The sequence below is a fragment of the Lytechinus pictus genome, chromosome 1 (assembly GCF_037042905.1).
Source record: "Lytechinus pictus isolate F3 Inbred chromosome 1, Lp3.0, whole genome shotgun sequence".
NCBI classification, from domain to species: Eukaryota; Metazoa; Echinodermata; class Echinoidea; order Temnopleuroida; family Toxopneustidae; genus Lytechinus; species Lytechinus pictus.
In genome coordinates, this window is record NC_087245.1 from 16107767 (window position 1) to 16179855 (window position 72089).

Consider the following 72089-nt stretch of genomic DNA (forward strand, 5'->3'; position numbering starts at 1 on the left):
TGGTAAGCGTTTTACGAGCGGACGCGGGATTGCTAGAACGGTGTCGGGCGTTGAAGCAAACTTTGGTTTGGCATTGGTATGGAGGTGTCGGAGCGGGACCAGCAGTTGGCTTTAAATACGGGGAGAAATGGGCCAGGAGCCCATTTGGAATCTATCAGAACTTCTATCAAACATATCCGTTCAGCTCCGTAGTCAAAAGCGGTATGCCACTAAACCAACTGTTTTCGATTCCCCCCCCCCCCCCCCATTTTCTGACCGGAGACGAGCGTTGTCGAAATTCGGTCTCTCTCCCGTTCAAGGAACGCTCCAACAAAGTTCCGGCTGTGTGACCAGGCCTTAAGTTCATAAACGCTATTACGCTATGATAATGGACAGTGTACCAGATTCTTGTTATTATTATTATTAGGTTGGAGAGGGGTAATAATTGTGTTATGCAGGGCCGCTTGTAGAGCAGTTTCCCAACTGAAGTGGCTACCCTGGGTAAATAAAACACTATTAATATTATTATTATCATTATTATTATTATTGTTCTTGTTATCATTAGTAGTATATAGTTGAAGTAGTATGATTTTACACACAAATGCTTACCCAAACAGTAATAAATAAATATTATTTCTATTAAAATTCTAGAAATGGCTTTTTAAAATCAGTAGGGCCTATCAATATTTTCCTCAAACGGATGTTGCTTTAAGAAAACAAATGTTATTTCTATCGACGTTTTTTACCCCTTTGATTTTTACTCTCATCTCTCCGTCTCTACCTCCACCTTTATCTCCTCCTTTCTCTCTCTGTCTTCCTCTCTTTCGCTCCTAATATCCCCCCTTTTTTTGCTATCTTCCCCTCTCTCTTTCTCTTATACCATCTACAGGATAAAGAACGATATTAGGGGAGAGTATATAAATTAAAATCATAATTATAATTACAATGCTCACGATTAGGATCATTAAGATAAAATAAATGATAACATCATTTTGACCTTTGCAATGTGGCTCAAAATAAAGTAATTACGAAATATACTCTGTTAAAAATGCATTAAATTAAATAATCATCAAAACCGTTCTCAATCATTTGATTGATTGCACAAACAATTTATTTTTCTACTTTTTTATACTCCCTATTTGTGTATCTGTTTTCTTTCTTGTCTGATGAAAAGGCGATATATAAATGAAATATATCATTTACAGCATAGCCTTGCCCATTCATAAATCTGGGCCAAAACAATGTGAACAATGAATATATATATATACAATAGCTGATATATTAGCTGAGCTCCTCTAATTGGTTCGTGACCGAAGAAGAAAACTAATATCTCATTTCTAAAAGGAATACCATCCACAGAAAAGAGCAATGAATTACACTATCGCTTGATTTTTACGCACGCTTTAACATTATCTATAATGTTTTTCCTAACCTTAGCTAATGATGGAGATAATGATGTTGAACGCATTCAGTGGCGGTGCCATTGAATTTTGATAGAAGGCAACTTGAAGTAAACGTGATTTTATTTTTCATATATAGTTTATCATGTATTTCCCTGGCTCTCTCTCTTCTTTTATCTTTACTCGTGTTTGCTCCTTCTTCCCAATACCTGTCCCCTTACTCCTTTATTACCATTTGAAAATAGTAGATGTGTTCGTTATCCCACCCACCCCTTCCATTTCTTTGCCACCGTCTCGGTAGTATTATATTTAACAAGAAGTGAGAAGAAGAAAGGAATGAAGGTAGAAGGGCGAGTAAAAGTCAGATAGATATATAGAAGGTGGAAATGAAAAAATGGGGAAAATTAGCGAAAAGGATAAATGAAAATCATAGAAGGAGGAAAGGGGATGAAAGAGTGCAGAATTACTTCAAGCAGATTGTTTGAAGAAGATAGCTCTACATCCAGGGTGAATGTCAAATAAAAGCAATGAAGTCACACATGATGGGTATTACGAGCACAGTTCCATCATATCAAAGACACTTTAAATCTGTTTTCAAGTAACTACCATTGAGTAAAATAGACAAGTCACAATCATGACAATAGTTCTACGATAGAAGAGAAAAAATATTTACATAATGGTGCAACAGACATCATATACATTTCCGTAAACTGCCTCAAAATTTGATATTACTTTAAAACGACCTTCAAACTATCATACCCAAATCCATTAAATTGCTATTCTATTCAACCGCGATTACATCTTCTTCATTATCTAGATAAACATTTGACAAGTTAGACATATACTTTAAATTCATCAGATAACTGCTGATAATAAAATGCACATGTAAATATAAGTAGTTATGGGAGAGACCTCATACCTAATTGACCTTTGACCTTTGACCTTTGACCGCATGACCTTTGACCCCAACTTCCGGTCACTGTTGACCCCGTGACCCCACCTTCCGGTCAATCATGACCTTTGACCTTTGGGTACGCGGTAAACAGGAAATTGGATAATGAAGCGCGGGACGCGATTTTAATTGGATAATGACTCCGCGTGGGGACGCCATCTTAATTGGATAATGAAGCGCGGGACGCGATTTTAATTGGATAATGAAGCGCGGGACGCGATTTTAATTGGATAATGACTCCGCGTGGGGACGCCATCTTAATTGGATAATGAAGCGCGGGACGCGATTTTAATTGGATAATGACTCCGCGTGGGGACGCCATCTTAATTGGATATTCTAGGTCTTTAGTTTTACCGCCTTTTTGATCTATCCAGATGGTTAAGGATATGTCAACCGCCTCGCATGACGTCACCGGCTACGTAAGCACCGTGATGTCATCCCAGGGAATTCCCCTTATCCCATCGTATCGGTATTGCACCACCGTGGCCAATCGTCACGTATAGGATACGATGCACGAAACAGACGTATGATTTCTACACAGTTTCCTATTGAAAAAATTATCTTTCTTTGCCTACCAGCAGATATGTCGAACCCGATATGTCAAGTGCCTCGCGGTTCACGAATCGATCACCCCACACACGACCAACGCCCGTCATTGAACTTGGGATATCCTATTCAAGGTGAAAGCCGGCTCTCTCTGTCTCTTATTACAACAATTATTGGTAATCCAACATGTGATTATAATCCTGATAACAGTGGCATCTCAAGCTCTACTCATTCCAGACTTTCCCCCATCAAAACTCTCTGACTTTTCCATACTGTTTTGTACATACCTCCATACTTTTCATTTTAACTCACATGACCTGCACGGCTCTCTGACCCGCAAAAGTATACTATATTGAAACCCGTAGACGACTCCTTTCAATCAACTTCATTCATCCGCAGTACAGATGGTGATAACATGAAACACTATACAGTCAAGGATGATTCTTTATTATTACTATCATTTATTCTATTCCATTTCAATGTAGATAGGTTCAATTAGTGTATAAACAGCAGATTTTGATACAAAGGTAAAAATAATGTAAGATATGTTCTCAAATTACGTTGTCACAACAAAATAATTAACTGTTCATTGTTAATATTAAAGTGAAGTTCTCGTTTTTTTCTTTTCCTTCGCTTAACTTATTGGATTGTAACACATGTCTATGGATGGCATTCAGAAAATATGAACACAATGAAGTTCAAACTGTCATTTATGCCCGCATTTATGTTGACGGCGTTTTCTTGGATTATTCGACAAGCTGATGTTTGTGCCTTTAGTTGTAGGTTCCATCTTCACCCTCCGTTTCTTCTCCACCATCATCATTATCGTCATCGTCACCTTGATACTGGAATAAACCATCGAATTGTGAACCATGCCTGGCTAACACTCTCTGTACGGCTTTCCGGAATTCCATGCCATTCTCTAATCTTTCCGTGAGATCGGACACGATTTCATGATTGATGTCAGCGTCTTCGAGGTACACGTTCTGCTGCAAGAACTGAGAGTACAGATCGAAAAAGATGCGTTTGACTGCCCACATTAGTTTCACGTGAGCCTTTGCTTTAGCGTCTTCTTCTTCCACTCCTTCTGAGATGTATTTCTGATATTTTTCGTCTCTCAAGTCCTTGGTGGCCGTCATGGCTTGCTCTAACCATCCTCGATAAGCGAGGTTGTCTTCAGTTTCTTCCATGTTTGCTGTCATTGACGATTCGTGTCCATCGCTTTCTGATACGCTCGTTTCGGAATCACCGTTGGATTCTTCAACTCTTTGCATTTGAGAGGATGGGTCGGATTCTTCATCTTCACTCGTTTCTTCTCCAGTATCATGCTCAATTTGTTCATGCCTCTGCATGTTATATTTCCTACTAAAAGTTTTATCGCATCGTGAACAAGCGTAACGGTTGGACATATCCAATATATTCATGCTGACTCGATGATTATTTGTTGGGAAATGAAGAAAATTAACGTTCAAACTTGTAATTATACGTAATCATGAAACGCGCGCGAAGGTACTTTGATTCTTACGGATTTTTACGCATTCTTACGGATTCTTACTCATTTTTACGGATTCTTACGGATGTTTACTCATTCTTACTCATTCTTACTCATTCTTACGGATTTTTTACGGATTCTTACGGATGTTTACGGATTCTTACGGATGTTTACGGATTCTTACGGATGTTTACGGATTCTTACGGATTCTTACTCATTCTTACGGATTCTTACTCATTCTTACGGATGTTTACGGATTTTTTACGGATTCTTACTCATTCTTACTCATTCTTACGGATGTTTACGGATTTTTTACGGATTCTTACTCATTCTTACGGATTCTTACGGATTTTTTACGGATTCTTACGGATTCTTAGGGATGTTTACGGATCCTTACGGACCCATGGATCCGTAAGGATCCGTAAACATCCCTAAGAATCCGTAAGAATCCGTAAACATCCGTAAGAATCCGTAAAAAATCCGTTAGAATCCGTAAGAATGAGTAAGAATCCGTAAAAAATCCGTAAACATCCGTAAGAATGAGTAAGAATCCGTAAGAATCCGTAAGAATGAGTAAGAATCCGTAAGAATGAGTAAGAATCCGTAAAAAATCCGTAAACATCCGTAAGAATGAGTAAGAATCCGTAAGAATGAGTAAGAATCCGTAAGAATCCGTAAACATCCGTAAGAATCCGTAAACATCCGTAAGAATCCGTAAACATCCGTAAGAATCCGTAAAAAATCCGTAAGAATGAGTAAGAATGAGTAAGAATGAGTAAACATCCGTAAGAATCCGTAAAAATGAGTAAGAATCCGTAAGAATGCGTAAAAATCCGTAAGAATCAAAGTACCTTCGCGCGCGTTTCATGATTACGTATAATTACAAGTTTGAACGTTAATTTTCTTCATTTCCCAACAAATAATCATCGAGTCAGCATGAATATATTGGATATGTCCAACCGTTACGCTTGTTCACGATGCGATAAAACTTTTAGTAGGAAATATAACATGCAGAGGCATGAACAAATTGAGCATGATACTGGAGAAGAAACGAGTGAAGATGAAGAATCCGACCCATCCTCTCAAATGCAAAGAGTTGAAGAATCCAACGGTGATTCCGAAACGAGCGTATCAGAAAGCGATGGACACGAATCGTCAATGACAGCAAACATGGAAGAAACTGAAGACAACCTCGCTTATCGAGGATGGTTAGAGCAAGCCATGACGGCCACCAAGGACTTGAGAGACGAAAAATATCAGAAATACATCTCAGAAGGAGTGGAAGAAGAAGACGCTAAAGCAAAGGCTCACGTGAAACTAATGTGGGCAGTCAAACGCATCTTTTTCGATCTGTACTCTCAGTTCTTGCAGCAGAACGTGTACCTCGAAGACGCTGACATCAATCATGAAATCGTGTCCGATCTCACGGAAAGATTAGAGAATGGCATGGAATTCCGGAAAGCCGTACAGAGAGTGTTAGCCAGGCATGGTTCACAATTCGATGGTTTATTCCAGTATCAAGGTGACGATGACGATAATGATGATGGTGGAGAAGAAACGGAGGGTGAAGATGGAACCTACAACTAAAGGCACAAACATCAGCTTGTCGAATAATCCAAGAAAACGCCGTCAACATAAATGCGGGCATAAATGACAGTTTGAACTTCATTGTGTTCATATTTTCTGAATGCCATCCATAGACATGTGTTACAATCCAATAAGTTAAGCGAAGGAAAAGAAAAAAACGAGAACTTCACTTTAATATTAACAATGAACAGTTAATTATTTTGTTGTGACAACGTAATTTGAGAACATATCTTACATTATTTTTACCTTTGTATCAAAATCTGCTGTTTATACACTAATTGAACCTATCTACATTGAAATGGAATAGAATAAATGATAGTAATAATAAAGAATCATCCTTGACTGTATAGTGTTTCATGTTATCACCATCTGTACTGCGGATGAATGAAGTTGATTGAAAGGAGTCGTCTACGGGTTTCAATATAGTATACTTTTGCGGGTCAGAGAGCCGTGCAGGTCATGTGAGTTAAAATGAAAAGTATGGAGGTATGTACAAAACAGTATGGAAAAGTCAGAGAGTTTTGATGGGGGAAAGTCTGGAATGAGTAGAGCTTGAGATGCCACTGTTATCAGGATTATAATCACATGTTGGATTACCAATAATTGTTGTAATAAGAGACAGAGAGAGCCGGCTTTCACCTTGAATAGGATATCCCAAGTTCAATGACGGGCGTTGGTCGTGAGTGGGGTGATCGATTCGTGAACCGCGAGGCACTTGACATATCGGGTTCGACATATCTGCTGGTAGGCAAAGAAAGATAATTTTTTCAATAGGAAACTGTGTAGAAATCATACGTCTGTTTCGTGCATCGTATCCTATACGTGACGATTGGCCACGGTGGTGCAATACCGATACGATGGGATAAGGGGAATTCCCTGGGATGACATCACGGTGCTTACGTAGCCGGTGACGTCATGCGAGGCGGTTGACATATCCTTAACCATCTGGATAGATCAAAAAGGCGGTAAAACTAAAGACCTAGAATATCCAATTAAGATGGCGTCCCCACGCGGAGTCATTATCCAATTAAAATCGCGTCCCGCGCTTCATTATCCAATTAAGATGGCGTCCCCACGCGGAGTCATTATCCAATTAAAATCGCGTCCCGCGCTTCATTATCCAATTAAGATGGCGTCCCCACGCGGAGTCATTATCCAATTAAAATCGCGTCCCGCGCTTCATTATCCAATTAAAATCGCGTCCCGCGCTTCATTATCCAATTAAGATGGCGTCCCCACGCGGAGTCATTATCCAATTAAAATCGCGTCCCGCGCTTCATTATCCAATTTCCTGTTTACCGCGTACCCAAAGGTCAAAGGTCATGATTGACCGGAAGGTGGGGTCACGGGGTCAACAGTGACCGGAAGTTGGGGTCAAAGGTCATGCGGTCAAAGGTCAAAGGTCAAAGGTCAATTAGGTATGAGGTCTCTCCCATAACTACTAATATATATACATATTTAAATTACAACAACAATCTTAGATTTTTTCATAATCATATAGGAAACTTTCTTAATTATACTATAAAAAGAATAATAAATCAGATTGTATTCAATAATATATACACACTTCTTTTGCTTCCGACATGATAATGTAAATAATTAATTCAAAAGTTATGGCATTTTCGGATCTCCATGCATTAAACAACAAATGTTTTAACCATTTCAGTGTGTCTCATAGAAAGGGAATCTTGCGTAGGTGTCTCCCGGGCTCTAAGAAATACTTCTTAACGTTGTTATGTTAGAAATAAGATATTATTTACACACATATAACGATAACGGACAAAATAACAAACTATTACTTTAGTGCTGGATAGTAATAATGATAATGATAATAACAAGATATAATTATAATCAACTACAAGAAAAAAATGGTAATATGCTGTTACGGGGGGGGGGGGGTCGTTAATCAAGAGAGCAGGTTTAACTGGTAAAAAAATCACGGAGAAACCAGTAATAAATTTCTACAATGAGTGTTATGATGATTAGATCTTGTCAAGATTGGGGGTAATTAATAAGCGTAAGTTTTACGTTGCCCAATCCAGATGAATGAGTTTAATTCAAGACAATATTAGATACACAAGAGCTAAGGAACGGTAATCTCGTGTAATGTCTTGTCGAGTTAAATGTTAGTCATCGTCTCACGCCTCTCAGCGTTATCATCCCCGCTTTCGTTTTGATCAAATATCGGCGAAGAGGTGCTTGCGATATTACAGTTAAAAACTTGCTTAAGGGCGGAGCGGAATTCCGGAAACCAGGCAACATATATGATAGGGTTGAGGCAGGAGTTATACGCCGTTAGAACAATTACGAACGTGTGGAAGGTACTGCCAATGAAGGTTGGCGGAATCGCCCCTACTGAATAAAGGAAAAAGACGATTTGTCCTGGTCCCCAACAGATGATGTACACCAGGATAACAATCAACATCAGTTGTAGGACACGGTTACGAGCTTTGACGTGGAAGGAAACACCCTTCTTGGGACCGTAACGAGCCGAACGAAGATGGAGACTTCTCGCAATGAGAATCTGAGTAGTGAGCATAACGACAGTGGGTAGGATAAGACGGTAAATCAAATAAAACACTCCTGTTACAACCTGACTCCCTGTGGATGCATAGTCAAGAATGCACTTGTGAGATCCAGGATCCACTGTTACAACGGTCATGACGAATATGAAGTAAACACTGAACGTACTGAACCAGATGAACACCAGGATGGCTGGGAGGAGTCCTCTACGAGTTACAAGACGACCGTAGACTAACGGGTAAACAACCGCCATGTACCGTTCAATAGATATGGCCATCAGGATATAGATAGATGAAGTGAAGCATACAAACAGGAACAGTCCAGGCAACACCATCTTGCAATAGATCTCTCCCATTATGGAGGACGGAACCGTTTTTGCTCCGGGCAAAGGGATAATGAATATGGATGTCAGAAAATCGGCTAAGGCCAAGGCACCAATCAGCCTGTCGGTAGAACGAGTGGATGCTCGCCGTTTCCAGAGAGCGAGCAAGACGAGCAAGTTCCCGATGATACCCAGAACAGCAGAAATAAGGTGCATCATGTCAGACCATGTCGACAAGAATGGCTTCCAGGACCATCCTACATCAGTAGCCATATCAACATTCGTTATCATGACTGCAGTATCCGTAGCGTTTGACGACATTCTCAGAAAGTGTTGTGTTCGACTGATGTCCTGATGTACCTTTTAACCAAACAAAGTTATAATAATTCTGTCTCCTCGTTATATACAACATAAAATGTGAAGGTATCACCAGTAAGATTTTGTATGATTGAGCACTTAATTAAAGGCATTCAGATTTGTCTAAAAACAATCTGTTGAGCTCAGGTGAGAGTATATTGTAGGAACTGTCATATTATACACAGTCGTTGTAATCGTGTTGAATAAAGCTAACTCATCTAAAGTGCGTTTGTTCGGATGCGACATAATTTTCCCGACGCTGTAAAGTGAGGATCCGATTTTAGAAAGTCTTCTTTCATAAAGGAAGATGAATAGCGTTCAAGTGATGCAAGGTCGATTGTTTCATCCTATTTGCATGAATGACATTGAAAACAAATGGGAAAGGGTGACAATCACCATGATCAACGAATCATTTGGCAGGCCAGCTATATGCTAAATAGGCCTATATTCTGTTCATTGGTTTCAAAGATTTTGAAATGCATAATTAATAAAAAGGCTAGAAGCATGACATTCATATCAGTTTTAACTATTCAGGATAATACGGACAAGTTACTTCCGTGCGAGTGCGTTGGGAGCGTTCGCCGAAATATAAGGAGGCGTGTGGGTAAAGGCATATGAGTTTGGGGTATGTGTGTGTGGGGGTGTAGGTGGGTATGCGTGTATGGAGGTGCACACGTACATGTTTGAGTTGAACATGAGGGAAGGAGTTCGAAAAGGAAGCTGCAAAATTTCTGTTTCGTTATGCTTTATGATATTAAGTGTGCCTAATGATAGGTCTAAATCAATTGCAAAGGTGAAATCACTTTTAATAAGCTTTTGAAAAATGCATTTTTTTATATGCATTCTTTTAAAATGCATTTATGAACCAGCTGCTCACATGTGACGTCACAGAATGAAAAATTGTAGAAATTCATTACTTATTCTTGTTAAGATCGGGTCAATCTTTCAAACAATAGTGGCGGTGATCTATCTTTAAAAATATGTTTATCTGCACAAAATAAATCCTACAATTCCATATAGTATGTTCTAATGTTCTAATCACATTATCTATTGGCAGGTGAACATTATTCTTTTTCTCTCTTTTTTTCTTTTATCATTGCATTTTGCAACGCCTTGGGCTTTTAATGAAAGTGAAAAAAATGATACAACGCGGTGTAATATCTCTGTTATTACTTTTTTCGTGGTCATAGGCATTTAGGTGTTCAAAAAAGGACGATTATGATTGTATGACAAGATAAATCAGTCAGAGAAGTTAGATTGATTCATGTGGAGAACTTTCTTTTGTAAAAGTTTATTTCTATTTATCATGCTTGCATAAATATAAAATTGGGTGACCATCTATAGTGTGAACCCCTCCCCTCTTTCACATACACACACACTCACCCACACATTCACTCACTGACAGCAAATGCGTACAGTATGCTGCGGATTTTATTACTTTAATTACCATCTGAGTTTCAAGTATATCATGTTAAAGTTGTTACCAGAAGTAGTAATAGTGTTTGAAGATTTTTCCGGAGATATACTGTCCGTTTCAAAACGGTTCGAGGTAGAAATAACAATTAACTTTCGAAATAAATCTATTATGATCGACCTATTTTTCCTCTGTTGAACAAAATTTCAATGAGGGAAATATTAATTGCGTTAGCTGCTGGGAATTATCCTTGAAATGATCTCTCAAAACAGTGTGCGGGAATCGATAAATCCATAATCATCATCCCACACCAAGAAAGATTAGTGACATGTAAAAGATAATATTGCCATCCTCTGAATGATCAGGGCATCTTATCGGTCATTTTGATAATTATTACTTAGTAAGCATCGTAACTCCCATTAGCTATATCGTGCTTAACACGACATTGCCGTTTCCAACTTGTTCCTACGTGCTACATAGTGACCTATCTAATTACAGATTAAACTTACATCCGTCAGCATCTGATGCTTGAGCAATCATCTTTGCATCTCACAGCGATGTCTCCTGTCACTCCCCAATCCGTGAGTTTACTTCGTTCATTTACTGTCAGCTTTATTGGATTTGTATTTATTTGGGGCACGTTTCATCTTTGTAAATAGCAGAGCATTTGTATCATAAATTTATCAGGTCATCATGATCACGATTCTGGTACAATTGAAGAATTATTATCGGGAATATTTCCACCTTCGTTATTATTATCTACGAATCAGGTTAGCCCATCGGTAATGAGGAATTATACACATTTTTGATATTTTAGCCAAACTCGATATCGTACAATTATACGCAAGTCTACTAGGTATTGCAGTCTGTTTGCAGACATGTCCTTTAGTCATGCCTTTGTCAATACTCGTATGCCATTAAATCATGTCGTTTTTATCAAGACGTAAATTCATGCGCAAGTCATTTTTTTTTGTGAAAGTACTGTGGTTCGTCCAAATACGGAAAGTGATCTTAATAAATGAAATACAGGCGATCACTGTAGTTTAACATAATTCAAATGTCGTTTTGGGGTAACGTCAGCAACCAATGTTCAGGAGATCTAAAAAGACACGTGTATCTGGGACTGTCTTAATAGAAATTTAAACCTTTTACCTTAAATCATTTGTGTGCATGGGCAAGATGACTTTGCATGTTCTGTCATGTTTGTAGAAATCTGTTCCATCAGATACGTTTCTCAAGTAGGTTTAGGACCAAAGTACAGAATAACTAAATCTGTAAACGTCCTAATTGTGTCTATTTCCTTTGACACACCGAGTGCCTAGGCTGTGCGCCTATAGGCACCCTGTGGTGGTTTTAGTTGTGCAGAGAAGTCAAATACTTTGATCATGTTGAAGAAAATTGAAACCTTTTAAGGTATAAAGGAGGAAAGAGTAGAAATAAACTAGACCAAATGAAAAAGAGAGACATAGAGAAAGAGATGAAAAGAGGCAAAGAATGAAATAGGAAAGATCTAGAATTTCCGACTCCTGACTGCTGTAACATGAACCAACCGCCAAAAATAATTGGAAAGATGAATAAGTTTATTGTCTGTGAAGAAACTAGATTGTTCAACGAGGACTACTGAGATTGGGGAATTTGCAAGCACCAAAATTATCCGTCTATTTTTTTCCCTTTCCTGTTCATTGTAGTTTCTGGGAATCTATCTTCATTTACTGCTAATCGGATATTACTTATCGAAGCATGTTGAGGCATCTGGTATGTATAACTATTTTACACGGTGGCATATAAGCCAACGAACATTACTAACTAGTGGAAAAAGTTAAGTAGCAAAGAAAACTAAATCTCTTTCGGCGGTATCAAGAACTGTTGATCGACTGTCCCTAAGTAGTCTGCTGGGCAAACCCTTCACTCGAGTTCAGGGTCTGAATGTGCAGCCTACTAATGCCTGTGTACTGAAGGCTCTCTCGCTGTATTGGAACAGCACGTTTTGTTTTGTATGTGCTAGTCTTTGTGTGGAGGCACACTTGTTGATCAAAGTTCCAATGAGGGTCTGTGCCTGCAGACTAGTCCCGAAGCACTGAGTAAATAAGGCATATCTCTATCAGATATCAAGTCATGTTTGACACACCTGAGCCTGTGAGCCATCATAATCATAGCAAATCCATGTATCAGCAACCGCTCTTAGAACTATATAGATTAAACCGTTTCAAACGAACGTATTTCCAATCAAAATCTTCATTTTCCTCACTCCACACGCCAGCTTGTCCCTCTGGTTTCATTCAACTCAATGCCACCTGCTACTACTTCAGCCAAAGACCTGCGACTCGAGGGACTGCGCAAGACCTCTGCTCATCCGTTGGCGCAACCCTTGCATCACCGTCTACTGCCGAGGAAGAGGCCATCCTGGTCGGGTACCTGAACTCTTTAGGCGGAGGCTTCAATTACTGGATCGGCATTACACAACATAATGCTCTGCACTTTGAGTGGGCGGACGGGTCACCACTGGATGATAGTTTCTGGGGAACAGCGGTTGATCCACACGATGAGAGGACAAACTGTATCAGGATGGATGCTACGCTTGGTTTCGGCTGGTACGACAAAAGCTGCGGATCAGGATATTACAATTTCATATGTGAGACTCCATTCGAGAATGCACAAGATGGAGGTCTGTAACTTGGTCGTTATTTTGTAATTTTTCCCACTTTTTATTGCCATGGATGATGTTGTTGTGTGTGGGTATGTATGTGCGCTTGATTCTAGAATGTTATTGTTTCGAATTATTTTCACAAACGCTTCGATAAATTCTTTAATGTCTTTAGTAAATCTTAAAGAAAATATAATAATCATGCAATGCAAAAGTCCACGTCATTACGTGTTTATTCTGAATACTATCAATCTGTTGTTGCCCCCTCCCCCCCCCAAAAAAAAAAAAATCATATGACCAACGAAAAAACAAACGAACCAACACAAAAAATACGGTTAAATATGATATAATTATCTCTGTGTCTTTTTTAAATAAATCAAGGCTTTCCTAATGTTCCTGATCTTTTTTTTTTAAGTGAGGTAAAACGAGGCAATATTGTGTCCAATCTTTATCAATTTGGTCCAGATTGTTCAAACTTGTTCCCGCTTGGGCCAGTGCAGTTCGGCGATTCGTGTTACTTTGTATGGAACCAGGCGTCAAAGCCTGAGACATACCAAGACACACAAACAATGTGCAGTAATATTGGCACACACATGTTGACATTGAACACTGAAGCTGAAAGATTGTTCATCGTAGAACAAGTCAAAGCACAAAGTAAGGTACCATTCATTTTCTCCTTTTAATTGTGCCTGTATAGGCATATTGTTCATTATATTAAATTACACCAGTTAACTTTACATGATTTACAGTCTACTATACTTGTATTTTCCTTTGATTCCTGAAAATATATCATAACTAAGAACGAAATCTCTTAAAAAAACTTTCCCACATGCTCAGTGCAATTATGTTATCATCATAGTACTGCTAGATTTTAAAGTTTATAGATTTTCCGTAGCTTGTTGTTATCAAAGTAATGCGAGAAGAAGTCAATTTAACCGCCAAAAAGCAAGACGTTCTTAATCTCGATTTGCGTAAATTGAATTCATTGTATGTTTGAATAATAGTTCCTTGATGTTACTGAATGTTTGAATAACGGTTAAAATAAATTTATGTATGAATTACTAGTTCGTTTAATGGGTAACTTCGCCATGCGGCTGTGGCTATTACAGATATTTTATTTTGATTGGATGTAATTGATTGCTAGGTCATGAGGTGCTGATTATTTATCTGTCAATATCGATGGGATTACATATGAATTTAAAGATTAAAGACCTGTATCAATCTATTACCATTCACCTTAAACTGACCGTTTTTTTTTCATTTCAAGATTATACTGCTATCTGGTTGGGTTTGGTGCAACCTGACTACGGAAATTACAAGTGGATGGACGGCGAAGATTTCAACTACACCAATTATGTCCCTTCGCCTTTTTACGATGGATCGGATTGTTTTAGGATGAATGCTGCAGATGGATATAAGTGGACAGATGATCTTTGCACAAGCAAAAATCACTTCATATGTGAAAAAGAGATAGGTACATTTATATATACCCAGGACAATCTTCACCTATAACATGTCTAAAGATATTGCAATAAGATAACAATTGTGTCTTTATGCAAACTATCTTAGTTTATTCAGTGGTGGTATTGAATAAAAATTGTATAATTATATTTAGCAATAAATTATGTTAGAATCTCCATGGCGCACCACAGTTATGAAAAATCGAAATCACGTAGTCCAACATCGGGATTGTTTATTAAGTGGGCAAATTAAAATTATTTTAGTGAAAAGAATATCGAATGAATACATAATAAATGTTCATATAATTAGACAGGGTGGTTCACGAATCACGACTCTCGTCTGATTTCGTGATCAATAAAATATGCAATACGATCTTTTGACCCCTATGACTTTTTGCCCCATCATCCTCAACAACACACATGTGGTATTATCCAAGGGTCATTTCTACCAATTGTGAAAAAACTGATGCAGAAATAAATAAATGAGAGCAATTTCAACAAAGATTTTACCTTTTTTTAAACCTTACATGACCTTTGACCCCATAATCCTCATGAACACACATGTGGTATTACCCAAGGATCATTTTAACCAGGTGTGATCAAAATTGATGCAGAAATAAAGAAATGAGAGCAAGTTGAACAAAAACTTTTAAAATAGGATGAACATAACCTCATATCATTCAAACGTTTGACCCCTATATTGACCTTTGACCCCATTATTCTCATAGGGTCACATGTATTACCCAAAGATCATTTGTACCAAGTCTGAACAAAATTGCAGAAATAAAGAAATCAGAGCAGGTTGAAAAAAACGTTAAATTTTTCAAACAGACCTACATGAAAAGTGATATACAGTAGGCCTCTGCCGAACTTCGTTTAGGCGAGACAAAAAGTAGATGCTTGACAATTGAATCCACAAATGCCATCCAATAACGAATATGCTATGATGTAAATTTTAAAACTGTTTGCATGGCGCCTTTGCTTGAAACTATTGTTTACCCACAGGCGTTACGCTCGAAGAGGAAATAAAGATAAGATCATTTATTGTCGGGAGAAAAGGCAACGTCCCAATTGCTCAAAACATTTTTTCCAATGAATTTTCGTCGAACCTAATGAGATGCGGCTCTTCGTGCATCTCCAATTCGAGTTGTTCAACCTTTGCTTACAAGGAGAAGACACGGGAGTGTATTCTTGCTAACCCATTGAACCAAGTGGATAGTTCTGATGACTCTGATGTGTACTTTCTTAAAGTGAATACACCAGAAGGTGAGTAAAATATTTGTAATACAAACAGAGGTTTAATTTGAATCATTTGAAAAGAAATAATAATGGAAAATGGGCTTGCTATGTAAACTTATTTGAAAGTAGAGTACAAATAATGAAAAGTTTATAGGGCTATATCCTATACTTAAGGCACCCGCAGGTTTCCAAACTGTATCAAATTACTCGCAGAACAGTAAGGTTATTTTGCCGACGACATTTATTGGTTCAAATATAAGACAAATACTTTCTTTCTGTTTTTGTTTTCTATGTACTTACTACCGCGCATATGGAAGCTTAGAAGTGCCCCGAGAAGGCGACTTGTGTAACTCGTCAAGACTTCTTCGTTTTGGGCAAAAAGGGCGAGAAAGCAGCTCGCAAAGACGACCTTTTTAGATGAGAAGGCGTGAACGCTACTTATACAAACTCGCCAAGGCACTTGTCTATATGATGACAGGAAGGCATGGGCCCCTCATATACCTACGAAAACTAGCTTGGTGATATTTTTTTGTTAGTTTGTGCTATAATTCATTTGTGATGATTGTGATTTCACATCACAACTTTATCTTATCTTTAATCGAATTATAAACGTATTTACTTCATTCGCAGGCAACTCGAAGCGAATCTTTGTCAGCGACGAGCAAGGGAAAAAGCTATGGACGGCCGACATCCTCAAAATGCAATTCAGCGAGATACCAAGCTTTGTGACGTACCCTTTGAAAGCTACTTATGACCCGGTCAAAGGTTATGCATACGTTGCAGAATCGAACTACCAATTGAATAGGATTAGACTGGATGGCTCCTATCAACAAAAGATGAATCTAACTAGCGGCGCTGGAAATCGTAAGAGGGCTTGTCTTGACTTTTCTTAAGATGAAGAAAAAAAAACACTACATGTCACTAATTATTTCGTGCTGGACTAGACTGCTGTCACTTGTACTGGCATCCTTTTTTCGACTCTTATTGGCACAACACATAAACAGAAAACGTATACCAATTCAAATTGACCGCATTTGTGCTCTTATAATAGGCCTACTCTGCGTGTTTTTTTAAACACTTCTTGATTACAATACTTTTTGTGTATAATAGTGTGAAGACTGAGGCTCTAGCATGAAAGAAAATCACATGAAAATAGACACAATGTATCTAATTTATTAAATATATATATATATATATATATACTAGGATACATATGAATTGATGAATAAATAGTAAACCGTTATTCTGTTTCAAAGAATATACACTTTTCAAGCGGCCCTTTTTGAAGTATGAAGGACAAACGAATATTAAATAACAAAGGGGAAGTACCCTGTAGGTAAAATTGATCATAATGATGGTGCTTTTTACCATAAAACCACATAAAGATCTTTGAAGAAAAAAAAATGAAATGCACACAAGTAAAGAGATATCTTATATATATCCGCTAGGTATCATGGATCTATCACTTGATGATCGATATCGCCGTCTGTATGTGGTCTTATCCCCACCCGATGTCATCGTCGAGTACGATATCGATTACAACTATGCTTCGCCGAGTGACTTCATCAATACTGGCCTTGGTACTCCGAAAGCCGTGCACGTTGTCAGCTCCAAAGGGTTAGTATTATTTCCCCCTCTCTCTCACACACACCCCTCCCCCTTGTGTATCTCATTATCTCGCCGTTGTTTGCAGATTCAAAGAGATGGTTTAATGATAAAAAGCATTTCCCTATTATATTTGCAAACATAAAACTGTATGAAAGCTACAACAGCCACTTGCAAATTTAAACGATTAATGTGTACTGACGAATAGAATAAACAATATTGATGATTACAATTATTATCCTATTTCAATTGTTTAGTTATTGATTAGACGTGAAATTGTTTCATTGCTTGGTGTTTACATAATCATAAGTACTTACATACATATGATTAATATCAAATTGTATAATTCTTCATAATTGTGATAAAATATTTAACGAATTTAATCAGTATATTTTATCCGTAGTTCAATTTTTTTTTCACAAAGGAAAATACTGAGACGATAAATAGATTATACAAAGAATATGTCATTAAGCAAATCATATTTCAACAATCATTGTGTTGGTGTATTGGTGTGAACGCTTTTATAATAAGTTAAAAATTATTTCTATGTACACTGTTGTACCGTTGAAAAAAGGCAGAATATGATTGCATGCCTTTTGTTCAGGAATATAGATGGTTGATATAAAAAACAACAATATGTAATAGAGTTAACCCAAGGAAATAATATATCGATTTTTGTGCACATCTAGGCCTACCATTTAACCACTTAATATTCTTAATGGAACGAAAGAAAACCTTTGTAACTTTGAATACTGAAGCTTTATTGTCAGCCTGACAACCACAAAAGCTCCATTATGCATTTAAAGCGCGGATCACAATTTGCGATTTGTTGCGACGCGATTCTTTAATAAATCGCATTTTGCATTAAATGTGAAAGTTCCAAGAAGTACTAAGAAAGTCTTGAAAAGGAGGAGAGTGAAGTGAATAACCACGGGCCGCCTGAAGTTCGACACAATGTGAGAAATAATAAATTCATAATTTTGCTTTGCGGCAAGCCCTGTGGTCGGAGTAAAGTCCAAATCGCATTCAAGTTGCAGTCATCACGATTTGGATTTGATTTTTGTTTTTATTCCTACAGGGATGCTCGATCTACACTGAATTTCGATTCTCGTAGTCCTACCATAATTCTAAACTCTGATCGCTAAGATTTTAGTGGTTGGAATGTTCATATCAAATGTTATTGCAATTTCTTTGAAATTCAGATCGCAACGAAACGCATATAGTGTGAGCCGGGCTAAACTCTCTATTTTTACTGTCATCTCTATCCCTTTTTTTCTATTCTGTTTATCCTTCCCCACCCCCCCCCCCCTCTCTCTCTCTCTCTCTCTCTCCCTCTCTCTACTAGGCATGTCTATTTCAGCCATGATGGTACTATCGAACGTATCGATTGTGATGGAATCAATCGCATGCTCATCTACTCAGGTTCCCCTCTCTCAGATGTTACCGCTTTAACCGTTGATTCAGACAGTAAGCATTCGTTTATTTTGCTAACTCGGTTCACATTGAAAGCTTGATCGACTTTTGGAGTTGATATGCAGATATTCTTTGTATTTTTTCTCATAACTGACTGTTGTTATTATTAGGGTGTGTTATTCTAACAATAAGGATGTCTATGATCAGACATTTTCGTGATCTGCTGTCTTGCTCGATTTCTAATTTCTCATCCCCCGAATCACCGCCATCATAACCACTACATTGCGTTTAGGGTTGATTATGACGATGGTGATGATGTACATGATGATGATGATGATGATGATGATGACGACGATTTTGATGATGGCGATGATGATGGTGATGGTTGTGGATAATGAAGATGATGATCCAGTGGGAGATCTGAGGATTATTACAAAGAGAAATGATGATAGTAATTATGATAGAATATATAGTAGAAGAATAACAAGAATACTAATACTTATAATGATCATATTGGCGATAATAACATTAACAATAGCACCAATAAACGAACATGATAAAAGTATGAATATAAAAACAATGACAATGATTCATCTTTCACTCGAATCTCTTATTTAAAGCCGAAAAAATCTTCCTCGTGGATTCAAGCGTCGAAGACATCATCTACATGGAGTTGGATGGGTCAAACGTCCTGTATTTCCTGCAGGCAGCAGTAACGGTCAGAGGCTTGGGCTACCATGGCGGATTGTTATACTGGGTAGACGATGATTCCATGCTTCGTGTCTCATCAACCACCCAAGGTTCTACCGTTACAACAGAAGAGGGTTCCATCTTTGCAGATGCAAGGGCGATTTCGATCAATTAATACATTAATTATCATCAGTAATTGCCATCAGGGACGGTTCCTAGATATTTCGACAGAAGGGGCTAGACTTAAAGATGATCTCATTCCTCAATGAAAATAAGAGCTAATCGGTCGAAAACTCTCTCTTCTTATGCTATTTGCCCCTTCCGTCCATTTCCCCCTTCCTTTATTCTATATTTAATTTGTTCCCTCTTTTTCCCCTTTTCACTACTTGCAAATTATAAGGGCGGCAGCATCCTGCCCCCGCCACACCTCTGACACGGTCCCTGATTCCCATATGTAGGAAGACATGAAGACCAAGTTTGGTCCATATACCATCTTTCAAGATTCTCAATCCTACCCACCGAATTTCTTGGTCATAACAATATCTAGTCTTATTTTATAGGTTCCTGGAAAATTTGTATCAGGTTTCTCATGAAAAATTGACAAACCCGAGTATCGAGCTGCTTAAAGGCATGACCCCAGCTTGACATGACGGGCAAATTAGGTGAACATGCCCCTAATTTGCCACAGTTCACTACGTGGCAAAGACAATTTTGAAGATAAACCAAGTTCAAGGAGGTCGTTGACAGCAACAACTTCAGAGAACATCGATCTCATCCTTGGATTGCCGCATCTTGCCAAGAGGTATCAAATCATTATAATTAGAGATAAACTTCGAATGTAAAAGGTATCTGCAAGCTTGGTACCATATCTTTTGACTCTGAACAAAAGCACACCACCCGCAGAATGAAAACTTGGCATTTGTTGAGGCTAACCCGTCCGAATTCTGGGAACGATTTGTGACTTTAATAGTTTCGACACTATCAGCCTGACATCAATGAGCAGTCAATACAATGGAAGCATCCCATGTCACCAACCCCAAAGAAGGTAAAGTCAAGTTCGTCCATTAAAATATGAGACACTTGCTTGATACAGGAACCTGTAAATTTTACATAAGACCATATATTTTTTTATGACGAAGACACTGTAGGATAAAGAAATGAGAAAGATTTTATAAACCAAAATTGTTCTTGATATCTTAATTCTTACTATCTTAGGATCAAAAGTTTTCAGTCGCCCCTCGCATATCTGAGAAGAGAACGAGTTCATGCGATGCAATTGTATTTCACATAGAAGGAACACTGCCTTCATATAAAAATAGCTAAAGGGGCGACAACATTAAAGGAGGGCAAGACGGCTACAAAGTGGAGTCCTTTTTTTCTAAATCGAATAATAGGGGTGTTATAGATCCCCTTACCTAATTACTTCTTATTCTATGGTCCATTTTCATTCGTTTACTGCTCTTTTTGTTGTAGTTGTTTAGACTACATATACGAGCAGGGCGGTGTCAAATTAAAGTAATGGAGCAAAATGAAGGGAAAAAATAAGAAAAGGGAGAAAGAACGAAGAAATTTAAAAACGGGACATATGTGGACCTTAACTCCTTGGTATCTCATTCAATGGAAAAAATATATGACGTCACTTTTGGGCCGTCTTTCCATTTCCTTAATCTGCTTACAGAAAAGGGAACTGAAAAACAAATCATCTTCCGGCAAAAGTAATTTCTTGACATATTGCATAATAAACGTGTGGGTATAATCTTTATTTCAACATAGGACAGCGATAATAACTACTACCTTAATGAACAGAAGATTACTGAGAATATTCTTTGCTAATTATTCATTTTTATTCTTTATATTTAAAGGGCCATATTAAACAGGGAGGACGATACAGTGTTTTGTTAAATTTACAACTTTAAGTTAAACCACACAAATTTCTTAATTTATATGCGAAAAGCAATTATCGTGAATGTATGCCAATGAAAAAATAATTTCTAGGATCATGCGTGTTTAATTTCTTTATGATATAGTATTTCTTTATCTACCATAATTATATTCTGAAATCATATTGAAAGAATGTACAGTTTGTGTAATTTATCTTCTTCGGGATCAAAGTGAGTTAGTTATTAACGTTCTTTGAATAAATATGATAAGACTGATATAGAACTATCTCTTTCAGGGGAGACAGATTGGTCTAAAAGGATGTAATGTACTTTTTGCCCCCTCCAATTTCTACAGATATGTATCTAGTATATTCATATCTAATCGGTGTAATACTTTTATATAGGAATACTTATATCATTGTTTTATAATCATACTATGTAGGCCCCAAATCATTCTCTGTTTGAGATGAACACTGCAAATCTAAAATGTTTAATCTTTAAAACATAAAGAAATGTTATTATCCTGAACCGGTTGAGTATCTTAGATTGAGCACTGCTCTCCATCCAGAGGGTTATACTGTGAGCCTGAGGTATACCTCTGTGAAAGTAAAATATTACTCAGAATTATTTAGTTGTTACAATAATTTCATCAATGCTTATGTGGTTTATAATTATATTAAACAATAGTCCCATCGACTGGAGGCATGCTGTGTGTGATCAAGTTCAATGACTGTACACACACGTGACCAAATGGAACAATAAAGACTTTCTACGACAACTTAGCCATTATTGCAAAAACCATTATAACACGGAACAGCAGCCAATCAAAATCAAGGTTTCCATAGTATTTACAGTAATGGAAAAGTTGAAATTTGTGTAGGTCTTTATGCAACGGGCTCAAGGTTTTTTAAAACAAACCAAGCGCCTATTTTTTTTCTCAAAAAGTTAGTGTGTACATTTGCTACCCCCGCGCCATTTAAACCATGTTTTGCCCCCGAATTTGACACATCAATACATTGATTTTCGTAGCTTGTTAATACAGTAATTATACATAATTATTGGCAGGCGTCAATCCACATTTTTCCACTCTCCATCCAGGTGTTAAATGAGTACCCGGTAGGATGCGAAAGCCTATACTATGAGCTCTTTTTGGAATGTTCCTCAGGGAATGGAGAAAGTGCATACATTGTGTGCGCGAATGCCAAGATCCGATGGCCGGGGTAATGGGAATTGCAACGCAAACCGCTTAGAAACAAAAATTATTAATCGCTATCTATATATATATATATGAATGTAACTAATATGATTATTATTCATATTATAATTATTAACATTTTTATGATCATCATTATCTTCATTATTATTGTTACCTATATGAGGTGTTTTCCATGGGAATAATTTTCCATATTTTGCGTTGTCTACTTTCGCAGCGGGCAATATTCGCGAAAACCGATTGGAACCAGTGTGTGAAACAACGCAATATATACAATGTGTGTTTCTGTGCAGCATATTTATGGTACATACATGATGGACGCCTGCGCGGAAACAGTTTACGTCACAATGGCTTTTAATAGCCGGGTTACTCCATCAGTTTATGAATAACCTGAAATCAGAAGTGTCAAGCAAACAAGCAGGCATATATTATAAATAGTTCCAAATAATAGCCTGAATCAAACATGATAGGCCCACAGCCATGACAGCTGTGGGTAATAATATTATTGAGGACTCCTCATTCGGGAAACATCAAATATATTTCCCTTAAAAGAACCATAATAAATTAGACGTTATCATTAAGGCCAGTTATTATTATTATTATTATCATCTTCGTCATAATTTGTTGTTGTAATGACAGGACCAATGTGAACAAGTTTTTTAAAACTGATCTTGCTACCCTGTGTAAATGTTTATGGTTGGATGAATTAATTAATTAATCTTAACCAGAAAATGCTACCATTTTCTGCGTGTTTATTACTATTATTAGTATTATTATTATTATTACAATTATTATTATTATTTATATCCCTCTTATAAATATTAATGAGTATTCTATATGAACGTTTGTCCACTTCGTGGTCATGTGACAAAGTATGATTTGAATAGGAAATTACATCGCTGCAAATAGTTTTCGATATTTTTCGATATACTTTCATGGGGAGAACTGCGCATGCTCGTGCTCGATATGTTCTCCCAACTTTCTTAATGCCTGATATATTTGTATATTGGTTCAGTTGCTTGGTATTACCAAGTGTGTGTAAAATAAATACAACCATCGTCGGCGGCCCTGATATATGAAATGAATAATTTGGGGCGACCATTATTTTCTACATTTATAATCAATTTTCATCGTACTCGTATAAAGTCATACTCAAATATTTACTTACGTAGTGACGAAATCCTGTTAGTTCAGAATACAATTTATCACCTGGGCAAGAAGTGGCAGTGGCTTGTCGATGGCCATATAAAGTGTAACCCGGCATTAAGGTATTCCTAAAACAGGAATGTTAGTAGGCGGGACAATGTCAATTATAGGCTACCATGTGTGATTGTAAGATATAATTTTCCATCAAATCATTATTTACAACTTAAAGGACAAGTCCACCCCAACGAAAAGTTGATTTGAATAAAAAGAGAAAAATCCAACAAACATAACACTGAAAATATCATCAAAATCGGATGTAAAATAAGAAAGTTATGACATTTTAAAGTTTTGCTTGATTTCACAAAATAGTTATATGCACATCCTGGTGGGTATGCAAATGAGGAGACTGATGACGTCATCCACTCACTATTTATTTTGTATTTTATGATATGAAATAGGGAATATTCTATTTTTCTCCTTGTCAAGTGAAACAACGATTAATTCTCCCCTGAACATGTGGAATGAGCATTGTTTAATACTATATGATTCAGTCAAGTTGGTCCTCATTTTCAAATCTATAAAAAATGAAATATTGTATAATTCAAACAATAAAAAACAAAAGAATTAGTGAGTGAGGGACATCATCAACTTTCTCATTTGAGTTGTGCATATCACTGTTTTGTGAAAAATAAGCAAAACTTTAAAGTGTCATAACTTTCTTATTTTTCATCCGATTTTGATGAAATTTTCAGCGTTTTGCTAGTTTGATTTTTCTCTATTTATTCAAAGCAACATTTTTCTGGGGTGGACTTGACCTTTAAATGACGTTCATATTATATGACATGTCCCTGAATACATAATGCAAGCAAACGCAACCCAATAAAAGTAGATTGTCATGCATACATTTTTAAATAATCGAGACTACAAAGATTCATAGCTCATAACATTATGAACATGAAAACGATAAGACTGGTATTGATCTTGCTATACGGCCCTTTCCATATACTCTTGATCTCAAATCTAATTATGAAGGAGACCTGTACACGTACATCACAAGACTGATTATATTTATATACAAAGAGCTCAGTTGCAAAAGGGGTTAGATCCATTTTTCATCAAACTTGATTTTTTTTTCTGTCTCAATCTTTAGACTTTTAGTTGCACTATAAGATGATACCAAAGAAAAGTTGAATTTCCTATTAAAAAGTGAGCAAAAATGGCAAAGGAAAATTACCTTTTTCAAAATGGGTTGGAACCATTTCAGTTTGGTTGCAAAAGGGGTTAAACCACAAAGATTTTTTTTGGAAAAGAATATTTAAAAACATATGAAGACAGGTAGATTTCTTTAATACCCAATTTTATTTGCACATATTGCAATATGGGAGAATGAAAAAAAAAATTCCTGGAGTAGATCTAACCCCTTTTGCAACCAACCTCTTTTGAAGAGCTCATTTGTCAAAAGGGGTTAGATTCATTTTTCATAAATGTATATAATATATATGAATTGAAGAAAGGTAGATTTCTTTTATGCCTAATTTAATGCTCACATGATAAAGTAGTACATTATGACAATTCAGTTTCTCATAAGAATATTGCAAAATATGGTCCAAAGTGGATCTAACCTCTTTTGGAACCAAAACGGCTTGCAACGTTCACTCCCGTAACCACGTAACGGCGCGCTATCACGTTTTGAGTACTTTCCAAAAAAATCGCACAAAGGGTAGGGTCTATACCTTTTTTTAATTTTGTACGCGGGTAAATCAAGAAATCACAGTTTGCACATAATTTACATGAGTCTTTACGCACTTTATATAACAGTTTTGAAGATGATTTTTAAATTACAAGTGCTTTTTTGTAAGACTTATCATGACGTCACACACCAAAAATAAATGCACCCACACAAAGATCGCAATGTATGTGAGCAACAAAATATGCAAGTCTGAAAGTCTTACTCTTTAATTAACCGTATTCATCTCAATTTCGCAAAGTTGTAACGTATGAAGCAGATTGATCTCCGATAGTAACCTGCCATTTGTGTTTCAGATTTTTTTTTGCATTTTCATTAAACGAGAGAAATTCCGACGGTGTTCCATGGAACCCTTGTGGTTTTCAGATCCGATTCAGATCCGCCGCTGCGGTCGGCCGTATACCGTGCGAGGCCGAGGGTGTTAGTCTGTTCTCAGTGACAATTTACATTTATTCTGTTAACGTTACGTGATGATTCGTATTTTGCTTGTAGCATTTCAACGAATTGTTTGGTCACATAACCAGCATTCCATAGATTAGGGGGGGTTAATTTTATTATTTTATTTTTTATTTTTTACGAATGTATACGCCAAACGTGATCGTGCGCGGTGACGTGATTTCGTGAGTTTACGTTGCAAAGCCTTCATCAACTAAGCTCGCTGGCGCGCGCTGGACGCTGTTGAACAAGTTTTGTGAAGGGGGAGGGGGGGGGGGGCTTCCATAAAATGCTATGAATATAGAACTGTTTAAAGTCTAAACAAATTTCTAAACAACGATGACTTGCAAAACTAAAGTAACATTCTTCATTAGCTCACTAATGACTGACTTAATGGTGTCATTACAGAAATGACATGTTGTTTAAGGTTGCACTTCGATAATTTGAGGTTTGAGAAAATAATTCAAGATACAAAAATTAAAACCTATGACATTTTACTCAAAGTATAGATTACAAATTATTAGTACTCGCTGCCAAGCAAATGAATGAAATTAAACTTTCGTTTTGGTTGCCGTATATAGTCAGAAAAAATAACACATTTGAAGATAATGAAGATTTTGGAATTCTTGTGCCACCCCCCCCCCCCCCGGGGGGCGAGAATCTTGATGGAACTGGAATTTTTTGCTCTGTGATTTTGGAAAAATTGCACGCGAATAAACAAAGAGATCAGCCAAATCGATAAATTGTTGATAACATATCCATTCTGGAATAATTTGACATGTAAATAAAGTCAAATTGTTTTGATAATAACATGACAAGTGAAAAATTGATGAAAATTTGACTGTTAAATATGTCTTAGAGGGATTTGTCACACACACACATATTATATGTGTTTAAATAAATATATATATATATATATTTATACATATATATATGTGTGTGTGTGTACATATATATATATATATATTACTGCAAAAGATCGTGTCACCTGCTCAAGGCACAGTCGAGAAATTGCTGTAGAACTCCCATCATCTGTGATGTCGGGGTCGTCGAAGTGAAGGTACCGATCATACATATGCCTGTTTATAGTGACATATAAAGAACATCATGTGTCATTATTATGATAATGAGGCGAAAATAATATTGTGTTGCAAAGCTAATTGTTCACAACATTTTGGATAAGATAGATAGATAGATAGATAGATAGATAGACTAATAGAAATATCATTTCACAAAAGCTATGTAAACTCTCCTTTTGATTAAAAATAAAATTCAGAATGAATTCGGAATTAGGCCTGCTCGACGCAAATTTAGCCTCTTAATATTAGTGAGAATGGAATAAAGAAACACTTAACTCCTCGAGGCGAGATCTTAACCCGTTTCAGGCTCATTGCAAGATAATAATGTTGAGGGGTTGAATCACGCCAGTCGCTCCCCTCTTGGGGTTCATTCAAAGTACCCCTAAATTTGTACAATACTTTATTTCCACTAAAGTTCGGGGAGCTGTTCCTTACCAATTTGATTATTATAGTCACACCGACTATTAAACCGACTCCAAATCGATCGATGATTTTTCATTGAAAATAACGCGATATTTTGTATTGGTTTGGAGCTAATTTTATGGATGTGACTGTAAGCTTTCTATTATTATTATTATAATAATAATAGAAAGCTTTTCTATCATATAGCGTCAGATCCACCTCGGACAAGCGGCTAGTTAATAATTGTTTGGCAAATAAATTAATAGATAAGGTATATTTATCGATAAAGTAAACCGAGAGTCCAGAAACTTAAGCAAATAAAAATGGATGGGACAGTTCTGATGAACTTTTAGTTGAATGAGATACGCTACTTTCATTCGCTCAATTCATTTCGGATATAAATGTTCATATATTTACCTATGGAATACGCGTTATAATCCATAGCATGTGCTCCTTTGTTATTCCATCCACGTCCCTCGTAAACGTTCAGATCATCCCCGATCAGGAAATTGTAACCAATATCATCCCATTTATTCGAATCCATGTGATAGTTCTGTCAACAAAGAAATCGTAAACAAAAACTAAATGTCATTTTGTAATGATCACTACTGTACAGATGGGGGTGAAGGTGTTTCTTCATCTTTCGTTTCCTTGAAAATTAAATTCTGGCTATATAGCGCACCACCCCTCGAACTTTTGAAATGTTATAACTTTCTTATTTTACATCCGATTTTGATGAAATTTTCAGCGTTATGGTAGTTTGATTTTTTTTCTCTATTTATTCAAATCACCATTTTTTGGGTGGAATTGACCTTTAACTCTTTGTGAGACACCCCCACCCCCCCAAAACAAATGAACATTTCACATTCCGAAGAATCAGATGATGAGATGCCCGATCTCGCCATGTCAACTTCCTTGGGACTTGTAAGAAGATATAGTAAGACTAGGATTTTGGATCCTTTTATGTCAACATCCTATAGAAAAGATGCTCAAATGATGAGATCCCGGATCTCGTCATGTCACCTTTTTGGGGGGAAAGATAATGAGACGACAATGTTCTTAGATCCCGTTGCGTCAACATAAATTAAGCTCGGCTCACACAAATGCCATTCGTTGCGACGCGATTTTTCAAGAAATCGCATTTTGCATTAAATATGACAGATCCAAGAAGTAAAAATATTTTATTTAAAGTTTGCCATAATGTAAGGAATACTAAAATCACATTTATACTTGTGGTCGGAGTAAAGTCCAAATCGGCTTCAAGTCGCAGCCGATGATGACGTCCTATACGATTTAGATTTGAATTTGTTTTTATTCATTCAGGGAGGCTCGAACTGGACTGAATTTCGGTTTCAGTAGTCCTATACCACTATTCTGAACTCTGATCCGTAAGATTTTATTTGTTTGAATGTCCATATCAAATGTTATCACAATTTCTTTGAAATTCGGATCGCAAAGAATCGCATAGTGTGAGCCGGGCTTTAGAGATGATCAGATGATGAGATCTCGGATCTCTCCATGTCTACATCATTTAGTAGAGGTGATCAGATGATGATATCTCTTATCTCGTCAGGTCAATTTACTGTAGAAGAGATAATATCCAGATGACAAGATCTTGGATCGAGTCATGACAAAATCCCCGAGTAGAGATGATCAGTTGAGGAGATTCCTGATTATATCATGTCTGCATATTTTATAGGAGAGATTTTTTTACGAGATCCTGAAAATTTATCGTAACTTATCTTCCTACACAATGTGTACGCACTTGGCCCTACAAGAAGGCAATCACCTTTTTTGATAATTGAGACATGACGAGATCGGGATCACACCATGTCGACATCCTGCTGGGGAGATGATCATATGACAAGATCTTTGATCTCATTATGCCTACATCCTTCAGCAATGATGACAAGAAAACGAGATCCTTGGAATCACTCTCAACTTATTTCTTACACCTTTAACACCCGTAGCAGGCAACACCTTGACATGTATGGTGTCATCCTAAGTGAACATGATGAGTTCGTAATCTGATCATTGCTGGTAAAGGATGTCGAGATGTAGGGATCTGGGATCTCATCATCTGGCCATTTCCTCTAGAGGATGTCGACATGATGAGTTCCGGCATCTCGTAATCTGATCATTTCTGTTAAAGGATATCGACATGTAGGGATCTGGCATCTCATCATCTGGCCATTTCCTCTAGAGGATGTCGACATGATGAGATCCGAGATCTAATCATCTGCGGTCATCTCTTCGAGGGGGTGTTTCACCCTAATCAGATCCAAGATCTCGTCCGCTAATAGGGTGCCTACTTTCCAAGATCAATAACTAACTCAACATGTGGGTGGTACTTTTAAGCTTCCATATACCGTACCTGTATTCCTCTGACCGTAGCCTTGCATGATGTCTCGTCATAGCATCGACTACCATCTGTATGGTGAACCACAGCATACTCGAGAGGAGCATTCAGAGCGGTTGTGCTCTTAGGACTTCGAGCTCCCCACTCAGAACGAGAGATGATGTTGGGACACTCGTAAGCTACAAACGGACAAATAGAAACAATTTCAGCATACGAACAATGCAACTCTAATGTACGTCCAAACACCTTTCAGAAATATATATATAGTTTGTAATTTTCTTATTTATCAGGATATTTGCATTCAGGTAAATCAGCAAAGATCTGGTAGGTTATCATCGATGCCCTGATGAAAACGATTCATCTACCCTTCTTCAGTCCCTATCAACCTCAAAGTCACCCATGACGTCGTTTATAAAAGTCTTCATCGCATAACTACACACGAATCATGAAATCTCTATCATTAAATGTCAAGACCACCTCAACAAAAAAGTTGGCTTGGATAAAAAGAGAAAAGGCAAACAATCATAATACTGAGAATGCCATCGAAATCGGATGTAAAGTATAAAAAAAAGCCTATTTCTTATTTTGCTTATTTTCACAAAAACTATGCTTATTAAGACATCCTGTCCTGGCGTGCGAATAATACCTCAAATACATTTCCCCTATGGCGGCCATTCGAAAACAGTCGTTTTCTTCATTTTTATGCAAGCTACCTTTGTGTAGCTGGTATAAAAAATGTTAAAACGGCCGTTTTCGACTCCTCGTAGGGGAAATGTGACTGAGGCATTAGGTAACCAGTGATAGTACGTAATCTCTATTCCAATTGTCGAAAATAGCATTAAGGCCCCCTCACACCTAACCGAATTGCCTGAAATATGCCTTGCGTTGGCTGGCGAAAGGCATTGTTTTTTAAATTGTTTTCAATGGTAACTGATAGTAAATCATATTTACCCTTCGTGTTTGGGTTCGTAAATTTTCTGAACTAACAGCTGCGATTATTCAAATTCGCACAGAAATTTTGAACGAAATGAGAAATCGCTGGTCATCTGTTTGAATTCGTATCTCTTATTTAGTCTGCGGTAATCGTTCGTTTATCGTTCGTGTGTTTTTGTCGCGCATAGTCCCTCTTCGCGCTTTTGCCAAAGTGGACCGATCTCGAAAGAACCCGTAACGAAGCAACACGATGACACAACGAACAAGATTGCCTGATCTATTCCCTCGTCTTCGTTTCTAATCGCACGCCATATCAAACCATTGCTCACTGTTCCTTCGTCTTATTGGGTTATATCAACCCTTCGCTCGCCTTCGGCCGCAATTTTCTCAAAGAGGTGTATCGAAAAATCGATATCCTTTGCATGTCATATTTATCCTTTGCTTACCGTTTGTTGATAGAATTTGACAATAGTCACTGATCGCATGATTTTACGGAAATTTTATTTGAATTCGTTGAATTCGCGTGCATTTCGTTCAATTTTCCCATTCGTCACCCTTCGTCCGCCTATATTCGGTTAGGTGTGAGCGGGCTTTTACGCATGAAAATGACGATTTTCGGCACGCACTAATTGGATTAATGTGGTTTTATTTGGATAAGAGCACGTAGAAAATTGTACTCTGTGTGCGTGTCGTAAAGTTTAAGATTTTGCAGTACCAGCACTTTATTTTAATATTTCATAATTTGTAGTACAAATATTTCATTTTAATTGCCATGGTAATAAAGAAGCCCTTCACGTACTCACATAAAACTCAATAGAATAGTACTAGCAAATATTACATTACATTCAACTCAACTTTTAGGGAGGAATGGAAGTGACATTTTAATAATAATAATAACAATAAATAAACTTAAACGTGTCTTGAAAGGGATTTGAAATTTTGTATCAAATCTACTTACTGCCTATTGGCTGAAGTACTACCGGATCTATAGAAGATACACCCACGTCCTTCAAACATGTAAAGTAAAAACAAAAAGGAAGAAAATTGATTGAAACAAAAATGGGGTTATCGGAACGATATATTGATATCTTAAAATCATATATTCTGTCATTGATGATGATCGGTAATGTGGTGAGGATTACGTTGACAGTGATATAAAACTCATCGCCATTTTCATATTGTTTCATAATGTAAACTAAATTTGAACTAAGAAGCTGTTTTTTTATATTCTTTCACAAATTGAAAGTCTGATTGACATTTTTTCATAAAGGCCTGGTCACACTGTTAGAACTTTGCTGGGGCGTTCCTGGAACGGTGAAAAAAAAAATTACCGCTCGCTACCTTTCACCACCTTTTAACAGAAGTTGGCTCCCGTTATGGCAACGCCGTATACGCTCTGTCACCGCTGACGGTCCCTCCTTCCGCTCCGAACGTTTTGAGCTGCACAAAATATTGCGAGTGATGAGGAGCGGTAATTTTCCGCTCCGGCAAAGTTCACCACCGCTCTTACAACGCCCAGTCAAAGTTTGGCACTGCTAGACGCAAGTTCGTGGACCCTTGGGTCCGCTAGGCCAACGCAGAGATCTTGAATGCTGGACCACCGCTGCTTCGCCAGCTTTGCCCGGGCGTTAATTAAACGTTGCATAAACTTCGGTGGAACGGTTGTAAGCGTTTTACGAGCGGACACGGGATTGCTGGAACGGTGTCGGGCGTTAAGGCAGCGATCCATTGCGGTGATGAGATTTGGTTTGGCGTTGATATGGAGGTGTCGGAGCGAACCATCGCTCGCTACCGTTAAAACCAACGCTAGAGCAACGCCGGTTTCAGCGGTGAATCGCTAAGTCAACGCCCGTGTTTTCGATTTCCCCCCCCCCCCCCCATTTTGTGCGCGGTGACGAGCGTTGTCGAAATTCGACCCCCTCTTGCTACCGTTCAAGGAACACTCAAACAAAGTTTGGGCGGTGTGACCAGGCCTTAAGATATCTTTATACAATTCGAATCCTACCTCTAACAAACCGTTTTTTAATATATAATGAAATCAGATAAAGATGATTATGAAACTGCCGAGCAAAATGTATTCTAATTATTATCATCAGACATAATTATGAAATAAGTTTCCTTTACCCTTTTCTCAACAACGTTGCCATGGCAATCGACTACTAGTATTGCGAGAGAGCAAATACTGATCAGGACATTACGCAGAGAACCCATGGTAGAAAGTATCAGCATCCGACCAAAAAAATTGTACTTCTCGCCACCTCCTACTTTAATAGAATAATTGACGATGGTTAAAATCGTCATCGAGATACTGACCCCAAAACATGTGCCAAATTATTGAGGACTTTGAATGTGAAATGCAAATCAGTTGTGTTCAGAAGGTGATCTGTGAAATTGAATATTTGCGCCATTGTTTTCGCATTCGAGACAGTATTTTGTAGTCTGAGGGCTATTGTATTCCCTACATTAACCTTGCATTGAAAGTCGTTACACGTGTAACGTAAAGATCTTTTTCTTGTACTTAAAAGAGCAACCGCTATTCTGGTGAAGTATGGGCTGGATTGAGACCCCTTTTTAGGGGTCTTAAAAATTTCTTTACGATCGTAATTTCTATTCAATTTTCTTCAACATCTAACCATTTTGTCCTTATTTGATTTGCTTATACTCTTCTCTTCGTGTAATACAATAACTTAATATTAAATTAGTAAATCATTTATTGAAAACGGGTAATTTCTCATTATTCCTTGCTTCTAGCTTGCTCCCAGCTTTAGAAATGTACACTCACCATGACAACATTAAAAAAAAGTCATGGCTCAGGCTAGCCACTTGATTAGAAGGCAGGAGTAAACAGAAGGAAAAAAAATCAAACATAAATTATGATTTGATACTATATAAATTAAAAAAAGAATTGTTTTCAGACTACCACAGCTGCATGAAGCTTCATGATTAAAGTTATTCATCGGTTATAAAACTAGTATCCTTAGCCGTGTAAACATAGTCGCAGAAATGAAGTTTGAGAAACCAATTGTGAGACTCGATACATCTGGTGGTAAAGCAAACTTGGCACATCGTGAACTTTGTATTTTGATGAAGATATCAATGAACTGTTTTACAATGAATCGCAATTAATAAACTTAAATCTATTCTTTAATGAGAACGTAACAATGTCAGTAATTACCCTGATATTTTTAAACTGTCTCATATTTATTGGTTATCTTTCGTAGCTATGTTGTAAACAATATGTACAATGCTACACCTATATTATAATCGTATTTACTTGGATAAATAAGGTCAACCGGTTTATTTCATCCGCGAGAGTTCAATCGAAAATCGATTATCTTATTGAGACCAAACAGAGCTGTCATAGTTATCTTCATGAGATCCATCATCATCATCGAATTATATTCTGCAGGTGATCAGATTCTCATAATACAATTGCAAGGAGTGTGTGATGGTTAATCTTACAATTTTTTTAATCTTTTCCTGTTTTATACTTGAACTGTGCATCGAAAACCATTTAATTGTCTGTAGATCACAATAACAATAACGTAGTAAACATAAATTATGAATGATGAATGATCTCCATTATCGACCACACCTTGAAGTATACCCTTAAAAATCTCTCTTTCTCTCTCTCTTAATCGTATGATAATTAGTTGGAAAAAGCCCGTTAAAATGAAGGCACAGTTGAAATTATAGGCGATATGAACCAGTTGGAATATAGGAACACATTTCGCTTCAAATTCAGCTCAAAAATTACGAAATTAATTTCCGCCGATGTGCGATTTCCTAACGATATATAGATTTATGTCTATAAAACCGACTAATGGAATGTTAAATGCTTGCTGGGAAAGTTTCATTATATTGTCAAACTTTCACCCAGTAAATTAGATCGCATTGATCGATCTGTCTGATAAGTCAAAAAAAATCTAAGAAACAGCAGGATTTGAAACTCTCATCTACTGATTGCCGGTCAGCGACTGTAACACCAGGCCATCGCTGGTTCCTATAATTTTTTTGACTTATCAAACAGATCGATCAATGCGATCTTATTTACAGGGTAAAAGCCATAAGTATTTACAGTATAACGACAGAGACTAGTCTTTCAACTCGTCTAAATTCAACTTTAAATGTGGGGTGGACGCGAAACGCCTGTAATTAAATGATATTTTTGCTCTGTTTCTTTCTCCCCCCCCCCTTCTTTTGCGCATCCTCAATGCACTGCCTATGGCACAATGTATTATCCTCCCCTAGATAGCGCCAATGATTAAATTTCCTCTCCGACTCGTAAATATAATATATGGAATCACCTTGAATTTTCACTTTGCTGGTAATTAAGGAAAAGCGAAGGAACGTTCAAGACAGAGTAAAAATTCAAAACAAGGAAACAAAATAAGGAAATAAGACATTCTATTACAGAGGGTAAAGGGAGGAAACATTTATATTCTTTCTGTGAAATGCAAAGAATGAATATTGTATTGAAACTATTTTGGGGGCAATAAAAAATAATCATATAAAAAGTATAGAAAGTAGCTGATAGTACAAAATAGAGTAATAACTAGAAGATCAGAAATACAAGTACTTTTATGTCGCGAAGGCGAATTCACAAAATAATTCCCGGAATCAATATTTCCTTTTGAGCTGTACTCACTCGTAAAAGATTCACAAAACGATATAGTTCATTCAGATACAAAGGATATATGAAGTGGTTTAGTGACGATTTCAATTCAGATGACTTTTAGGTTTTTATTTTATTTTGATGACAAAAATAAGACATTAAAAAGTACCTGGTTCTCCTCGCTCGCTCCTATTATAATTAGCATTGTTTGAAAGCAGAATAAGTCTGAGAGACCAATCACTTAAAAAAAAAACGGGTCAGTAATATCGAAAGAATATATGAAAAGCTCCAACATTGATTGAATGAGAAGGCAAACAAGTCAGCTAGCACCAACATTAAAAATGGCTTTAAATGACATTATTTTATTTTCAGGATCTCCTTCTCTCTCTCTGTCTCTTCATCTCTCCCTCATCTGCCCCCTCTCTCTCTCTCTCTTTCTCACACTCTCTTTAGTTAGAAAATAGATATAATTATATTTAAAAAGAGTATAATATTTTCCTGGATATCAAAATAATTTTTTATGGTCAATAAATCGCAAAAAGGCTAATAATATGTCGACAAAAGATATCGTAAGAGAATTCGCATCGTATATAGATACATTACGAATCCTTACTAACATTTATGGAGTGAGAAACAAAAAATACTTTATGAAACCTATTTAATACGATTCAAGCTTGATATTGATAAGGCATGAAAACGTACTAAACAATGATGTAAACAAGAATATTGTAAATCACACATGAAAACATTAAAACACAATGGTGTCGAAATTAATGATTTTTTTCGGGTAGTTGATACATTTCATAATTTTTTTCTCGGATAAGGAACGCCTGATGAAAATATTGCATCATAACATTTTACGTGACTTTGTTCAGTAACCACTTTCCAATTCTCTACTATTAGTACCAGTACACAGAAACGAAGTAATTAATTATAGTTAGAAACTGAACAATAAGCTGTGGGCACGATAATATAGAATAATTTACCGTACTTAAAATTACTGTGGAATGTGATAAGGCGTTCTTTACATAAGTATAACCAAGGTCAGGAATCAGACCACGATAGGCCTATATGGTGTTGGTGTACATGCAGACAATGCTGTTCAATCTACAATTTAATACATGACTAAACTCCGTACGACTGTACACTTTCCATTACGCAATTACATTCATGTGTAATACTTTCATGCGAACAACCAATTCATGACATAATTTGACCCATAAATTTCATTACTTCAAACCCATATTTCATCATGCCACTCAGCTTAAAAGATAATATTACTAATAAACTTTATGATAACAAGTAATTTTACTCACGTCACAGGGCTTGTATCACGAAATTAAACGGAATTTAACTCCGAGTACCTAGGCAAATGACACATTTTCCACGACGAGGCAAAATAAGCAACATGCCCTCAAGCGGTCAAATTCAAATCTATCTCAACGCTTTATTGCCGCTTCTGGTGTCAATTTACATCATTAAACAATCATTATAACGGATGATGAAACTATGAAAGCTTCATCCTGCATGTAGACGCCACTAATGGCGTCGTGCCAGAAATGCTTAAGCTTTTCTAAGATTATACCAGTTTACAAAAAGGAGAAAAGAACATAGTATATATTTATTATTTACTGAGTCTTTCAAAAGTCTTTGGAAGGGTGGCTGATACCGCCGACTCGCAGTTTTTATTTATCCAAAAGTATATTCCATCTCATGCTATTTTCTCTTTTTTTTGGGAAAAAATACCGCTTTTAATCAATCTCCAAATTAGTTTGATGAATGCCATCTCGGACGATTCTTTCCAGACAATTGTTTGTGATCATATTTGATGGTCATGAAACCACCTTCACTATCCGGTAGTTGCATGAGCTGAATAGACCCGTCAGCTTTCACTAGAATCTCGAGCATACGGAAAGCCAGTGGAGTGTTGGACGGGATTTCTATGGAGCGCTTTCTTTCGTTTGACAGAGATGTTTCAAGGTTAACAATCTGAAATGTGAATATGGAGATAATTAATTTTCATATGTGAATAATACGTTACTATAGTTTGGGGATTAAATGTGCATTCTTGCAATAAAAAATAAATTTACAATTGACTAATCAATATTTACCAAGAAAATTTGAGAAAATCAAGTAATGATTTCTGTAACCGGAAAAATTTCATTGAATTGTTATTGTTGTTTTATTAATTTCTACTTCATTCGCATAAGTACAAAACAGTGTCACTAATAAACCATGTCTGCTAGGCCTAGCATAAATACATTGTGGCAATAGATTTAACAGGCATATAAATTACAGTTTTTGTTAACATCCAAAAGGGTAGAACAAATTGAAATGACACAATTTTAGTTATGGAAACGGACTGTCTTCTATAAATAATATTTCTAAGACTGATGATTGATATAGAGGCTTAAACTGGCTTTATATCTGATCTTGATTACAAGTTTACAGGGCCCTGGGAACGAATTTTTGACTGGGGTGCTGTTGTCAATTTGAAAAGCAAAAAAAAAAAATGGTTTCACTAAAAAATGAAGGTCATTTCGTCACGAGAAATATGACAAGCTAAAAAAGGGTTTCTGTTACAGTTCTCTATTTCATCACAGTGTCCAGAATTCCTGGGGGTGCTGCCTATGGAAAATAATACACTCAGCATCCCCAAGAAAAATCTAGGGGGTGCATCCCCACTTCTAAGGGCCATGCAAGTCACACAAAACTTTTCTTGGTCAAATAACTGGTCAACATTTCACCCCGTGTTGCCCCTTGTAAATGACACATTGTCAAATCGCACACAAAAGTGACACGTTTATGTGTGACATGGCACACAGTGACTGCCCTATGTGAATCACAAATTATTTGTGCCATTTATACACTCTTAAAACAAATCAGTCAAATTGACTAGACCAGTAGTCAGCTGGGTGTAACTAGTAGTCTATTATATTCTAGTCAGAAATAACTCTGTTCTCGTAAATTACGACTAGAAAAATGTCAAATATGGCTAGAATAACAATTGCACCAAGCTGACCCTATGAACTAATTATTTTTGACCGATTTGTTTTTAGAGTGTTTTCAAAATGTGTCACGTTACAAATAAAGACAACTCAAATGTAGAATTTAATATTCATAATTATGATATGTAGCAAAAAGACAATTTTCACAGTCATAGAAAAGTGAAAACAAATTTTTAAAAGGGAATTGAGGACAGAAAAGGAAATAAATTCATGGGAAAATAAGAGCACCGCCCATGACACGTCCCCCCCCCCCTTGCCCTAGATATGCCAGTGATTTCATCTCTTTTTTTTTGTAAATATAGAGGATTGAAATCACCATCCTTGATTATTCTTTGTTTGATGATTAAGGAAATGGAAAGAAAATAGTGACATTTAGTTAGAAAACAACACAAGGAAACGACAAAGGTTTATGCGGGGGCTGACAAAGGTTTATGGCAGATGAAGGGGTGAAACAAAATTGTATTTTTTCTGTGAAATGCGCATTAAGAATATGTTCTTGTAATAATTTATTGACGATCAAGGGAAGAAAATTCGGGTATAAACTAAGAAAAAAAAAAAAAAAAGATATCTTTCTGTGGTAGATGACTGTACAAACTAGAGGAGAGTAATATTTACAAGATCAGTAAAGTATTAGTAATCATTATTTTCTAAATTGGAGGCAAATTCACAAAAATTGTTTTTTTTTCTTGTAAGCTGCACTCACTCATTAAACAATACAAAGGATAATTTGTTCAAGAACAAAAGGGTATATATTAATAAGTTAAGTGACATTTCAATTCAAATGTTTTAAGTTGATATTTAATTTCATTAATAAGATATATACGCACATTAAAAAATATCTGATTCTCTTCGCTCGCTTTGATCACTCATTTATTAGGGATGTAACCGGAGATGGGTATGTGATCGGTTGTCTCGGTACTTTTTTTATATTTCATTTAAGTAGCCCCTTTCAGTACTTACTTTTTCGAAGTTATTAAGTGTATATGAGAAAGATACAGAAAGGGACGATACCCTAAAATTGTCAGGCCATTCTATGCCTAAAAATGGGTTTTATTATTTTCATAATCATTAAACAAATACGCAGATAATATGTTTGATCGGGCATTCACAGTTTTATTTTGAATCCTTTACATCTCAACCGTTTTATAAATTGAAATATTCCTAGTGACATCGACTTTAATTCAGCGATATTAAAGACATATTTTTAGTTTGCATGTATAAATTATCCCAAATAGATAAACTGTCAAAAACATGTTTGATGGATAATTGGAAGTTATTGTATCTTTTTTGTATCAGTGAATTATCACGTATATATTATGTTGTATGCCCGCCACAAACGGATCAATTCCTTTTTTATGATAAGTAGGCCTACTGGTAACCTGCATTAAAATGGGCTGGAATCTTGAAACCTTAATATCAAGCGATATTATTGTTTGATTTCTACAAAAAATGTCGAAATCGTTGAATTGTGGATAATCCTTTTTTTTATTGGGATCCAACAAGCATTGTTAAGAACAATTTAGAATCTGCGTTTTATTGGCTCACCGAATTCATTGACCCCGGAGTAATATTTCCATCGGCTGATCCACTACTTTGTATGTCCACTGTAAGCTTAGACTCTGCTTCTGTGCTTAGTGTCATCACGACAAGGCAAAGAGTATTGCGTTTCGTCGACATTACTTCTTTGATGAAATCATTTTTCAGGTTTACCTTCCTTTAAAAGAAAAAATGTAGTAAAAAAGGATAAATGGTTCACATTCAAGATGAAAACTAATTACCAATAACTAAGGAAATTCCATGGGTGGGGGAAAATAACGGTCATGATATCAATATAGTTAATGCATCTACAATATCGTTGGAGTTGGACCCGATGGAACTACCTAAAGAGCCGTTATAATAACAGCTCTGAAATTGGCTGTCCAACCATGTACCTACAATGATCCAACAGTATCGTTTCATTATTCTTATATAAGTTGCTGATTATGATATACTGTGTTTTTTATGATTTCGTAAAAAACAAAGTTGGTTTGATAAGTGAAAGCAGAAAAAATGTGAGATACATTTTGACAGACGGTTTGATGGAAACCCATCTCGGAATTTAGTTATGATTTTTTTTTTCATTTTGTGACTTACACGTATATTCACAATGAGATAGCAATATTGAATCGGGCGAAGCGGACATTCTACCACTAAACTTCCATATGAGGGGCATTTGTTCAATGTAAAAAAAATGCCTTTGTTTAGTCTTTATACCATAATTGTAAATACACGTACAGTTTATTCATTTTGTCAAGAATCCGAGCAATCATATACAACTATATATTTTCAATGATAAAATTCCGTGTTTATGATAATTCGAACTAATTTGAACTTATTTGTATAGTCAATCGAAAAACCAATAATTATGCAAGATTTATGTTTTGATTGATTGATTATAACAATTTATTTATGCTCTCTACTGCAATAAGCCGACCAGCATTAATATTAAATGAAAGCCCGGTTGATTTGACGACTAATTTAGGTCCTATATAATAATTTTCTTGTAACTGATTGCAAATTTGTTGCACTCCCCTATGGATGCTTAAAGTGCCACCCAAACGTTCATATAATCATCTAGTCATTTCTACATCTCTTAGGGAAAAGGATAAGATGACGAGATATCGGATCTTGTCATGTCTACATCCCGTGGGATCGATGATAAAATGACAAGTCATGTCTACATCCCGTGTGAGAGATGATAGGATGAAAAGATCTTGGATCTCGTCATGTCTACATCTTATAGAAGAGATGATCAGATGGCAAAATTTCAGATCTCGTCATGTCTACATCCTGTGGGAGAGATGATCAGATGACAAGATCTTGGATCTCGTCATATCTACATCATGTGAGAGAGATGATCAGATGACAAGATCTCGGATCTCGTCATGTCTACATGTCTACATGACGAGATGACTATATGAACATCTCGGTGGCACTTTTAAGCTTCCAAACCCCACCCCTCACACGTTCAAATACACACGCATAGGCATAGGACTATAATCATACGTGAATCGTGTATATAGACTTTACCTTCCTCTGACCAAGTTGACTAGTTCAGGTACGTCAATTGATTTCTCTGCAACTTGGCCAAAGTCTACTGAAACCTCGATGTGTCGGTTGGTATCTAATTCGAATCCAGCCACTTCCCTTGCTAAAGAAGCTTCCAATTTACCTAAAGATAAACGTAAACACAAAAATCATACAATCGATGACACCATGACCGTATTTTGTCACAGCAGTATATCTTGCAAACCCGCATCTTTTGAAAAAAATTAATAAATGTCCAGGCAACATTACTTGTATGTAAAAATAAACTTACGAAACATCAAACGATTAACAAGTATATATATAATTAGAATGTCCATAATCGATTTTCGTAGCGACTCTGTATGTCAGTAATAACATATTATCAGTAATGGACCACAAAACTAATTGAAAATTAATTTACATATTATACATGATCTGTGGGTTTTTTCTTGCAAAAACCTAGTTTGCTAAAATGTGCATGAATATACGCCTAACCTTAATAATCAGCCTATTAATTTTTCATGAAACATACACCGGAACGACGTCTGCTATACCCCAGACATCGAGCCCTCGCATTGTCTACACAATGTATGCACCGACGGTATGCTTCATCCACTCACTGGGGAGCATTCCAACAAGAGTTCCGGATTATATTGCTAGGCATATATAATTATAGGCTTTCTCATCCTACTGGTTACCCATTTAACATGAATGGAGAGCGACAAAGGACAACAGGCCGCAGTGCGTTTCGAACAAACAACCTTCTGGTTTACAAGCCGAGAGCCAGAACCGCTACGCCGCGACGCTTCTCTAAAATGATACCTTTTGCTTCGATGGTCAGCAATCTTTCGAAGTTGACGAGGTCTTTCTTGGTCGGGTCGACTTCATCAAACGTACCATCTGCCTCATCGACATCGACGATATCGGAGAGAGTGAACGGTGTCGGATACAAACGGTCTTTATTCCAGAAAAACCTCTTTTTCTTCTTCACAACAATGTGATATGGATGACAATTATCTGCATCGGATAAACTTGGAGATGGTATGAGGTTGGACAGGGCTCTGCTGGACACAGAGTGAACAAAGTTACCCGTTGCCTGATTGAAAATGCTATGTTTATAAGATAAAGCCATTTTGAAATCAAAGGTCAGTACCAATATTAAGATATTCCCTTCTAAACGCAAAGTGAAACGTATTAAACTATTTTAGTCGCTACCAATCTATTTGAGGTCTTATCCTGGTTCTATTTTGTAAAAATAATAATTCGCAATGTTGTTTGTAGCACAATCGTGATGAGACTTCGTAAAAGTCTTCCAAAAACAAGAGAAGTATCTCCTTTTGACGTTAAATTGTCATGTATATAATGTACAAAACGTCGGATGTGATGTGTCACGTGACGCGAGATTTTCCATGAATCTACTTCAATAATCACTGTTTCGTAGCGATAAAAACTACCAGGTGAGAAGGAAATTTGAAGCAAAAGATTTGTCTACAGATTTTTCAAAGTGGTAAAAATTTTCCTGTTTCGGAGATAAACATTTTATTGTTCTTGAGACGATCAGCTATAGGGACGATATTAATTATGATCCAAAGAGATTACAATCAAAAGGAAAGTCTTTCCAACGATATAGATTGAACATAAAAGAGAAAGAACAAATAATTAAGGTTCGATGAATAACGGAGTAATGATTTTTTTAATGTAACAGAGTAGCAGTTCTTCCATTATATCCAGGTGTGGTATAATTTTTTTAATGTAGGCCTACTCTTTTTTTTTCTCAAAACGAATGAAAGTGATGTTATTAGTGCAGGGGACGCATAATGCCCATTTCTATCAGAAAATAATTTGTCACCCTGTTCATTTGAAAGGTCAAATCCACCTCAGAAAAGTGTTGATTTGAATCAATAGAGAAAAATCAGACAAGCATAATCGTGAAAATTTCATCGAAATCGGATGTAAAATAAGAAAGTTATGGCATTTTACAGTTTCACTTATTTTCACAAAATAGTTGTATATGCACAATTTAGTCACATGCAAATGAGAGAATTGATGATGTCCCTCACTCACTATTTCTTTTGTTTTTTATTGTTTGAATTATACAATATTTCATTTCTTTTACAGATTTGACAATAAGGACTAACTTGACTTAACCATAAAATGTTAAACACTGGTAATTCCACATGTTCAGGGCGAAATAAAACTTTGTTTCACAGGACAATGAGGAGAAAATAAGAGTATTTCAAATTCCATATAATAAAATACAAAATAAATAGTGAGTGAGTGATGCCATCAGTTCCTTCATTTGCATACCGACCGGGATGTGCATATAACTATTTTGTAAAATTAAGCGAAACTTTAAAATGTCATAACTTTCTTATTTTTCATCCGATTTTGATGAAATTTTCAGTGTTGTGCTTCTTGGATTTTTCTCTTTTTTATTGTTGGGATGGACTTGTCCTTTAATTAAAGGTCAAGACCACCCCAGGAAAATGCTGACTTGAATAAATAGAGAAAAATCAAACTAGCATATTGCTAAAAGTTTCATCAGAATCGGATGTAAAATAAAAAAGTTATGACATTTTAAAGTTTCGCTTAATTTTCACAAAACGGTGATATGCACAACTAGGTGAGTCAGTCGATGATGTCCATCACTCACTATTTCTTTCGTTTTTATTGTTTAAATTATTGGCTATATATTATCAATAGATGGCGTGATCAAAATCAATTTGGAAAAGGGACATAGAGCTGTACTATCTATAGATAAATCTGATATATAATAAATTATGAAGAAGATATCACATGATAAATGGCATATTTTTTTCACGATGGAATTCCTTTAACCCCCCCCCCCCACTTATCCCGCCACCAGCTCACGAGTGAGTGTGTGAGTGTGCTATCCTTTTCAAAAAAATGAAATGAAATTTTAACAACTTGTTAGCAGGTGTTTCTGATTTATTGATAATTTCAATACATGAATCATAGTAATCATAATGCATATAAAAACATACCAAAATAAAGGATAGAATTGCAAATTCTCACGATTACATAATAGTAGTAGATAGTAGACATAATTTACATAAATATAACCAATAACAAATAATCAAAATTTAGTAGCCATCTATCATAAGCAAACTGCTGACACATCGTTGAAAATATTATGTTGGTGATGTCGTTAATTTGCATTAAATTATAAACCCCAAAGCATTATTGATTTTATATTTCTTCATGTTTTGTGTAAATTTTTATAATAATATTTTGATATTACGTTTTTATTAAGTATTACTTTAGTCACTTTTATTATTATTTTATATATGTAAAAGCTCTGTACAATTCAGCTCAAGCTGCGAACAGTCTTGAAATAAAATACCATTATTATCATATTGAGAATAGCAGCCAATAAATATATCGCTCTCATACATGTACGTAGATACATAATGGGTAATCCTATACTGAAGGTACTCTAAGACAAACTAGCTAAGATGACTGGATCGGTATTCCGCTTATTGCAGATGATATGTACTCCTTTTTCTGACTTTTTCAGAGTCAGAAACAACTGTGCTTTCGTTAGGTGTAACATGAATTAGGGTCATTTTTTTTAGGAATAAAATAATACTTTGCTCCACTCTCGTTGGATTTCAAGAAGCTAATGTGAGAGTGAAGATGAATCAGAAACTGGGTCTATGGTGGTTTTATACGCCTCTTGTAGTAGGTCCATGTTTTCAGGAACATCGGCACTTTGCGCTCTCGCATGATCGATTTATCTTAAGAGGTGCAGATTTTCGAAAATATATCTTGCAATACCACCGATATTTACCTACAAAAATTGTGATTTTCGCATTAATTTACCCACCCCTCTTTCTTTTTTTTTACTACACCTCCGTATGTCATGATAACATACGATCCATAAATTCCCATTCTTCAATGGTTCATGATGACTGAATTATGTCTGATGATACGGTAATGCACAAAAAAAAATCAATTTTGTGAGAAAATGCATTTTACGGAATCTATATCACGTAACCAATAGTGAGCCGTTTGCATGTGACGTCACAAAACAAGAATTTTGAAATTCCATAACTCTATCTATCTTCGATACATTCTCGCCTTAACTTCACCAATAGTGTTAACTTCACAAGGAGAACTTCCATTTTAAACATCAAGGTGTTTGATAACAACAACGCTTATATTCAAAGATTTTTTTTTTCTTTTAGACTATAATAATATTGTATAAAAATGTTAAATTATAGATTGTTTTAAATACTTGAGCTATATCAGCGTATACAGTTAATAATATTGCGCTAACTTAATGGTGGTTGAAAACATAAATAATGTATTATCAAAGTACATGGTGACGATTATTGTAATTTATAAAATAGCTGTATCATTTCAAGCATCGCGATTGGTCAATACGCGTCACATGACATCCAACTTTTTTTGTGCACTGCACGGTAGTGCAAAAGGTGTGCAACGAAAATTGACATTGCACGCTCGAGCAAACCAGTGCGGTAGAAGTCCAACAAAACTGTACTGTAACTTTTAAAAAAATTGTTTCTGTGTTGCTATTTTATAAAACAAATAATGCACTTGCTCTGTCGTGCGTAAAAGTAAATGCAGAGAAAGCTCGGTTTCTTCAGATGGAGCACACTGGGCACTCGCCGCAAGCGGCTCGTGCACAGTGCGACTCCTATCTGAAGAAACCTCGCGTGCTCTGCATTTCCACTAACGCACTCGGCTGCATGCATTATTTGTATATCAACAAACATGGCAGAAAGTATACATTCGGCTTATATCACTGTAACAAAACGTTATATCAATCTGTTACGCTACACTCACACAACCGAAACCGACTCCAACCCCACCAATGGTATGCCTTTCGAAGTAACGTAATATATTTTATGGTAAATTGCCAATTCGCCCACTGTCGACTCGTCCACTCACCACATGGTCTAACTTCATTTCGTCTAATGCCATTCCGTCCATCAATATTTCGTCTAACATCCATTTGGTCCAATAACCATTAGGTCCAATTATCACTTCGTCTAATCACCAGTTCGTCTATTACCATTTTGTATAATAACCAGTTGGTCAAATGCCCATTTTACTTTCCTTCATTTTGCACAATTAACACTTTTGTTTAATTAGACCAAATGGTATATGGACTAAATGGCTATTCGATCAACTGGTTATTAGACGGAATGACATTAGACTAAATGAAAGTAGACCATATGGTGAGTGGATGAACTGATGGTAGACGAAGTGATAGTAGACGAGTTGGCAATTTGGACGAATTGGCATTAGACGAATTGGAAATAAACCGATCTGATCGGTCTGGAGCCGGTTTCATTGATGTGACTCTGACATATATTTATTTTATTTAATTCTTTATTCATTGATATATTCATATTCCACAAATCCTCAAAGCACATTTCGTAATAAATCATTTTTACAATGAAAAGATGCATCAACTGCATAAATCATGGAGGATTGAAACGTACCAATGAAATGAAAAAGTGGAGGGGCCTACTGAAAAGCAAAGCTTGTAAGATGTAGACCCCCTTTCAAAATATTATATAAGGGTAATATGATATAAGTAGAGTAAAAATAATCAGCAAAATGATATTAATTTATATAGACATAAAAACTGTAGCACAAATGTATATACACTATATACAAAATTAAATATTGACTTTAAAATAATCAACACTACCGTGGACTCTAAACAAATATTTGATTGAATCAATAAAAATTCAGAAGAATCTTTTTGACGAGTAATTTAAATCAGTTCAGATTAGCTGCCTCTTTCATTACTCTGTCAAGGGAATACCAGAGTTTTGATCCTGTGAAAAATACAGTTTTGCTAGAATATACTGTACTACTTTCAAGGTAAGTGATAGTCATTTGACTGTCTCGTATTATATGAATGCAAGGTATTGTTTCTCGTAAATTTCTTTTGTAGGACATTAGGTACACTATTTCTATCTAGCTGATACATGAATTGGAATAGTTAGTTGTAAGTGACACAGGTCACTGACTCCTTATTAAGGATACGGTTCTGACGAAACAATTCATCCGTATGAGCTCTAAAGGACACATTTCATATTATTCTCAGTACTTTTTTCTGAAGTAGCAAATAAGTTATTTTAATTCTGAAACCTACAATATGAAAAAAATATATATATTAATATATATATTACAAAAACAGGAAAACAAAACAAATACTGAAGTAATTTGAATTAATACATAAAAATAATAAATTAAGTATAATGATAAGAACTTACATTATCTTTAAAGTGTTTTTTAATCCTTAAATTAAACTCATTGTCATGTGCTGAAAACTTGATACAAAATCACAATGTAGTACTTAAAGACAGATAGCCTTGTTGAAATATTCAATAATATCAAAGCAGTAGTGGCAACAGATAAAATAAACTTTCTAATTCATGTATTTCACTATTTTGAGTTCAACAGTTTACATACTGTACTTTTCTGTATATACAGAGTGCATTATCTAAGATAAAACGAGTTACAGTTGTTTGTCATCAGATGTATATCTTGCAATTCTGCCTGATCACTAACATTTTTAGTATATTTATATTTACACTACTTAAATGATGAGTAAGGCTATAATCGAACCTAAATTTGGAAAAATTTACAAACTTTACCAATATCCTGATTTGGTGGTAGTTATGACTAACATTTCAATCAGGATGCGACATGAATTATACAAGATTCATCTTTGTGCCCAATAGTCATTTCGTCTACCATCAGTTCATCCACTCACCATAATGGTCTACTTTCATTTAGTCTAATGCCATTTCGTCTAATAACCAGTTGGTCGAATAGCCGACAAAGTTAAATTAGGTTACTAGTAGGGAGAGAGAAACCTTTTGGTTTGTTTGCCTGTTGAGACATTATAACAAAAATTAGAATAAAAGGCAAAAATATGTTAATATTAAATCCTGATATTTTATCAAGGTCGTCTGCTCTGAAGTTTCAAGCGTGACAATTTTGATATTAATCTGTGTTCATTTAGAAGAAAAAAAAACTTCTCGAATCCCTTTTTGATAATATATAAAATATTTTTTTCTGATTTTGGATAAACCTAAATCTGTGCTACGTTTAGATCATAATCTAATGAATAATGCAATTAAACTGTTATTAAAGTTACCAATATGGTGAAGGCATATTACGTTTTCGTGACATATCATAATTCATGAGGCTTCAGTATGCAAATTAGTTAACCGATGATGTCATATTGAGATTGATGTTTGGCAGGCTTATGTCACAAAAGCCGACATATACGACTTACAGCGTTCAGTTGGTTATAATTACACATGTGAATCTATACTGAAACACTAAAGATGGTCACTGTGGTCCAGCAATAAATTATTTTGTCATTTTCATCAACGTTACTAGCAAGAGATGGCACACTGCAATGCCAACGCGGCAATGCCTTTGTTCTTCCGACCCCGTTCAAATTCAGTGTTAGAAATGTACAGTTTCATATCTGCATTAAAAACAAAACGTTTAGCTTTACGAATGGCAAAAAATTGCTTGAGTTAAACCTTGGTTCGAAATATTAATAGCTGTCTTTTAAACACGTTTCTTTATGTTGTAAAAAAATGTGGTATGGTGTAAAAATGTATCAATTTAACGCATTCTACAAGATTTTTTAGTCCCAGAGGGCGCACATGATGACAAGCAACCCATACGGGCTGAGATCATCCTCTTTCGTTTCCGTAGAATGGTAGGAGAGGAACCAATCTCCACCTGTTCTCTCTAGCTGGAGCCCCAAGCTAAACACAAGGCACTCTGCCCGCCTGGAACCAGCGAAGAGATCGCTAACAATCGGTTGGTCCAATGGCAGTCTCCCCGCCGTAAGTGTTTCCGCTAGCTGGTAACAAAATTGATTTAAAAAAAATAAAACTTTCACATCAATGAAAAGTTTTCACATCGTTATAAATACTTTTACATCATCAGAATAAACTTTCACATCATCATAAGAAAATAATAAAACAAATTATATATGATAATCAGATAAAATTATACTTTCACATCATTAGAAATATAGTTGAATGTTTAAATCTGAAGTACGTAGGTTCATTTTAGGAATCAACTTAAAGATTGTATTCAGTTATTTTCAGAGTGTAGATAGAGTTGTAATGAGTGAAAACCTTCATTTTGCAGTTTATTTTTTTAAATATGAAGAAAAAAAAATGGAGCGGTGGTGTCCTTAAATAAAACGTTAATTCTGTCGTATATTATAAAAAGTGGGTCAGTTTTTCATCCATATAAGATGACCCCCACCCACTTCCATCCTCATATCTACATTTAAATGCAAGTGTTCTTCAGCATAAATGATAATAATAAGGTATTTTCATTTATTTTCATATTTCTTATTTTTGATTCACATAAAAAACAGTAACAGTAATGCATAACCATTGAATTATAGACAACTGAATAATATACAATTAACATAATATAATGATACAATCAGTCGAGTTGTAAGGTAAAAGTCAAAGAAATCTGATGGGACCTAAATAAATACTAGCTTGATAAATTGCTTGTGTTTTGAAAAGGAGAGGGTGGAATCTGCGATATATTGAAAAGCGTGGCCGCGAGATCCACCATTATCCGATTATTCGAAATACTAAATACCAGCAAAACACGAATTCTTCTTACCACTTTAATAATTGACCGTTTCTCCTCTTCTGAACACTCGAACAATATTCTTCCCTGGTCTTCATTTAATGCTTGAATAGAAAAATTAATGAAATAATACAAATATTGATAAACAATGGATGATAAGCAATGAATGAATAATACAAATATAAATAAATAATTATTTCCAAATTTTCTTTACAAAATAATGATAAAGAAAATCCCTCCCTAACAAGCAAATCCCTCGAAATTCCTGCTGTACGTGGAAAGATAATTACTCTAACAAAAGTACTCAAATAAAAATACTTCATTAAAAGTACTTTAATTGATGTGACGTCATAATAGGTGGAATATGTGTCATATTTTTTCTGAGCAACTTTGCTATGGGTTTTTTTACCATGTACACATGGTAAATTTCTCTGATCTTAATATTCAATCTTGGTTGTGCACATTCACAGTCTGTAGACCTTTGAATGATGGTACAGGTATGTGTGTGACGAGGGTGTAGATCTAGAGCTTGTGTGGGGGAATCATAATCTTCATTCCTCTTTCTGGCAAGCCTTACCCTCACCCTGAAGGGAACACTCCGGACACCCTGGGACCAGATGTACTTGTTTGGAGGGTGTTGTTTGTCGCAAACTTTATGACAGCCTCCTTCGTTGCGAAAATTATAAAACAATTGCAATTAAATTATTAATTAATTGACCCGTTAAAGTGTCTTGAAATGAATGAATAAAATGATTACATAATGAGGTATTCACCTATGCAAATGGTAGAATAGTTGTGAAAGTATTCTTCGCATATATCATGTGCTTAAAACAAAAAAATACTTACAACCCATTAGATCCACTAAATAGGACGTACAGACGAGGATGTTACTTTCATCTCCAGTCGGAAATACTATGTTCTCCTTCTATTAATATCATGTAAGAAACAAAACAAACATGAAATCACGATGGTGCGTTTTCTCCCATCTTCATGACATTCAAAGAAAATCTACCCTTTATCCTTTGTTTGTTTGTTTTATTTCCGTGTACATAGTACAAAAAACATGAAATGATAGATGTCAAGGTCGCAGTACAGTAAGAATTAATAAGGATAAAAAAGTAAATCATACGGCTGGTAGTCCATATTCAGTTGCAATATCATATTGCTGCTGGTCTTCCATTGGAGCCAGTTTACTTGAATAATAGAAATGATTACCATAGTTGTATAGGAAGCTGACCAATAATAATAATAATAAAACATTTTACATAGCCCACATCTACTCAACATCCTAAAATCCGAATTATTTATTGCACATCTCATTATCATTTTCTCCCTCTTCCTCCATAAACCTTGGGTTAAAGAAATTGGTCTTTTCTCCTTCCATTTTTTCTTCTTTTTTGGGGGGGAGGGGATGTTTGGTTCTTTCATTTGCTTTTCTTCATCCCTGTACCTTTTCATCATCGATGCTATTCCCTTCTCTATTTTCCCCTTTTTCTTCTCTCTGCTTTCCGAAAGCATACAAATTATCATATTTGCAACTGAAATCCCAGTCAGTCGATTAACTAAGCTCTTCAAAATGAAAAAAACAACAACTGGGGCCTGTTGCATAAAACTTTTCACCCGAGAAAACTCTGGTTAAAACTGAAAACTAAGGTTAGTCTGATTTCTGCCATTGACTTTAACACAGGGCAAAAACTCCGGTAAAAACAACCTGAGTTTTTTCAGGTAAAAAGTTTTATGCAACGGGGCCCTGATGAATAGACAAACCTCGAAACTGAAGCCCGCCACCTGTAGGTAAGGTTTGATATCATTGAGATCGGGACAGCCGAGCTTCTCTTTCATCATCTCCCATGTCGTCTGCTTCCCTCCTTCTCCGACAAGTAAAGCATTCAGTGCGACCTGCAGCTGTAAAGATGGAAAGGGGAATTTATTTCAATAGCAATATGGGTGCAGGTTGCTGCCAGTTCCTCCTATTTAAAAGGATGATCCGGGCTGGAAATATTTCTATCTAATTGAAAAGAGTTAAATTAGCAGAGCAAAATGCTGAAAATTTGATCAAAATCAGATGACAAACAAAGTTATTGAATTTTAAAGTTAGCAATATTTTGTGAAAACAGTTATATGCACATCGTCATGAATATTCATTAGGTGGGCTGATGATGTCACATCCCTACTTTCCTTTTTCCTATGTTATTACATGAAATCATAATTGATTCATTATTTGATACATGTGTGAATGATATGTCTCCTGTATAATAAAATACGTTGCAGCAGTGCTTATCTAATGCTCTCAATCAGTTGTCAATCTAATTTCTTTAGTTATTGGAGGAAAAAATTGAATAAACCTAATTTCATATAATAAAATGCAAAAGAACAAGTGGGGATGTGATATCATCAGTTTACTCATTGAATATTCATGAAGACATGCCTAGAACCTTTTCACTGGAATAATGCAAAACTTTAAAATGTCATAACTGTGTTATTCTTTGTCCGATTTTGATCAAATTTCAGTGTTTGTTTGTCTGATTTTTCTTTATCTCTTCAAATCATATTATTTTCAGCCTGGAGTACCCATTCAAGACGAGCCTGAAAATTACAGTATCATATGTCATATACGACGTTTGGATATGCGACACCTTTTCATGTCTGAATGCTCTTCTATTGGTGCTTATGTCTGAATCTGAATGGTTGTTCATTCACTTATCGTATCATAAATTATCTTGTATTAATATACCACATTAGAAAGTGCATTTTAAGTAGAGTTGGAGTATCTATAATCTAACTTAATTTGCCAGATAAAGCCGACTTGAAAATATTTGTAATTCAACTATCTCTGATTTTATAATCCTTATTCCCACTACAAATTCACTAAAGGTTCATAAAAATGAGGTTAAAACTCACCATGATGTTCAGACTGTCTAGTTGGATAGGATGTTTGAGAAGTAGAGTAAGGGACTGACGAACATCCTTGAGATCTTGATCAGGCAAAGACAACATTGCTTTTAACTGATCTCGAATCTCACCTATGTCTCGCACTGGAGCTGCATGGAGTAGAGAAAGATAATATAAATGGTTACTGGTACATATTGTATATTACTGAACATTAAACAATGATAATCTTGAATTATCATTAATAGAAAATATCATATCAGGAATGATTAATGGCAACAATAAAAAAGATCACATCACTGTAAAAACTATAATTGTTAAATCAATGATGGTATTGTCAATGAAAATAACAATAACAATAAAATGAAAGGATTATAATATCAATGGGTTTTTTTATATAATAGGATTCCCTTGCACTCCGTAACTAAAAAAAAACATAATTAACTTTCAAACTCCAAAAACAGACTTTGCACGAAATAGCAGCCTTTATCTTGCCACACTTAAATTTAAGTCATTTGCAGAAAATATTCGACCCCCCCCCCCTCTGCCCGCTACCATGGCTACAGAAGTTGGCATCTCACACTTACCATTTACATTGAAATGAAGATCGCCCCTCGGTGTTAAATCTGTATCTTAATGAAAAGGAGCAAATACAATATCAAATCAAATCAAATCAAATCTGAACAAATGATTGAATCAATAAAGTAAGAAATTAAATTTTATGACATCATCGAACCATTTTTCATCAATATAAATCCAAACGAATTACGTCCTTTTTACATATGTTTATTTAAAAGATGAAAAGTAAAAGATGACAATAAAGACAATGATGTAACGATGATGATGGCGATGATGAGGATGAGGTAGAATATATTGATGATGACGATGATGAAGATGATGAACATAATGATGATGATGATGATGATGACGATGATGACAATGATGACGATGATGGTGATGATGATAATGATGCTTAAAATTAAATACAAACCTTGTGATTCAGATAAACGTTCAACTAAATGTAAATCTTACCTTTCTTTCATATGTTTCCATCTCCTTTCTTTTCTTTACTGCGCAACGAGCATCTTCTCCAGCCGGTGCATTTTAAATGTCCGTATAATTTTATTATTGTCATCATTATTATGATTATGATGACGGTGATGACGAAGATGGTTGTGATGGTGGTGATGGTAGTGCCGTGCCGTGGTGGTATAGGTGGTGGTGGTGATGATGATGATGATGATAATGATGATGACGACGACGACGACGATGATAGATGATAACGATGTTGATGATGGTGGTGGTGGTGATGTTGATGGTGATAATGATGATGATAAAGGTAACTATAGATATAGTAATGGTGATGGTGGTGATTTTTTTTTTTACCAATTGATTCATTATACAACGCGCCAGAAATGTTGTCGATTTTGTCCTCTTGAAGTACTAGTATTCTTTTTTTTGGGAAGGGGGTTTATGAAGAAACATATTTCATAAAAATATACTTACGATCATATTTAGGCTTATGACCACGTTCATCATCTTTAATGGTCATGAAACCACCTTCACTGTCCGGTAGTTGCATGAGCTGAATCGACCTGTCAGCTTTCACAAGAATCTCGAGCATACGGAAAGCTAGTGGGGTGTTGGATGGGATTTCTATGGAACGCTTTCTGTCGTTTGACAGCGAAGTCTCAAGGCTAACCTGAAATACGAATATAATGAGATTTATCTTCATTTATGACCGATACGATAACGTATCGAGGGGGTATGTAAACATACTTGCAGTCGAAAGCAACATGTTTAGATCACCCTTTAGCATGTTTATGGTACAGTGACGTCACAACCAGAATGATCAGCATTATTGGTGGAGGAGCCGTGGTGTAGTGGTTCTGACTCTCGCCTTGTAAACCGAGGGTCGTGTGTTCGAATCCCACCACGGTCTGGCGTCCTTTGGCAAGGTGTTGATCCACACTTTGCCACTCCCGACCCAGGTGCTAAATGGGCACCCGGTAGGATGTGAAAGTCATTGTAGCTTGTCCGGTACTGTGTGTGCCTCACCGGCGACTGGCTGAGATACTCCCCATGGAGTGGAGGATGTGCAAACATTGTGTGCGGGAATGACTGATTGAACCAGTCGACCGTTGTAATAATATATCTGTAAAGCGCTTAGACACGTCGTTCCTATGTATTAAGCGCTACACTGTAAAAAATGAAGTGCTAATCTAGCACTTACAGTGCTTGTATAGTGACTGTACTACGAGTGTTGATTTTCTAGTTTAAATTTGAACTAGAAAATCATCACTAGTAGTGCAGTCCCTATACAAGCACTGTAAGTGCTATATTAGCACTTCGTTTTTTACAGTGTATATAAAAGCAGATTATTATTATTATTAAGTTCACACTAAGAAACACCTTGTTTTCATGCATGAAGAGGTGGGACTGTAGTTATGTAGGTGATTAAATCTTCCATCTTTAATTCCGATGATTGTTGATTCGAGTACCGTTACCGGCGTCCGTGTCCTAAAACATTTATCTAGTTTGATATTCACTGTTATAGATACTTTATGCAGTTAGGCGTATGTGAGTGTTTTTTTTTAATGTTTATAATTATACATTACAATCAAGAGCAAAACAAAATATTCAATAGTGATGAAAATCACTATTGAATATTGAGACAACGTAGGTTAGAAGAATTATCCAAAAGGGAAATGTTTTACCCATGCATTTAGCGAAAGTAAAATTAATCGAAATCAATTCCATAACCTAGACACTTCTAGTAACACCCTTTTGAATGTCTCATCAATTTCTGGTGAAGTCTATGTCAAGGGTTACCAAGAATGTATACAATAATAATAATAATATAGGGTATTTATATTGCGCACATCAAGGCGCTCCTATATTACCCGGCTAAGCTAGGCGTTCATAGCACACACAGCTGTCTAATTTAGTCTGTGGAGTTCAAATTCAAGTGTCGTGGGTATAAAGTTCAGGAAGTGAAAGTGAAGCATATCGTATATAAAATCATGACCACTTGAAAGCATTCTTGACAAGAAAAAAAATGTGAACGTAATCATGGTATAGATGGAAACATAAATCAAGTGTTTCTAATTATTAGCTATGACAATGGTAACAAACTGGTTTCATTAGCGAAACTTAATATTCGTTGTAATTAATGTTGATTATTCTCATTTCTGATATTTAACGGGGTATTACCCTTTAAGTGAAAGTTGAATCATTGAAATTTGTATCAGATATGAAGCATACGATTTTTTCAAATGCACTTGTGAGCAAAATAATATATAAAAGTGTAAAGTAAATTGAATGAAAAGCAGTGAATTTAAGATTCACGGTAGATTTGTCAAAATATCGACCCCCACGGTCAATAACAATATATTTGAACCCAAGTTTGCACGTAAACATGTACATAAATAATCACAAATATTATGATCCTGTCAACACTTTTATATTGAATAACTGGCATTTATTTGCTCTGCTGTATTTGTGTTCTTTTTGTATCAATGAATGTTTGTATCATTCCTATATCATATCGCATACCCTCCACAAACATGACAAAACGCTGAAAGGTACTTTTAAGCCTATACAGTATAGACTTGAATCTTAACATTTTGATCTTTGGTGGATCTTTGCTTTTAAAGAAATTTTGATTGAATTGTGTCGAGCTTTTGATCAAAGAATTTATGACTGTGATGGAGTATAAGGTACATTTATCAAATCAACGCTCTGATTGGCTCACCGAATGCGCTGATCCCGTAACATTTCCATCGGCTGATCCACTAGTTTGAATATCTGTTGTGATTTTAGACTCTGCTTCTGTGCTTAGTGTCGTCACGACAAGGCAAAGCGTATTGCGTTTCGTCGACATTACTTCTTTGATGAAATCATTTCTCAAGTTTACTTTCCTTTAAAGAAAAATAAAGGATGTTTGGTTTATATTTTACATGGAAGGTGTATGTGATTATACAGGTGGGGAAAATAACGATCATGAAATCGGACATGGTCAATGCATTTACACAGCTTGAACTCCCCGTGGCATCAAATTCGGTGTGATAGCTGAAAACAGAAAATAAGAGATATTAAAATACCTTTTCGCCCAAAACATGGATGTATATAGTTATGAATCTTGTTTAATCCTAACGTTTTATCTCGTGACTAATTTTCAAAATAATGTATAAAGAGATCGAATAGTGATACTAAAATTCCATGTGAATATATACTTGCAATCGTCAGATCGTGTATTGATAATCATGTTAACTTAACACCCTATATGTTTATAGCCAGTATAATGAACAGAAACAAATTTGTAGTCAATCGACTACCAGTTGTATATTCTGCATGATTATTTGCCATTGATATACATGTAGATCAAGTTATATTTGAAGCCATAATTTTATACTCCATTTGTGTTCCAAGAATGCGGACAATGGCAATTATCATATTAATTGCAAGCCTTACATGTTTCACTGATTTGAGGACTTATAAATTTTACTTGAACTTCATTTTAATATTCTTGCAACACTGCATCTTCACACGTACATCCACCCCTGAGCACGCAGACTCACGCACGTATTATTGTGCATTCATGTATGTATCCTGTATATGAATCAATATTTACCTCCCTTTTACCGAGTTGACTAGTTCTGGTATGTCGAGTGATTTCTCTGCAATTTGGCCAAAGTCTACTGAAACTTCGATCCGATGATTGCCATCTAATTCGAAACCAGCCACCTCCATCGCTAAAGAAGCTTCCAATTTACCTAAAGATGATTATAATCACGATGATAGCACAGTACAAGTAAATACTTGTTTGTAATCTCTTCACATAACATCAATTATTTGTATAGTGATAGAACATTGTTTTGCCACAACAGTATATTCATATTAATATATTGCAGACCATATGAGTATGATGGGTTTTTTTAATGAACAAATAAATGAGGAAACGTGTACAATATGCAAAATTTAGACTTCGACGGAGGTATGCAAACTTTATCGCTAATTAGCGACAATATATTCATTTATAGAAGTGTTATGGATGAATGGACATCAAACCTTTGAAAGAAAATTTCATTTTAATGCACGACTTTTCTCATCGAAAAAAACACTGTTTAAAAGGTACATGCAGTAGTTAGCATAAAGATCAAATATGAGGTCGTTAATCAGCCTTATATCTTTCCATGGTATACATGTAAAAAGCACTTGCTTATCAATGATTACGTATATGCTTGGAATACTATAGAAAAATTATGAGAATATCTTCGATATGATCGAAATGCAATTCAATTATCACTATTCAGTTGCGATTGTACTCAATTCATATTACGAAAAGTATAAAAACAGATAATGACCGGTACATAAATGATACCTTTTGCTTCGATGGTCAGCGTTCTTTCGAAGTTGACAAGGTCTTTCTTGGTTGGGTTGACCTCATCAAACGCATTGTCTGTCAGGTCGCCATCGACGATATCGGAGAGAGTGAACGGCGTCGGGTACAAACGGACTTTATTCCAGAAATACTTCTTGTTCTTCTTCACGACAAGGTGATATGGATGGCAGTTTCCTGCATCGGACAAACTTGGAGATGGTACGAGGTTGGACAGGGCTCTGCTGGACACAGAGTGAACAAAGTTACCCGTTGCCTGATTGAAAATGCTATGTTTGTAAAATAAAGACATGATGAGGTTGTAGCTCAATAAATTATCAGTCCCTTCTGAATGCAAAATTAAAAGTATCAAACTATTGCAGTGGCTGATGTCCTCGTTTAGGCCTTTCTCTGGTTCTTATGTTACGTGTATTCTGTTGATAGCAGTATCCTGATGGAACGTCAGAATGGTTTTCCAGTGTCAAGTGAAATATTGCCTTTTAAAGATAAATCTATTTGTACAAAACCTCGGAGAAATCCTAGTTAAAACTTTCAGAAGGCGAAAAAAAAATCCAGTTCGGAAAACAATGTATCGTTATGAAGTGAGAAAAAAAAATTGTCCATGCACGGATTTCTCCAAACAGTGAAATTGTGTTGTTTTCTGTCAGGGAAAACCTCCCATCTATATGCTTCCGTTTGGTTCAGTGGACTGAGAGATAACTAACAGCGAAGATGACAATATTATCACAGTAATCAATATTATTAACGCCTGCTCTTCTAGGGACTATTTGCTTTTTCTCTGCACTTTGAGTACTACTGTTTTCAAGCTGATTGAGAATACCAGTATACGCTCCATTGAAACATAAACATTCGTTATATTTATACTTCGCTCGAAGTCTCTCACTATATATTTTTTCTGTAATTATTCAAATACGTGCGAATTAGCTCGCGCGGTGGAGTAACTGGATTAGAGGAACCACGTTGAATACAAATATTTTTACTACTTCCTTTTCGGAAATTAAACAAAAATGATAAGAGCATAAATGGGCTAAATGAGATTTTTTTCTGATTTCATTGGATTTCCATAAATGTACGCTGATACAAATGTTCATAATAATCATAAGGGGGGGGGGATCTCTGATTTCTCATATCTATATTTCAAGGTAGTTTAACATAATATGAAACAAATTGGGTGAAGTTAACTGAAATTAAGTTTGCATCTACCACCTCATAATAAGGCAATAATAAAGATAATAATAATAATTATTCTATGTTTCATCCCCCCCCCATTTGATCTCATCAAAATCGTAGGGTTTTCACCACCCCCCCCCCCCCTCATTCTCCCTTGCACCACTGACTGTATCTTTAAAGTGTACTTTCTTCAAGCTGGTGGGGGCTGAATTTGTAGTCTATCAATAGCGAAAATGATGGGGATTATTAATCTCATTTCATGTTTGCGGAAGAATCCTCTCAAATGGATATTTAATATTGGGATAGTGACACGGAACTATAATTTGTTTATTCAATCAGTAAACATATTCGAAACTGAAAGCTTATCAATGTCCGGATGGCATGATGTGGAAAAAGATGCAATGTCGTCGTGGGGAAATTTGATACCAATTCCTGCCTTTTGTTTCTCCATCTGTTGTATGTGTGGTTCGAGTTCGTTTGCCGTTTGATAATGCTTCCCAAATGCCACAGTGGGTCCTACCATTTGCCTTGATATTTTTTAAATAGTGGCTGTCTTTGTTCGATTTTTTTTTTGGGGGGAGGTCCTTTAAATTTCCAGACTTCTACCCTGCCCCTTCATGATAAAAGTCCCATGGCTACCTTTTCTTATTTGACATTATGCTTATCACAATGTTATAGCCTGCCACCCGCCCCCCGCTTGTGTAATATTATGTCGATGATATATCAATAGGGATGATAATTGGCAATATGGTGCTATTAGAAATTTTCTAACTGAAAAAAAATCTCGATAAGTCATCAATAAATTGAGGGGGGGCAAGTGTTTAGTTTGAGTATACGAGATGGCTCACTTGTGGAAGGGAGGGGGGTGGTCGACTCGCAGCCCTGGTTCGAAACCCAGTCCGTGCCCCCAACGCCCATCTCAAAAGGTCGTTACTTGGCACTCTTTCCTACCTAGAAGACTTGTTAACTGCAAAAAAAGGGTACAAATGTACCTCTTGGCATGTTTATTCCTTGAACCCATTGGATTTTTTTTATCCAAAGAGACACTCTGTATCTATGCAAATTAGCCCTAATTAGCATAAATTATGTAAATTAGCCTCTAAAATGAGTAATTTACTAAAACACTTGTAAAAATGTAAAGCTACTTCATAGCAATGTCAAATTTGATGCAAAGCGTTTGTGGAAGTAGCAAAAGAAAACTAATGAAAAGAACATGCAGTAACCATTCATTTCTTTACCTTATTTGCACAAATTTTTACACATTTTCAATAAAAAGTGCCCATTTTTCAAATGATTCTGGACAATCTGAATTGGATAAAAGTATCAATAAATGTGGTATGTAAATAACAAATGGTAGAAATGTGTCTTAGAGTCTGGGAAAGACATTGAACAAATGAACTTTTTTTAATATGCAAATAATCCCTAATTATCACAATTTATGCATAAAACTGCAAAATGCTCTGAACATTAGAAAAACCGCTTTAATAGTAAAACATGTCTTACTCGTGACAATCTAATGATGATGAAAGGAAAAGAAACTATACATGAGAAAACTATATCTTTGTAATTTTCAATATTTGCGTTAAATTCATTTGTTTGTGATATTCAGTGCATAGTTTGCATAAATTATGCAAATTAGTACTATATTAAACTTTTGTGTGAGTTTGAATGATCTAAACTTAATAAATAATGATATATGTGTTAAATAGGGTTATTATAAAGTATTCGGGCACAGAGAATTCACTACATCTATGCAAATGACCACTTATTACCATAAATACGTATTAATGAGTTTACCTATACTAATTCCATGAGTAGAGTAAAAAACTTCAATCAACAAAACTGAGGCATTTTAATCAGTACTAACGTTCAATGTATGGAGGAAAAGAAAACATTTACCAACGAGCCGTTTATCAGTCCATATTGTCGTCTAATTTGCATAAATTATGTATAGATTATTCATAAATTATCATACATTATGCAAATTCGAACATAAAATGGCTTATTTTCGCAGTTTATACCTGATTCCCAATTAAAATTGTGGCACAATTAAAACTAAAGTTCAATATGACATGAAGAGACAAGTAAATACAGATATCATGCTAATTACAATTGGTATAATTACATAGTTCCAGACAGTGTTATTTAATTGCTTGTATCAACTAAATTGATTCTCTTCTAACATATACATGGGGTTATATTTACAAAAATTGGTCCCACAGTTAAAGCAAATTTTAGAGTTTTAGAGTTCATAGTCTGAAACTTTTATATTTTCCCAAACCACTGTAAACGCTGCGATGCCACAATTAGCAAAACAACTTTTATATTTATGAAACCTCCTCTGTTCTTTTTTTTAACCCTTCCACAGGCATGACAGGGGTCCTTTATTGAAATCACTATAATACATATTTTTTGACAATATATAATTGAATAATTTACACAGTATATGACACACAAGTTGAATATGTACAATACAATATTCCATGAAATTGTCGTAACATTTGTATAAAAAAGCAAAATCAAGGTGCAAAGGAAAGAAAAAATCCATACAAGATATATATATATATATATATATATGTATTTTAGAATGATATCTGAGAGACTTAATGTAATAAAGGAAAAGATGACCACCTTTTTATGAATTTCTTCTCTTTCAGATTTGTTTTATATATATACTTTTCCATACCATAATAAGATTTTATTTCAGACAAAATATGGTCGAAAACTGGAAGACAGTGTTTGCATTTTGCTGCAAAAAATAATTTTCTAACGATTATAAAAATACAATTAAGAGCACCATTGTTGTTTCCGTAAAAACCGAATAGTTTATTCTGGTTTGAAATTTTGATATGCAAATTGTTACGAGAAAACCAAATTTCGAGTTGAGACCATATTTCGTTTGTGTGGGCACAAGAACAAAAAATACGCATAATAGTTTTTTTTATAATTATAACAAAAAGTACATAAGTTATCTGTAACCAATTAAAATCGTAACAAAACATCTTTCATATAAATAATTATATTCACTATTTTGAACTGAAACCTCTGTTCTTGGTAAAATCAGAGAAAGACAGAGGTTATTATTGTAGTTTTAGTATTGAATTGATTTTTGTTCTGGTTTCTGTGAATGCGTATTTTGAGCCATGTTTAGTCAAATGAATTACTTACATACGATGTTATTTAAGGAACTCTGCACTTCAAACATTTTCTTGTTTATGCTTTCATAGTTCCTACTTTGTATTATATGTACATTATATTCAGTCAATTTGTTTCTTGTTATGCATGGAGAAAAAAAAAAAAACTTTCTTCAGGAAACACGTTGACTGATGTCTCAAACATCTGTCTTTTCTAAGTCGATAATACATCTCAAACTGACTTTGTAAAGTAGCGGGAATGCAGATTTGCCACATCAGGGTCTCCAAAAGATAGATATTATAATAAAGTTAAAATATGGATTGAGGTGGGGTACATTCGTCATGATTCATGTGTTTATATTTTTGATGTGCCAGAGCTTCATTAAAGTAAACTGCAAAGTAATGTCTCCTCTAAATTTTCCAAGAGAAACAAATTAGAAACAAATAAAACAAATTGTGTTTTACCGATACCAAAATGCATTTTGCCCGTATATACCATATAATTATTACGTTGTGGCAGACACACCAACAAAAGCGATACGAGAAGCCGATGGAAGCTATTGTGTTGGGATTGTGTTATCTCGAATGACATACCACTGATCGCTTTATAGCGGATTCGTGAGTGTGACTGTGACAAAGAGGTGTGTTTTGCTCTCGTTTTAGCGCAATATCACGTAATACATTTTGACATATTTTCCCTCTTTCTAAACTAATTAAGACACTAATAAGGTCATGAAGCATATCAATGTTTTCGCTAATATATTCTTTCATGTAGAATGTTGACATTGTGCATTAATTGCTGTTATTCATAAAACATTTCAGAATTCATGAAACAAATACTCTGTTTTAAATTATAATTTGCATAATTCATGTAAATTAGGTAATAGTAAACAAGGATATCCCATTTTTTTATGACAATTTTCTTCCCTTTCTTACCCTAAGTCTTTGTTTCCAATTTTAGAGCAGTTCTGGTTAAATATATACTCTTAAATACTTGTTTTCGCTATATCAACATAATATGCAAATTTATGCAAATTACCTGCTTATTTGCATAGAGACAGCGTGTCTCTTCGGATGAATCTTTTTCTTTTGACTGAAGGAACATTTGTGCCGAGTGGGACATTTGTACTAAGAAATGCAGCGTTCAACCTCTCAACAAGTCTACTAACCCAGCAGTCAAGCAAAATAGCCAATAACGCCACTTCCAGTAACTGGTAAATTCACGTCTTGAAAAGTTACCGTTCTGTATTAGTCCCGACCTTTCGTTGGAAGAACGCGAACGCTTATTTACGACGTTAGTTGATTTTGGAAGAGACTTTTGGGCCCGTCGTTATGGTCGTAAAACTCTGTCCTGCAATGCAAATTATGTGACATGGGTTTTTTTTTCGTTTCGCATCTGGAACGGAAACATTCAATTTGCGTTTCGTGTGCAAAATTCTGGTTGCTACTATGGTAACAGCGATATATCCGATTTAGGACGACTTTCCAAGTCCACATTTGGTTCCTCCCAGAGCTCGAGAGGCCGCCCGAGGGGCCCACTTCCATTGAAGAGTGGATACCAGGCGCAACCACGCGTAAAAAGGGAAAGAGTGGGTAAGTACGTTACGTATAGGCCTATGTAACGTTATAAAGGTGTCAAAACGATGATTAAAATACTGAAAAAAGGGGATATATTTCCAATACTTGTAGGGTTTCACAAGCCAAATACTTGTTAAAAGATGCATTTTCATAATCTGGAAAAGACTTGCTTCCCTTGTTTAGGGTACTTTTCGAAACCCCATGGTCGTGCCTGGTATCCACTCATCCATGGAAGTGGTCCCCCCGGAATTTGAATCTTATCCCCCATTTCTGGGGAAAGTAAAACATAATGCCCATTACATCGTGTGCTAGAGGTGTATCGTTTGTGTGGAAGGAGTAAACAAAAGAGACAAAAGAAACCCGCATGTTCAATCGTATTGCATACGCTGTGTACATATCAACGCATGCGAAATTGTTTTGGCTGGAGAGGTGATCTGACCAAGGAAATAGATATCTCCTTGATCTGACCCATGGAATCAATTGCCAGTCATCCACCAATAATCCACATTAAATGCAATATCGATTCGATGGACTGATGTGATCTATATCTAAGCCTTAATTCAGTAAGTTTTTCCTCACTCAATATGTACTCGATTTGTTTGAAAAACCACTTTCTTATCCATGTCATATTCTATTTTAGGTCCCGCATTTCGAATATCTCCAGCCATCAGTCGTAATACATGCATGTATGGTGCGGGTGTCGTGGGAAAGAAATTTGCACACGAAAAGCAGATCTGTTGGGCCTGTAACCCCCCTGTAACACAAATCTTAGCATTGATTGTAGAGCAGTTTTCTACGTTTGATTCTATTGACTATAATGTACAATCAATCTTAAAAATCAAGTGTATGATTAAGCGTCAACTTTTGTGTTAGGGGACCCTAATATTAGCGTCCGTGATGATTGCGAAAGGTTATCACAGAGGGCGTGATCTAAATCATTCAGAAGATGACTTTAAACTATCTGAAGTGGGTATGAGTGCATTATTTCCTCTTTTGTTTTTAATGAGAACCCCGTTAAAACCAAACAATAACAACATCATTGGTGGCACGATTTTTGTTTTCAAGGACTTCACTGAGATCCCCCACCCCAATTAGAAGCAGAGATCTAAATAAAATTGTTTTATTTGATCAAAGAGTGAATTGTATATAGCTATCACAAATTCGAATTGCTAAGCTAACAACGTTCCTATTTTACCAAGCAGATTTCATCTCCTTGATTTTACCGGGAACCATTAACACAGGGCGTTGAGTGTAGCTTGTTTAAATGGATGCCGATTTGGTCAAAGGACGCTTATGGAAAATCGCTGAATAAAATGCGTAAGAATTAGCGATTCTAGAATTTCCTTTTTTTTCAATTCCCACTCGGTCGTCCAATGCCTGGACTCTCCACTATAAATAACCAGAGCTTTCAATGTTCAAGATGGTTCTTGCGTGACTTTCAAGAATTAACTTTATATTTAATAGCAAGGCATCACGGCCTACACAGTGATGGGGGAGACAGAGAGAGACAGTTGCATCTCCCCTTTCAAGCCCCCTTTTTAGTTCAATGAATGCACCATGTCCTTGTTCAAATCCAATCCCTGCGCAAATGCAGATCCCTCGTAAAGAGCTCGGTCGCTTTTACTTCTTGCTCGAAAAAGAAGATAAAATATAAACAAAACGCAGAAGTGCCTTGATGATGATTTTTACCAATGTTTCAAGGTTGTTTTTTTGTTTTTTAGATTGAAAATGGATCGCTTTGAAATTGCTTTACCCTATCGACGATAAGGAGCTATAGACCAGGCTAGTCAGTGCCACGATGGTGGATCATCAAATAGGTGAAATGAGATAATGGGTCGGAGAGGAATTTTTATCCAAACATGATATTGATAGTTGGGTGTCATCGTTCCTGTAACCTTTGACCTATGTAACGTGTGGGACTATACAGATGAAAGAAGCACCCATCTTGAAACAAGAGAGTCCTGTATAATGTATTCCATTCTCTTGTAGCAGCAAGCCTATACCCATCTCATACCAGTCATATTATCTCATGCTCAAACCTATACCCTTCTTCAATCTATATACTGGTTGCTATCGAGGAAATAATCACAGCAGTTGGATGTAACTCGTCCGAAACAAATTATTTATAATGTCCTGTAAAGGTAAGCATTGTGACGTCATCATATCAGATTACTGTTTACTAGTACGTTATGAGAATGTAGTCTTGTGCGTGTGGGGCTGGGGGTTTGATCCAACATCGTTTATTTTATGCTAAATATTGCTTCTATAAATGAAACCGTAAATAAAGACCGAAATTGAGATTTAATTTCAATTGTTTAATTTTCGTGTCTGTTTTGACATACTAAAGCTTTAATTTAATTTTATGTTGTGTCATACAAGCTAAACTGCGGCGGGAAGGCATGCCCCCTATTTGGATAACAAGTTACAGACGCAAGTGTATATAGCAATGGAGGGAATTCATATAGACTGCGAATATTCGGCCTATCATTTCCAAACAATTTGATTTTTGTTTTCACACGCTTGCATAGGCCTTGATGGGCCACATCTAGCAACGAACATTTCAAGTCTTCTTTAATATCACGTGATACGACTTGTGCTTACTTATAATTTAAACCAGCGTTCATATTCGATCGTCTTGGTGGTACTCTTATCGCAAATTAGACCAACGCCAAATAAATGGCACCTGTATTAAGATTGATCATGTAACACAGATATGTGATTTCATTATGCTTTGTACAGGGATCATTCATTTCCAGGAGACATTCGACTGATTTTTTTTTCGACTCTAAATGAGCTATAATTTTCTTTTTAATCGGGTTGTAAGATGTATCCGGGCATGTGATCATCAAATCATAACTACAAATTCATGGGTTAGATAATTATACTACAGTTCCTAACAGTGGCGTACATATAGGGGGGGGGGCTTGAGGGAGCTCTTGCCAGCCCCATCCCAAGTTTTCATGACCAAGAAAAAAAACGAGAGAAAATGAAAGGCAAAAGAGAAGAGTGAAATTTTTGCTCGCTTGCAACTTTTCTAAATTTCACCCGATACGCCATATCTGGCCCCCTCAAAATGTTTGCCTCATTACGCCACTGGCTCCAAATCAGAAGTTGTTTTAATTGGAACTCATTGTTTTGGGCAACTCTATGCCCTAATGCTGTTAATTTTTTAGAGCGTTGGTCTGTCAATTCAATGACCTTTAAAAATGATATATATACGTCATAAAACTTTCGCCAAACAGAGTGGATTTCTGCTTCGTAGCTGTCTTTTTTTTACTCTCTATATACTCACTCCCTGTTTTCTTTGTTTGTACATCAAGGGGATATCAGGGTGTGTATGTTTGTGTACATCGATAATAGGTACATGATTGACAATAATAGTGAATAAGCAGCTGTAATGTCAACCATCAAATGCAACTGGTGATGTCAGCAGTTCCACCTTCGTATCCGCTCTTGAAACGAAGCCAATATTATTTCTTTAATGTCAGTCTGTATTGACTGAGGAAGAAAGAGAAAATTATTTAGGAGATAAATGATAGGATAAATAGGGAAGAAAGGGGATGCGAGTCAGTGGCGGGACTTGGGTAAAATAGGGGGGCATTGGAGCACGTGACCCTAATACTTAATCGACCAAGAAAAAAAAAGATTGGGGCCAAAGAGGACATCATTTTCCGAATATGTCACACATTTCCAAATCAATAATTGAAGTAAATTTTCATTTAAGATATGTGTATTGTGATGTTCGCTCGCTAGCTTACTTTTTAAACAGTTTTCCCCATACACCATTTCACCATTTACGCCTTATAATTGTTTTTTCTTTTGGGGGCTTATCACAAAACCGAGTGGTGGATTCAGCACTTCTATAAAAGAGGGGGTTATAAGGGGGCAGGGGCGTCGATCCATTTTTCAGATGGGGGGGCAAAATCATGAATCAACGTTCCAAAGGCGCTCGGTCACACAAAACAAACAAACTCACCCACACACACACACCCACACACATAGGCCTCTCTCTCTATATATATACATATGACTCATAAGAAAGAGACACATATCTCACCAACATATTAATGCGAGCGTGAAGCCCGAGCTGAAATTTTAGTATAATGACCTGAAAACAGAAAAAAGGGTACCTGTTTAGGACTGTTTGTAGTAACTCATATATAAGGAGGATACATATATGACTACACAGATAATGCGAGTGCCGAGAGCGAGCTGAAATTCCTTTATATTCTGACCTGAAAGCTTGATATTCTAAGCATTTTTGGTACCAATGATTAAGATGGGTATCTAAAAGAACAATAGATGCGAAGCGCGAGCTGAAAATTTTGATATTTCGATCTGAAAAAATTACAGTTTAATGGACATTTTTTTATTTTTTATTTTTTTTTATTTTTTTTTATATTTCTGTTTTTATTATAATAAATTGAAATAAATCACAAAATTTACAAATGATTATTAGGTTATTGCAAGTCAGTAACACAAAAAAGACAAAATAACAACCATACTAATAAAAAAAAATCTACCCACTTATCCTCCCCCACCCCCCAAAAAAGGAATGTGGCAAAGTGATGACTTAATATCAGTGTTATCTAAACAAAGATAGGTGATTTGGTAAATAAAGTAGACAAAACAAAATATACAAGCTATGATTTTAAAATGGTTTCCCAACAACTATTGATAGGATTAAAAAACACAACTGGTTATCCAAGACGACATAATTATGGAGGTTTATAAACGAAAAAGTATATCAAGGAAACTGAGATACAAGTTGCATGAAAAAATGGGATCTGATGCTACAACCATATAACCAATACTGTAACAGTGCAGTATTATTTTTTTTAAATGGGGCACTAAGCCCGTTATACAAAATATACATTGTTAGTTAACATGTAACCTGTTGATATTTTTGAAAACCAAATTATAAGGTGAATCGCCACTTCTTAAAGTGAGCGGGCAACTTATTTTTTTTCTTAGCTATCAAGTATTCCAAGTCCTGTTGTTTTTTAACAAATGTTTTAAAAAGAGCAAAACTTGGAGGATTATTCTTAAATTTACATGTATGAATATAATACTTCAAAAGTAAGAAAAGGTATGAAATGAACTTATCAGCTGGGAGTCCGAACATTTTTTCAAAATTAGAACCATTTATTTGGACAGGATCGACGCCTCTGTAAGGGGGATTGACACTAATAAAATGACAGAATACCGTCTCAAAATGGAAGCATTTTCATTTAACAGGTTAAAGGTGGTATTGTTTTTTAGAGAAGCCACAAAATGCCAATTTTGAGCCAAGGTTGCGCCATCTGCACCTGCATCTGCATGATAAGACAACACTTTTCATTGATGCTTAATTCATTATGAAGTGGCCATGGGCACTAGCGTACCTACGGGGGGGGCAGAGGGGGCAGTCTGCCCCCACCTGACGAGCCACAACCCATGCAAAGGACGTATTCCTGCCCCCCCCCTGACGAGCTTTTTTTTTTTTTTTTTTTTTTTTTGCTTGTCAAATTTTTTTCTGAGACGAAATCCTTCATTTGTGATTGAAGACCTTTTTTTTTTTTTTTTTTTTTTTTTTTTTTTTTTGCGGACGGTTTTGCCCCCCTGTGAAAAATCCTAGGTACGCCACTGGCCATGGGTCTTAATAAGTAGACCATTTTATGATAATGTACGTTTAATGAAGAAGTCGTCACGCCTATCACGTTCACCTAGTCCGTATTCTTTCTGACCTATACGACTTTTACATTTCACATATCCACCAGCACATTTCCCGCGTTGTATTTGAATACAGAGCAGGGGTAATAGATAACTTTGGGTATCACTTCAAAAAAGGGAAACTACTAGAAAAATGGGGCGCATCGGGATTTGGGTAAGAGTAGTCGGGGACCTCCCCCATTTAAAAAAAATCACACTGCACATAAATTATACATGTCCCATGTATCTTGTATTTATTTTATGATCGACGAGGCCCCGCCCCTCCCAGCCCATCCTCTCCCTTGTATATTGTATCTCGCCCATGACTTGAGCAATATACTACGCTTGCAATATCGACCTTGAATTCGAGCAAGAACAGAAGTCCATGACACCTTTGTTAATGACTCAAGGGCTGGCTTCTTCTATAATTATCTATACTACCGGTACACATCGTGCAAAGGTTGTAACATTTAAGACGAGGTTTAGCGTGGACTGTGTAAGTGCTATGCTGCCTGTAATTTTGCTGGAAGAAAATGGTAAAATTCATATTTTCAGTGTTTTTGCTATGGGTACTTTAAATCGCTATTTATTGTCTTGTAATTAGCCGTGAGCTGAGCTTAATGCTTCATGTATGAATTCAATAAATGTCTATTGCACAGTGATTGTTGTATTATTGTTTTTACCCCTGCATGCAATTGGTGCCGTACATTATCATCGGCTTAACTGGGAGCTTATTCTGGTGTTTGCTATTTTTCTTCTTTGTCAAATGTTATGATAATTTCGTTTGTATTTTGTTTATCATTTTTATATTTTATATTTGCTTAGTTCGTTTGCATCTGCATTTGGTCATGGTGGTGGTGGTGATGATGTTTGTGGTAGTGATGAATATTTCTAAATTTGAACATTCTTATCCACATCTAAAGCAGTATTACCCCCCGGATGTGACCATAATCATGATAATCAGGCGCGTATCCAGGATTTCGCACCCCTGGGGGCCCGACCTAATTTCGGTGCCCATTTTAACTTGAAAATGGCGCCCCCCCCACCAGACGATCATAGGTACCTTAAATGCATGTTGAATCATCTTATTTCATAATCGCGTGAAAAAAAAGCAATCGACGACCACTTTTTTTCAATATGTTCATAAAAAAAAGTATCCATGAATATGTTGTAATACCACTGTTTGAAAAGAATAAAGCGACCATAAAGCATAGAATTTTAAGCATTTTGTGGTTTCAATTTAGTTAAATTTCTCATCAAAGTGGTAGGTCCTACTAAAATTGTATGTGCGGGAGCTGTAATTTCTTTACCAGGGGCGGATCCAGCTTTTGTTAATGGGGGGGGGGTATTTTCATCTATATGTTTCCCGATCAAACATTGCACTTTTTGCAACCATGGACATTATGGCTATACGTATTGATGCGAGCGCGAAATGCGAGCCGAAAAATTGTGATATTCTGACCTCAAATTTGGAAAATCTATAAGCACTTTTGGTAATCAAGAACAGGATGGGTATCTATCTCAACATTTTATGCGAGTGCGAAGCGAGAGCTTAAAATATGTGATATTTAGACCCAAAACTTGACATTCTAAGCAAATTTTGTGACCATGAATAGTATGGGTATCCATCTAAACAATTGATGCGAGCGCGAAGCGCGAGCTGAATAATTTTGATATTCTGACCTAAAATTTAGACATTCGAAGCACTATTGGTGATCATGAACAGAATGGGTATCTAACAAATAATGTTATGCGAGCGCAAAGCGCTAGCTTAAAATTTTTGATATTCCGACCCAAAACTGGGCATTCTAGGCACATTTTGTAACAAGGAAAAGGATTGGTGCCTATGTATACATTTGTGCGAGCGCGAAGTGCGAGCTGAAAATTTTGATATTTTGATATCTAAGCACTTTCTATAATCATGAACAGGATGGGCATCTAATGAATCGATGCGAGGGCGAACTTACATTTTTTGATATTCCGACCCAAAGTAGGATATTCTAAGCACGCATCTCACCATAAACAAGATCGTGATCTTATTTACTAAACATTTGATGCGAACTCGAAGAGCGAG

The 72089-nt window shown here is 36.0% G+C and overlaps 5 protein-coding genes across 9 annotated transcripts; 1 reads left to right on the forward strand and 4 right to left on the reverse strand.

Moving 5' to 3' along the window:
- Positions 1-8074: 8074 nt before the first annotated feature.
- LOC129263862 (galanin receptor 2a-like) lies at positions 8075-9504 on the reverse strand. The gene has a single exon (XM_054901778.2). It carries the CDS (start codon positions 9120-9122, stop codon positions 8076-8078), a length of 1047 nt encoding a protein of 348 aa, XP_054757753.2. The 5' UTR covers positions 9123-9504; the 3' UTR covers position 8075.
- Positions 9505-10888: 1384 nt separating this feature from the next.
- On the forward strand, positions 10889-23283 carry LOC129263871 (uncharacterized). Its single transcript, XM_054901789.2, has 10 exons — positions 10889-11153; positions 12261-12327; positions 12833-13237; positions 13682-13870; positions 14484-14690; positions 15682-15942; positions 16546-16779; positions 17364-17532; positions 18866-18987; positions 19554-23283. Exons 1-10 carry the CDS (start codon positions 11097-11099, stop codon positions 19796-19798), a joined length of 1956 nt encoding a protein of 651 aa, XP_054757764.2. The 5' UTR covers positions 10889-11096; the 3' UTR covers positions 19799-23283.
- Positions 18855-36994, reverse strand: LOC129263879 (peptidoglycan-recognition protein SC1a-like). 4 transcript variants are annotated; one of them, XM_064097116.1, is made up of 8 exons: positions 36749-36994; positions 32942-33078; positions 31776-31824; positions 29900-30063; positions 27943-28078; positions 27033-27123; positions 23885-23990; positions 18855-19353 (listed from the first exon to the last, which is right to left on the reverse strand). In XM_064097116.1, the coding sequence occupies exons 2-8, from the start codon at positions 33044-33046 to the stop codon at positions 19222-19224; spliced, it is 783 nt and encodes a 260-aa protein (XP_063953186.1). In that variant the 5' UTR covers positions 33047-33078; positions 36749-36994; the 3' UTR covers positions 18855-19221. The 4 variants fall into 4 exon arrangements, with proteins under 4 accessions (XP_063953186.1, XP_063953181.1, XP_063953193.1 ...); XM_064097111.1 differs by having other exon boundaries at positions 32942-33081; XM_064097123.1 differs by lacking the exon at positions 18855-19353 and adding an exon at positions 21446-22101 and having other exon boundaries at positions 32942-33081.
- A 205-nt stretch (positions 36995-37199) lies between these two features.
- On the reverse strand, positions 37200-42638 carry LOC129263406 (pejvakin-like). The gene is made up of 4 exons (XM_054901349.2): positions 42329-42638; positions 41510-41651; positions 39986-40154; positions 37200-37421 (listed from the first exon to the last, which is right to left on the reverse strand). Exons 1-4 carry the CDS (start codon positions 42636-42638, stop codon positions 37200-37202), a joined length of 843 nt encoding a protein of 280 aa, XP_054757324.2.
- A 5174-nt stretch (positions 42639-47812) lies between these two features.
- LOC129263502 (pejvakin-like) lies at positions 47813-59354 on the reverse strand. 2 transcript variants are annotated; one of them, XM_064097135.1, is made up of 10 exons: positions 58425-59354; positions 57675-57816; positions 56796-56961; positions 54548-54743; positions 53629-53667; positions 53054-53193; positions 51920-52057; positions 50999-51077; positions 50186-50256; positions 47813-49397 (listed from the first exon to the last, which is right to left on the reverse strand). In XM_064097135.1, the coding sequence occupies exons 1-10, from the start codon at positions 58732-58734 to the stop codon at positions 49176-49178; spliced, it is 1503 nt and encodes a 500-aa protein (XP_063953205.1). In that variant the 5' UTR covers positions 58735-59354; the 3' UTR covers positions 47813-49175. The 2 variants fall into 2 exon arrangements, with proteins under 2 accessions (XP_063953205.1, XP_063953201.1); XM_064097131.1 differs by having other exon boundaries at positions 53629-53673.
- Between the last annotated feature and the right edge of the window lie 12735 nt (positions 59355-72089).

Excerpts from the sequence above, each read along its gene's own strand:
- LOC129263862 (XM_054901778.2), bottom strand. The coding sequence starts at position 9,122 with ATGTCGTCAAACGCTACGGATACTGCAGTCATGATAACGAATGTTGAT.
- LOC129263871 (XM_054901789.2), top strand. The coding sequence starts at position 11,097 with ATGCTTGAGCAATCATCTTTGCATCTCACAGCGATGTCTCCTGTCACT. Across the intron at positions 13,871-14,483 it reads AGAACAAGTCAAAGCACAAA|ATTATACTGCTATCTGGTTG; the intron begins GTAAGGTACCAT and ends TTTCATTTCAAG. Across the intron at positions 16,780-17,363 it reads AACTAGCGGCGCTGGAAATC|GTATCATGGATCTATCACTT; the intron begins GTAAGAGGGCTT and ends TATATCCGCTAG.
- LOC129263879 (XM_064097116.1), bottom strand. The coding sequence starts at position 33,046 with ATGCTGATACTTTCTACCATGGGTTCTCTGCGTAATGTCCTGATCAGT. Across the intron at positions 28,079-29,899 it reads CTACGGTCAGAGGAATACAG|AACTATCACATGGATTCGAA; the intron begins GTACGGTATATG and ends CTTTGTTGACAG. Across the intron at positions 27,124-27,942 it reads TTATAACGCGTATTCCATAG|GCATATGTATGATCGGTACC; the intron begins GTAAATATATGA and ends CACTATAAACAG.
- LOC129263406 (XM_054901349.2), bottom strand. The coding sequence starts at position 42,638 with ATGGCTTTATCTTATAAACATAGCATTTTCAATCAGGCAACGGGTAAC. Across the intron at positions 40,155-41,509 it reads GTCAACTTGGTCAGAGGAAG|GAAGGTAAACCTGAAAAATG; the intron begins GTAAAGTCTATA and ends TTTCTTTTAAAG. Across the intron at positions 37,422-39,985 it reads CTCCGGGGTCAATGAATTCG|ATTGTTAACCTTGAAACATC; the intron begins GTGAGCCAATAA and ends TTCACATTTCAG.
- LOC129263502 (XM_064097131.1), bottom strand. The coding sequence starts at position 58,734 with ATGTCTTTATTTTACAAACATAGCATTTTCAATCAGGCAACGGGTAAC. Across the intron at positions 54,744-56,795 it reads TTACGGGATCAGCGCATTCG|GTTAGCCTTGAGACTTCGCT; the intron begins GTGAGCCAATCA and ends TTCGTATTTCAG. Across the intron at positions 49,398-50,185 it reads AACGGTCAATTATTAAAGTG|CTAGCGGAAACACTTACGGC; the intron begins GTAAGAAGAATT and ends TTTTGTTACCAG.